The following is a 60,948-nucleotide window of genomic DNA, read 5'->3' on the forward strand; positions in this document are numbered from 1 at the left end:
AAGATCCCGCAATAGGGTAAGGTTCCTGAGTTCTTTCAGAATACCCTCCCCCCTTTCAACACTGACGTCGATGACACCCAGAGAGTTTAAGGCCGTCAGTCTCCCAATCCCTCCAGGCACCTTGACACAGCAATTGCGGGAGCCTGTAATTCGGCGGCGTATGCTCAACTCTGGCAACCAGGACACCGGAGTATCGTGTGGTCTTCTTATTGATGGCATTGTTAATGATGTGCTTCCTGCTGATTGCGGTAGAATATTAATCATTCCGGTGTCGTCATCCAATTGTATGGTGGCACCAGCACGAATAAACTGCAGCTTTTGTAACTTTATAATGCTCTTTGGTAGCATGATTATGAATGTGTCCCTGATATCCAGAGTCTGGAGCTGTTGCAGGTCACCCAGGGAATCCGGCAAGCAAGAAATATGGCTGCATCCTTTCAGTGAGAGAAACTTGAGGCGGGGCAGCAACTTGACCATCTGATCAATGTCTGTCTCCATAACACCTGATGCATCCTCCAGATCTAGCACCCTTAGAAGCCTCATCTTGTCAGAGATGAAGAATGACCTCCATTCCCCAAAGACTGTCAAAGACCGTAGACGTGAGAAATCAATGCTTTTAAACACATTTATGTCTCTGTCCCAGGTGCTCCCTATGGCAAGGTGCCGTCCTGTGCGTTGTGAATTCATGCTGCAACTCCCCTCCAGAGTAAATACAAGGTTCTCTTCCATTGAACGTGAGATGATGTATTCATGGAAGAAACCATTGGCTTGGCAGAGGGGCATGCCGAAGGAGGAGATCAAAATTGCTGATCCTAGCATCCGGATCATACACAATTTGACAAGCTTGGTAAAGAATTCCTCTGCAGACTCCAGTGCAGTACTTTGTTTGTTGTCCCTGCAGTAGCCCTCTGCGATCCAGCGCCTCACCAAACGCATCCGCTGGATGTTGTGGTTTATAGGGAATAGTGATAGATAGAAGATACATGGCTTTAGGTAATCTGGGCAGGTAAGGAAGTAGGAATGCACCCAGGAAAATAGACCCTGCAAACTACCAAATGCCCGGTTGGTCTCCAACTCAAGCATAAAGTTATGATTCAGCATCCGCCAGCCTTCTAAGTTCAGTCTGTTTTCTTTTAGTTGGGTGGACACGAAATCAGCTATAGAAACTATCACTCTGGGAAATCCACCACACTTATGTAAGATACGTTTTGCTTGCTCAATCACTTCCATGCTCACGTCAGAGGAACCAGTCTTCTCAGATACCTGTTTCTCAAAAAATTTAAGGACTAAGATTAAAAATGTTGTGTTAGCCTAAACAACAAATATTGATTTTTGGATGTTTTAATTTCAAAATATATGGTGACCACATGCATGGGTTAAAAAATTCTTTTATGGTGCTCCAAATTTGTATGAACTGTCCATTGTTCACGGATGCAAGGTTCAATATTCATCTTATTTTATTGCACTAAGAGATCATCTACAACGTGTGAAGTCTATCAATAACAAGCATGAGAACCATCATACAGAAAAAAAGTTTCATTATTATAATATTTATATTCACAATGAGAACACAACTCTTTTGCGTATCCTTGATTTTTTTTCCAAAACTTGCAATAATATTTGTGATGTCAGGATAACAAAAGTATATATATTTTGTTTACTTTCAGATTGATGGATGTTCAGAAAATCTCTGATATTTTGAATTATGTTTCATATATGGCAATTTAATATTTCAAAATATAAACGTTGCATGATTAGAGCTGTTGAATACTTCTTATGAAGTTGAGTAAACACACCTTCTTTTTAAAGAGATCAAGGATTTCATCAAATTCCAGGCCTCTGACATTCCAATTCATTGTTGCACAAGATGTGGCAACACTTTCTTCATTTGTAATGACAATGATACGGCTCTTAAGAGAGCTTTCAGTGGCCCTAAGTGCCAAGGCAGCTTTTATCAAGTCCCATTCTTCCACAGATTGGATGTCATCAATAACAATGAGGCACCTATGTTCATGTAGAAGATCACGGCACTCTTGAATCGGATCTTTGATTCTCAACATGCTGCAGTGTTGTAGAGACTCAGAATGTAAATCCAAAAGCAAGCTCCGCGTTAAGTCCCTTAAGTTTATTGGATGGGATACATTCACCCAGCCAAACCTTTCAAAATTACTGCATTTGTGTTCAAGCACTTCTGAGAAGTATACATGTCTGACAATAGAAGATTTACCAACACCAGCAATCCCCCACACAAAGATCACCTCTCTATTGGCAGCATGAACTGCCACATGAAGTTCACTTAAATCGATCTCACGGCCAACACGTACACGTTGAAATTTGTCTAACCAAATGCGTGCAGCTTTCTCTTTGGTTGTCAGCACATCTTGACCACGATCCTGCAAGAAAGAAGGAAATGTTTTAAGTGGTTGCCTCTCAAAGATGCCATTTTAATGAAAGGCAACATGCTTAGAAGGAAGTGAAAGGGAAATTCTCCATGTTCCTAGTATTGTAAAGGGAACGGATACATCTTTCATTTGTTTCCTTAATGTCCTACTGCCAACCTTTTTTTTTTGTGAAACACAGTACAGACGCATCGCAGACGCAGACACAATCAGCTCATTTAGAACTCGATCAAGCCTAGAGCAAGCCATGCCCAAGTAGCCCCTAAGTCTAGTCCTCAAAGTTTCTCAAGAACCCTCGAGCCTAGTTGAGTTATGCCTGAGCCAAATTTTTAGCTTAGCTTGAGGTGGCTTGAGCCTGTCCCATCCTCAATCACAGGCAGCAGCTAAGCTCTGCTGTGTTTACAGCCCAACATAACGCATATAAAAGCTTGTCCTAAGCTTGCGTTGAGCTCAAGTCCAGCTTAAAAAAACTACATTCAAGATTTTTTTTGTATTTTTTCTCCGAGCATGCAGGAGAGGTGCATGCCATTTCACTCAAGAAACAAATGATATAAAGTAAAAAAAAAAACAACACACACAAACTCAACAACAACACGACGCACACACATGACAAGACACACCAGAACACCACACACACTAAGCAGAAGATTTGTATTAAAGGTCAGCCAAAGCTCAAGTAAAATCCCTGATCCAAAATTTGGGAGGTAAATATGTGGATGGTAACTGAATCTTAAGCAAGCGCATTTTTTGAGCATGAGCTTGGGTTCAAGCTGGGGATGCTTGGAGGATGAGCCCTGTCTGAATTGGATCAACAGGGAGGAAAGCTTGAGTAGCTCATGAGTCATGACACCTTGAGCTCTCTTTACCACACAAGGTCCAACCTCATGTTTTCCTTGTGTCTTGGTTTTCTTTATCCCTATGAGGTAACCATATGTTTATTTGAAATTTCCTGTGTTCTTAAGTAATTTTCAAGGTTATGGCGCTCCAATCATGTTTTCTTATTCTTGCGTGTCCTTTGTTTGAAAACGCCTAAAAAAATAGATAACAGGATAAATAATGACAAGTGGCTTGTTAAGTACATAGACTATGATCTGTACCATTCTTTTGTCATCCTCACTTATCTAAAACTTGAACCTATAACGTATATCAATGTATTTAGATATGAACAAAATTTTTGAAAAGCACAGTAGAGCTGACATGCAAATACTTTCTTATCACTATACTATTAGTAAATTTTGCTAATGCAATTTCCAAAATATATAATGATCAAATGTGTGTATTGTTGACCCCCAAAATCACAGAGAATAAAGGGAGCGAATATTTCCCTAAATGTAATAATGCTGTTCCGTGCTTACCTTCTTGAGAAACACACAAACAGAATGATCATCTGAGAACCGCTTCAGCTCTGATACACAGGATGAATGTCCAATGCAGAAACTTGCAATCTCAAGCTGCTGTGTGAGCACAATAATGCAACTTCCTTTTCTGTTGTCAGGTAGATACGCCCTGACGGTGTCCCAGTCATCCATTGTAGACATGTCTTCGAGAACAACTAGGTACCTCTGATTGTTCAATTGCTCCATGAATTCCTTGATTAGTCCATTTTTTCTCGCCTCAATCACCTCCATAGGCTTCAGGACACCTACAGTGCCTCCTTGTTGTGGACAACAGTTTGTATAGAATTGAATCAGCAAGCTTCGGATGAACTCATGGGAATTGAAGGGATGCATCAGTTTGACCCAGGCACGTCGTGTGAAGTTTTTTCTGATTTCTGGCTTATCGTAGGCCTCCTTGATGAGGGATGCCATCCCGACATTACTTGCTGATCCCCACACGGACATCACTTGAAGCTGAAGCTCATCAAAATTCTTGCTGATTGACTTGAGAAGATCTAACCGATCACTCTCATCCATGGAATCCCTCGCCACGACGAGGACATCCAGTGCTGTTGCATTGGTCACAGCTTCCTGATGCATCTGACCGGAGGGCTTTGAGCTGGAGTCACCGATGTGGCTGTAGCGCCTGTTCCTCTCACCCATAGCCTCAACCCTGGCCTTGAGCTGTTCTATATCATGGACAGCATCATCCAAGGCTGCTGCTTGTGCTGCTGGCGGCATGCAGGATGGGAGCAAGCGACGCCACCAGCTTGACTTCTTGTCCAAGTGGACGGCCGACTCAATGCAGTCCTCCACGTCTAAGGCCATGTTGCGAACCTGCCTCACCAAAGTCCTTGCCATATCATTTTTTATGTGCTCTCTGGCAGCAGTGAGGAAGGAGTGCATCATCTCGAACTCGTCTGAGATAAGCATCAGGTCACACTTGACACTCTTTTGTAGCAGCTTTTCCTTCTCAATTGCTGTGTTGGCCAAGGTTAGAGTGCCCTCCACCGCGGACTTGGCCAACCCAAGCACGAGGTCTGCCATTGCCTCTCGGACTCTTCTTCTTCTTAGCTAAGCTCGTTGTGTTGTGGAAGCAGAAGTTAGCAAGTGATGCTTGCCGCTAATGCTAGGACTACTTGAAGGTGCACAGGACCAAGGATACCCATCTTTGCGAAATTTCGCAGAACCAGCCAGAGTGGATGCCAAAGCAAAGAATATAATCTTTCTGACAAAGTTGAACACAGGACGAATCACACCTAACTAGGGTCCAAGAAAAATTCACAGAACCAGCCAACGAGGAGCATATATGGAGGCAAAGAACATTTTGCTTTTGGAGGAGTGGGAATCACATGGTGTTTCTCATGGTGCTGCTGCCCATATTATGAGCACAAATTCCTCCTGCTTCCCCTCTTTTTACTACTGTGCTCTTCCTCAAATAGATTCCCATCTTCAGGCATACGCTACATCAGTGGCTGTCCTGATCATACAATGCTGTGTGTGTAAGCCAAATGCAGTGCTCTACAGAGCTAGGAATCCTTTTGTAACACATATGGTACCCCAATTAATATTCCACCTTTAAAGCATACTTCACCTTGCAGATTTGCAACCCAGGATTTTTCTTTCCACCATCTCTTTCTTTTTAAGGAAAAAAAAGGAAAGATCCCCTTACAATTTCTACATGAATTGGAATCTGCAGCAATAATTATTGGATTCATGGACTGAAACTTCAATATTCATGTTTGGGGATACCATCTACTAGTAATACTTATAATAAATAAAAGACACTAAATCTTCAGAGGGAAAAAAAAAAGCTCACCGGCGAGTCGTAGGCGGCCACCACCCGACCGCCGGGCGATGTCCTCGGCGACCACCGTGCCGCGGGTCCGCGCATCGTGCTCCCCGTCCCTCCTCCGCAGGTGGCGCCGCAGCAGACAGCAGTCAAACGATGGGCCACAAACGATGCGCCGCAGCAGACAGCAGACAGCAGTCAAACGAAAAATGTGCTGGGGAAGCCCACCTACTTTGTTTTTGAAACGAACCTCAGTACCTTTGCAACGCCAAGGCTAAAGCAAAGACGATTTTGGCTTGCCAGTTGCCACAAATCGGTTTGCACAAAATAACAACCTCTCATACGAAGACAAAATTTCAACATACGGACAGCAGTAATCAATCCGGATATAAACCCATTATTTTGAGACGGCGCATGCGGACCGCGGCAACGGCGGCCGGTGGGAGTAGCGGCCGGCGCGGCCGAGCCGTGGGAGCGGCGGTTGGCCCGCGCAGGTTTGAGACGGCTACGGTGGTGCGGCTAGTGGAGGCGCAGCGCAGCAACGGAGGCTCGGCGCTACGTTCAACGGCAAGTACGATTAGTTTTGTTAGTTTCCTCTTCCTCGCGTGATGTAGTGAATTTAGATCCACGGGTTCAATTCATGCAAGGGAGGGTTGATTTGCTTGGGATCCTTTTATTGTTCATCAATTTTCCCCTTGCTTTGTCCTTAGATAAAACCGAGGTGCTGCTTTGGCAAGGACGGCTGCTTGTGCGGGCGGCATGCAGGGGATGGGCATGGAGGCGCAACAGCACGAAGACGCATGAAGATGCTATAGGTGGAGGTAACTGGCCGTGCGGCATGGAGGAGGACGGTGGGCTTCCTCAGATGGTGTGAGCAGCACAGTTGCCAGAAGCCGCGGGACGACGATATGGCTGGCATCGATTGCGGCGTGGGGATGCAGACTTCCTGGGACGACACCAGCATGGGGGCTCGCGGGATGGCAGCTTGAGGTGACACGCGCTGCGGCGCGGCAACGAATGTGGCCGCACGAATGGCTGCAGCTAGATTTTTTTGTTTCCTAAAAAAATATTTTCGCTGGCGGGCTACATAAGCACCCACGAGCATAGGACGCACTTGCGCTGCCGGACGGACACCGTGCTGACAATAAGTTGCTGGCGGGTGACAGACCCGCCAGCAGAAACCGGTTTTAGCCGCCACTACAAAACTTTTTTGGCCTAATGAGGGTTTACGGGTCGTATGATGCATAGGGTGCTTTGTGTGTGTTGACTTTGGAAAGGGATGTAGTTGGTTGGGGGTGGGCAATTGATAGGTATCTTTGGATGTGCTATTGTTAATTTGGAGGATAGTATAATAAGACCATTGAACGCATTAGACATGAATGCTAATGTGTGTTGCACGCAAAGAACATGCATATCCCACATGGCCTATAATTAATTAACAAGCTACTTATGACGCTATTGTCTACACTAGTGCTTGAACACTATGTAGTTGATGTGTAATAGATTCGAGTTGCATGCCTATCACCCAGTGACCCAGATCATCACATGGGCTACACGTTGCAAGTTACTTTGTATTAACGTAGGTTAATTTTTAATCTAGCTCAATCCATCAATCGACTTTCTAGTAGATTGTAAGACAGAACGTGGCACACGTATCGTTGGGAATATAATCCTAGATAACCTAAGAAGGTAGAAGTTAGAATCTACTGGAACTTTCCATTTACTATTATAATCTATTAGGACTCCTACATTTTAACTGAATAGGGGATTTGACATATAAGGAGGGGTAGGCAGGGTACCCCTAGGAGGACGAATAGGGAACTTGGCATGTACAACCCGGTCATCTGACTATGGAGGTGTGTCTGATATCCAGAGGCTGAAGCTGCCTGAGGCCACCAATGGAATCCAACAGATGAGTGATATCTTAATTTGCATCCTCTAAGGGAGAGGAACTTGAGGTGTCATATAATTAAGAACACAATATGACCATTGTAAGGCATCCATGGGCCAACAAAACACTCCTTTAAAACATTATTAGCATACATGCAAGATACAAGGCTAACATCGACACTTGAAACTTTATTTCTCAGGCCATATGGAGCCTACAACATGGCAATGATGAAAACAACTAGTAAAGGGAGTCTGATGAGGACAACCCGTGTCTTGTTTGTTATTACTCACATGGAGTAATAAAGACTTTATTATCCTTATTATAAGATGCACTCGCTTGCACTAGTTAGGGCTCACATAAGCTCCAATCTGGTCGACAACATCCCCAACACGCCCATAGAATCCCACAATGCTGTGATTGTTCGGGGCCGCTACACGGAAAGGAGTATTGCCCGCAGCTTGTTTCCCGTATGGTCCGTAGGTGTTAACATTGGTTACAATTGTAAGAGATGTCACAACAGTGTGGACTCCGTCGTAGTTATTACCAGTTGTCCCATAGATCTCCTTCACGGTCTCTGAAGGACCAAACTGTATGGGCTGTAAGGAAAGGTATGGATGCATGAATATATGACCATATACAAGTATTTAGACTTGAAGATAAAAAACAGCATCCTTTAAAATCCACTCACCGGTTGCTTGGACTTTCCAGCATCACCACCCCATGGACCAACTGCCCGCTTCTGGCCAGATTGGTCAGTGTAGGAAAATGCAATTGTTTGGATGAAATTGTTATTAGCGTATATTGTTACGCTTTCAAGACGTTGAGGTTGCTCTGCACCTTGGATTTCGTAAGGTGTCCCTCCATTCCCACCCCACGGCCCAATCTTTTGGACGGGCTTCTGTTAGAGCTTAGAGAGGACATCGTCAAATGATAAACTGACAAATGCTGTTGGAATTATAGATCAACATGAACATGAGTATATCTCACCGGCATTGGGATGGTGAGGCACATAACACGAATACGAAGCTCATTAATGAGCACTCCACTAATGGCCTGAATCCTTTTGTAGCTGCAAACACCTTGTGCATACACAAACTCTCCGGTCCCTCCCACAACTGCCCAATCACCTTCATCCCCAAGAGTCGCAGGTCCAAGAGGCCCTTGCACACTGAGAGTGGACCCCTTGAACCTAAGCCAAGTTTGTAATAGATAGTAGACACATATGTTAGAGCAAAACATATAGAAAGAGAGTACTGAAACTTAATCAAATTTGTGACCACAAAATGTGTCACTAAAACCTCAATGCAGCGAGATGAAGGATGAACGAACCTCTGATCGGTGAACACCACGATGAAAGAACCATACCAACTTTCGGTGCTTTTCCTGGCGGCGATGCCCACACCCTGCAACCGTGCAACAACCGTTGCCTTGTTGTCAGGAGCATCACGTATGTCCCAGTCCGTAACATTCGTGCAACCAAAATGATTGGGAAGTCCTTTGGAGGGCACTATGTTATGTTCGTTAGTGCCGTACTGCTGAAACGCGTATAGGTGGAAGAGATGCTCCTGGTGCTGCACCGGTGAGGTAACAGACGCAGAAGTCTGGTAATAGGAAGGGTTAGCAGCCATGGCTATGCTGACAGGATTTTTTTTGGGATGCTTGATGTCTAGGGTGCTTGTGTAGTGCGTTGGCTGTGGATAGGGGTGTAGTGAAGGGGGAAATTTATAGGCGTCTTTGGGTGTGTCATCTCTGATTTCGAGTCTTGTGTGACCGTTTTTATTGCAATAGATTATGCGTTAATGTGTGTTACACGCTAAGCAGTCCATGCATATCTCACATGGCCTACACTTACAACTAGCCAGTAATTAACAAGCTACATATAACACTATTATCTACACTAGCTAGTGCTTGGGCACGTGTATTTGATGGGTTAATTATATATTTGATGAGTTGCAGCACCGAGATCATCTCACATGGGCTTTTTTCGATAAAGGAAGCTTATTGATTCAAGATGAGTTGAATACAAGGACCATGACATGGGCTAGTTGTTGCAAGTTTGCTTTTGATCAACGTAGGTTAATTTGGAATCTAGCTCAAACACTTTGTTGAGCTCAAAGGTTGAATTTTTCTTAGCATGATCGTACATAAGTTCGATTAGTAGCTAAATGAGTGGTTTTGGATTGTTTCTTTTGAAAAATATTCCATCATTTGGAATCGTCATAGTTGACTTACCTGTGATGGCCATCGTTCCAAGATTGTCAGGGCCAGCAAGCTGAGCCTAGTGTAGGCTAATTACTGTGATCTGTTCTTAGTTCGCTGAGGTGTACTACTACAAGGTGCAGGTACGGTACTGACGGGGCATCTGGAGACAGATAAATCCTCCACTGAGATCAAAGGAATCCTGCTCGTAATTAACAAAAAAAATTGCTTCGATTAATCGTTCTTGAAGATGGTGCCTTGAATAATCTTTGAGCTGATCGAGTAGCTGACACCCACTCAAGTGGATTAGGATTGTTTGACTTGGCTGGGCTGTCAGACGATGCCCGCCGCGCCCCTACCATCCGCGACTGCGTAAACTTTTCCCTTCACACCTGTGGATCAAATCGCCAAATTAAAAAGCATAACCTCTGCTCAAGGCTTTGACGAATTGTTCTAAACAACGATGAATAAATTATTATTAAAAAGTGAAAAAATATGTACACATGCCGAATAAGTTGGTTTCAAAGTAAAAGGTTGCAGTGCAGTGCTACTGGCATCAATGCAACTCGGCACTTCCTGCCACCATTCAGAATGCGCACTGCTTACCACCACTTACCCAGTAGCCGTTTTTATCGTATGGACATCGTAATCTTATTGATTATGATTATGAATTTGTAATAATCATCTCTTATCGTTGCTGGTTTTTGAATGTTGCTCAACGTGCAGTAAAGTAATGAAACAGGACGGTCACTAGTGACTACTCTAAAAACTCTGGAAGTAATCCCGTCATTTGGAGCTATATAAAATTTTAACACACCAGGTTGAATGGAAACACGCCAGATAAGGCACTATGTCGCCCAAGCTGATCGCCCAGGCTTCTCACTTGGAAGTTTATTAGGAGGGGGTGGATGGGGACAATCCTTGGGATGGAAGTGTGAAGATTGAATTGACATGTACATCCCCGGCCCAAAGCTGTTGATGATAACTGATGACATCTGGTTCATGTTTTTGAGGCTTTCAATTCGAACAGATTTAGACCCCTCCGCCATCCCCCAGAAAAGTTATTCTGCGATCCAAAATTTCTCCCACAATTCCTATAACTGTTACCCATTAGTATGTGGTGCATGTTGCAGTCAATTCCTACGCCTTATAAAACTGATTACTGGTCGCAGACCTGACCAATCTCTTGAGTTTGAGCCCTCACCACATGATCCATGAGCATCAGTTAAGTAAGTTTGAGAGTCGGATCGAGGCTTGGATGGTGGATCCAAGGTGAATCACGTGCTGCTGCATTGGGGTAGGGGTAGCAAAACGCACTGGTAGTGTGACGGTGAAAGCGACCGACTCTGCCGCTAGCCGTGTCACTGGTGTCACGCCCGCTCCCTGCTGAAGGCATGTGTGTGAGGCCAAACCTTGCACGCGCCAGCTTAATGGCACCTGGGCCTATTAGCGCAGCAGCTGCATGCGTTAGCCGGCATCGCTGTGGCAGGGCATTACAAGTAATCTATGAGGAAAAAATTCCATCACATATCGCTGAAAAACCGTCATAAAGTAGTGTATGTGACGATTTCGCATATCGTCATGTATTAAGCATCACAAATTACGCCTCGTGACGTTTTTAGTGTAATTGTCACGTACCAATACAATCCGTGACGTTTCTAATTCATCATAAAATAACCTCAAGCCCGCTTAGCCCAGCCCAAGTCCAACTTTAGTAACGAAAATATTCATCATGGATCGAACACAACAGGTGACATGGCTGATGACGTGGCGGCTGACGTGGCTGTTGCCACATGGCCGATGATGTGGCGGCTGACTTAGCTGATGACGTGGCTGCTGATGTGGATGTTGGCCTCGTCACGATCCATTTGTGAAATAGGCTCATAAGCTGATCCAATTTTTTTAAGCCCACTATTAATTTTAATCGTATCAATTCAAATCCTAGCCTAATAGTAGCCCGTAAAAATTCTACCCACCAAAGTTGGATCAGTTTTCAGCCCATTTCTCATAATATGCATTCCAACCCATTTCTCGTAATATATAGTTTTTGAACTCATTTTTCAGAATTCAGACAAGACAATCTACTTAGACACAAGCCATTTCATCGTGAATCGGGAAGGAAAAAAAGAGTTCTCAATCAACCAAAACCATTAGTCATTCAAATTCCCCATCTGTTCTAACCGCTTGTTCCTAGTTGCATCTGATCCACCAAATACTTATCAGCAGGAAACATTTGGGACTAAAATGCTCTGACATAGGTAAACATTTGCTTCCGCTGAAGAGCATAGAAGTGATTCAGTAATAGATAATCAATAAAATACACATGCACATATAGAATAGCTAGTAAACAAAGTCTGTAGATTAATCTCACAGCTATGAACTGTTCAAGAACATGGGACCCTAACGTGTGCTTCTCAGAACTTCTCAGAACCAGTTGAGTCACCCAGAAATGTAAAAGCATCGCAGGACGTCCATCTGCGGCCTACGAGCAGCTCGCCCCCGCCGCCATCTCCTCCTTCGGGAGCCCCGCCTGATCCACCGCCGAGTGCCCACCCCCTTGCTAACCCAGAGGCTTCCCGCACCCTCGCCTGGTGCCCGGCCCACCAGTTGTCTTCCCGACCGCGCGGCGGCCGGCGGTGCCCGCCGCCTCGCCGTGCTGCCCCCTCAACCTGCCATTGCTACTAGGCCTCCCTGTCGCCACCCCCTCTTCTAACACCGACGACCACCAGAACCGGCCCCCGCAACCCCCTCCTTGAACTCCGGCTGCTGCTGGTCGAGGAAGACGAACATAAGTGTCGGATACACATATGCAGCGGCTTGGATGGTTCTTCTGTGACGCGTCGACATGGGGTCGCGCGCGATCCCTATTCCCTAACATTAGCCGCATCGCTCGGTCCAAAATTTAAAGCGCGCTCGCGTATGTCTATATGCCATATATGCGGCACCCCCACACGATGAGAGCAAGAAGATTCAGCCTAATACGCCTGTCACCCTGCTACGTAGATGAGGCATGGCATATTATCAGGCTGAATTGGCCACCCACAAGCCAATAGGTTAGATTTTTTTCTAATTTTTTCTTATTTCTTGTTTTCTTTCTTCTTTCCTTTTTCTTTGAAACGAACTTGTTCGGCATGTGTAATTTTTTCACTTTTTAATAATAATTTATTCATCATTATTTAGAACAACTCGTCGTGATGTTAATTATTTGTTTGCTCTTGTGGACTAAGTTGCTTCATGTACCATAATTTTTTTTCGTGATTTTTTAGTATTTGTTTTCCATATAGTGCTACAAGAGAAGTGAGCTTCATCCAAGGCGTTATTACCCAAGAGCTTTTGATTCGGTACTAACACGTGGAATTAGTACCGAGTTCAAATTTTCGATCCTCGAAGGCCTTTTAGTACTCTATCATAACACCAACCGATACTACATTTAGTACCGGTTGGTGTTATGACACGGTACTAATGCTCTTGGACTATTTAGTACTGGGCACTAACACTAGTATCCCGTAGAGTACCACTTATATCGGGCAACATTTAGTACCAGGTGGTGTTACCAACCGGTACTAAATGATGCATTTAGTACCGGCTATTTTTGACGGTACCAAATGGCTTGTCACTTAGGACCGAACTAGCGGTACCGGTCGGACCTCCAGCACTCAAGGGGTTCCCAACCGATACTAGAAGTAGTTTGTCTAGCAGTGTAGAACGATTTTGTCCGTATATTGAAGCATTTGTTCGCTTTGTAGACTAATTTTTTCATGAAAAATATTCATTTGTTCTTCTTATAATTCAACTACTTGTTCGTAGTAAAGAGACATGTTCCAGCTTCACAAAATATGCTTGTATAAAAGATATCATCCAAACATAGTCTCGTCGTAAAAAAACTATGGTGTGTATGTGAGCATCTACATCTATATTGTGTTTTGCAAAAATGAACCAGACATTAGCCATTGAATTTAGAAGAGATAAAATCATCTAGGCTTGGATGGTGGATCCAAGGTGAATCACGTGCTGCTGCATTGGGGTAGGGGTAGCAAAACGCACTGGTAGTGTGACTGTGAAAGCGACCGACTCTGTGCCTAGTGTAGGCTAATTACACACACGGAGCCCTTGTCTGTGTGATCTGTTCTTAGTTCGCTGTGGTGTACTACTACAAGCTGCAGATGCGGTACTGACAGGGCATCTGGAGACAGATAAATCATCCACTGAGATCAAAGGAATCCTGCTCGTAATTAACAAAAAAATTGCTTAGATTAATCGTGCGTGAAGCAGATGGTGCCTTGAATAATCTTTGAGCTGATCGAGTAGATGGCACCCACTCAAGTGGATTAGGATTGTTTGACTGGCTGGGCTGTCAGATGCCCGCCCCCACCATCCGCGACTGCATAAACTTTTCCTTCATTCGCACCTGCGGATCAAATATTTTCCTTCACACCTGCGGATCAACTCGCCAAATTAACTAGCGATAGATGCACATGCTGCAGGTGTGCTCGACTTACAGACCGGCAGGTTGCGGTGCTACCGCAACTCGGCACCTCCTGTCACCAGTCAGAATGCGCACTGCTAAGCTTATCGATTATGATTGTGAATTTGTAATAAATCTACTCTTATGGTCACTAGTTTTTGAATGTTGCTCAACGTGGGTTAAAGTAATGAAACAAGCTAGACAGTTACTAGTGGCTCCTCTAAAAGAGGCACTATGTCGCTCAGAACCGGTTATATTATGAAGTATCAGAACCAATTTGTGTCTACACAACAGGGCGGTTTGCCTTGAGGTACTATATTAACCGGTTATGTGAAGGTGCACTTTACAGAATCAGTTTGGAGTAAAACACAGAGAGTGATATATAGTTCATGCAGAGTAAACTAACAGCAAAATGCGCCTTCCCACGAAGAACTCTCTGGAGTATACATTTCATCACTCTTCATCATCCACGCCATGACCTAAGCTCACATCGCTCGTCTAATTAATGTAGAAAATCGATGGAGGATTTGGGGGGAAGTTTAGGAGGGGGTGGATGGAGACAATCCTTGGGATGAAGGAGTGAAGATTGAATTGACATGCACATCCCCCAAGCTGTTGATGATAACTGATGACACCTGCTTCATGTTTTTGAGGTTTTCGATTCAAACAGATTTAGACCCTCCAAGCCCCCCCCCCCCCCCCCCCCCCCCCCCCAATTCCTATCACTGTTACTAAAGCTGCTAATGGTCTCAAAACTGGACCAAAGCCGCACCAAACTTATATATTTATGTATGTCAACCTCAGACCACTGTACCCAACCAATATCATTTCTAAAGCCAAACTCAACCAAACCAGCTGCACGAGTACACCAAAGCAAACCATATTGCACGGTTCAGGACCCACGGTTGGCTTCCTAAACTGATGTGCCACCTGCTGGCCTATCCTTATCCTTTTGCGCGCACCGGTTTTCGTTAAATCATATTCACATATTTTAAGTCAAATAAAAATATTAGAAATAATAAAATTACAAATACCAAATAAAAATTGATAAAACGTAAAAAGAATGTTAGTTTCTGTTAAACATTCCCAGATCTTAGTTATAACCATCATGGATACAAAAGCAAAACACTGAGCTACTAATTAAGATCACGCTGGTGACAGCGGGCAGCGGACGGCCCACCTCTGATGGATGGGCCAGAGGCATGTAGGCCAACGCTCGGAAGGCCATCCTGAGGATCCGATCCTCCAGTTATCTTATTAGTTGACTTTCGTTTAGCTATGTTATGCAGCGAATATTCAAAACTGCTTGAAGTTGTAATAGTTAATGGGCCGGCAATTAGACCCTGCGGCTTCAGCGGCACTGCGGTCTTTGGCCCAGTGACGATGTCCAGATGCTCGCCAATCCGTGCGTGTCGCAGATCCACCTCGACGGACTGTTGTTTTCTAGCTTTGTATTTGGTCCTCGTGCCAAGCCGACAGAGTTATCTCATCCTAGTTGTGCTTCCTGGTTCTAATGTCTCAAAACGATTGTAATATTCTGAGTTGGAACGTTCGAGGGCTCAATGCCGCGGCTAGACGAGCGACCGTCCACACCACGGTTCATCAATTGGGGCAACCATCATCTGCCTTCAGGAAACGAAAATCGCACATTGGACATCGCAACTGGTCAGTGAGATGTTGGGCCCAAGTTTTGCAAAAAATTATGCAAGCTTGATCTGATGCTTGGTGGAGAACATCTACATGTTAGATGTTGTGCACACATACTTAACATCTTAGTACAGGATGGTATGAAAATAATACATTCAGCAATACACAAAATCCGTGAGCTACTAAGGCACATCGATTCTTCAGTATCAAGGCTCCAAGTGTTCAATTCAATTGCAAATGGGAGGGGACTGGCCTCAAAATCTGGTGTTTATCTGGACACCCCAACCAGATGGAACTCGACATCAAAATGCTTAGAGAAGCAGTGCAATACAAAGCTGTTCTGAACACTTATGCACCTAAATACTCAGAAGTTTGTCCAAGTGAAGAAGAATGGACAAGGCAGAAGCAATTTGTGAGTTTCTCAAAGGCTTTGAAGAACTTACCCTTGTTGTTTCAGCTCATAGGACACCTACAGCACACAAATTTTTGCCCCTAGTTCTTTGCATCCAGCATGCACTAAAACAGGATCCAGCCTGGCAATCAACTGATGGGATGTTTGGATCTTTAGTCCGGACTAAAATTCATGTCACATCGAATATTCGAAGGCTAATTAGGAGGACTAAACATGAGCTAATTATAAAACTAATTACACAAATGAAGGCTAATTCACGAGACGAATCTATTAAGCTTAATTAATCCATCATTAGCACATGTTTACAGTAGCATCACATTGTCAAATCATGGACTAATTAAGTTTAATAGATTTGTCTCACAAATTAGTCTCCATCTGTGCAATTAGTTTTATAATTAGTCTTATATTTAATACTCCTAATTAGTATCTAAACATTCGATTTGACAGGAATTTTTGGAGGGACTAAAGAAACAAACACCCCATGACGTGCTTAAGGAATTGTCAGCATCCATGTGTTCTAAATTTGAGAAGTATTGGGACCTGGATGAAGATAACCCTCAAAGTAAAGATATCCCCCTAGGAAAGAACAAAGAGATCGCATTGAACCTTGCTCTAGTCATTGCCACCGTACTAGATCCAAGAAGAAAGGCACTTCATTTTTTTTAAATGAACCAGGCATGAAAGCTGCCGATTATATTAAAAAGGAGGAGTTCCAGATTAGAAATATACAAGAAAAGGAAAAGAAAAGGAAAACAAAATAAAGTCGTCCGGTTGGATTGGGACATCAACACGGGTAGCCACTCGACTCAAAATTGCCAAACCTGACCAGTTGGATTAGGGCATCAACACGGCCTCACCACTCCACTTGCCATGGTGGCACCCACCAACATCCATGCTCCTAATTCACCGAAACCTCTAGGCGTGGCTTGACATCGATAAGGAACCGATAGAAATAGATTGCACCGCACCGAGGAGGCCACTGCTATACGGGACCCTCCATTGTAGTACCGCTGCAACACCACACTTCACCTGATAGGGTGATACCGTCGAATTCGGATCTCTCGCAGTCTGCCTCGCAGTCGCCACCGCGATAACACAACGCGCGGGGGCCTCGCCACATCCGCCGTTGGACTCCACCTCACTCTTGTCGCCTCAAAAAAACACCACGCGCGGAGGCCTCGCCACACCCGCCATAGTACTTCACGTGACTGATCCGTTTCTTTTGTCATTGTCCAAGTGGTGAGCAAGATTGCCCCGCTCTACAAGATCTCCGTCGATCAGCCAAGCCAGCACCCTAAGGTCGACCTCGCCTCGTTGCTCCACCAGCGCAAAAGCATCCGCCGCTATGTCAGCAAGCTAGAGAAGTCACTTGAGCCGTCTTCTAACGATGTACCGCACTGGGTAGTCTAGCCAAGCTGAGCAACCTGCCGCGGTCCGCTACAAGCCTAGTTGTCCCACGATGCCTTTGCCGCAAGCGCTGTCCTCCGACGCAGTCCCACACCACACTGAGTGTTGCCAAGCAACACCAACCGCCATGGTCCGCTACAAGCGGCCATGACCGACACCATGCGACAACCCCTGGCCACCACCATAACTACGATTGCCTCCATGTAGCCTCAGCACCACCCGTCCAACTTGCCACGGGGTAGAATTGTCGCCACCGGCTTCGCCCGTCCATGACTCATGGACTAGGAATGCCACAGACCGAGATGGGTCTCTAGAGACAACGCCTCCAAGGAGGGCATGGCACCAATGGCGCCGCCGTCGCTCCTCCAGAATTTGGATAGGATTTTCACGTAAAGAACCCTGTGCAGTAGGGTTGTAGCTCAGAAATGATGCCCCCAACAGGGAGAACGATGCCCTAGGACGTTGTTGTCATCTCCACTAGCAAAAATGTTGGCGAGGGCTTTTGCCCGGAGCATCCCAACCCCTGCACGCTCATGGCTCGGCACTCCCGACCATAGTCATGGCAGCCCATCCAAGGCGGCATCGTTGCCACGGATCCTCGCACCACGCCGTCGTACCTCCACCACCACTCTCTCGCCGGCAGTCATCCTCCTCGCCAGCGGCCACACTCCCTCCACGTCTCCTCCTCCTGGCGTCCCCTCCGCAACTCCTTCTCCGTCGGGCCGCCACTAACGCACTCCGTCCTACACCCGGGCCGGGGCCGCTGCTGCATCCGTCGTCCTACACCCGAGCCACCACCATCGTTGCGCGACCTCTCGGACCTCCGTGCGCCGCGCCGCTGCTATGAAGCCGGGCGCGTCCGGCTTGACACAGCCGTCGCCAGCTCAGCCATGGCGTCGAGCGCCCAACCGAGCTTGTCAATAGAGTATCCCAGCAGCTCGACGCAGTTACACACCACCATCTTGTTGCACTACTAGAAAAAATAGCTCTAGTACTGGTTGCCAATCCCCTAGTACCAGTTGTGCAACCGGTACTGGAAATTCGATACCAGAGGAGGGGTCCTAACTGGTACTAAAGGGTATTAAAAAATTAAAAAACAAAATCACTTGCCGGGCCCGCCCCTGTTCCCCGCCACCCGCCGGCCCCGCTGCCCCCGCCGCCCTACCCGCCCCTCTGCCTCTCCCGCCAGCCCCCTCCGCCCCTCCCCGCCGGCCCCTTCACCCCCGCCACCCCTCCCCGTCGGCCTTGCCGGCCACGCCCGCCCCCTCGCCTTCGCCCCCCACCCCCATCGCCCGCCGCCCCTGCACCCTGCCGCTGCCCGCCGTCGCCGCCGCTCCTCGCCTTAGGCACGAGGTGAGGGGTGAGCGGAGGGGGGAGAAGAGGGGAGGCCAGGGAGGAAGGGAGGGGGCCGATGGTGGAGGGGGAAGGAGGGCTCCATGGCCGGCTAGAGGGAGAGGCAGCAGACTGAGCAGAGAGCGAAGGGAGCCAGCGAGAGGGAGAGGGAGCGGATGAAAGTGGAGGGAGGGTGAGAGGCACCTGAAAGGATAAGGGAGGGGACTGATGCTTAAATTAAAGTAGCGTGCGGACTGTGGTAGATGGAGGGAACCCTTTAGTACCGGGTGGGGGCTCGTGATCGGTACTAAGTCTTAGGACGAGAGGTCAGTTTTCTAGTAGTGTTGCATGCGTGGTTGGACAGCAAGGCGAGCCCCTAGCCCCCTGACCGCCCCCGTGGCGCCCACAGCCTCACCAAGCGTGTCGTGGAGCATGGCGCGCAGCACTGGCATGGGCTTGCCATCTTCCACCTAGGCCGCCACCGTCTTCATGGGACCGCTTGTCGGGATGGGTTGGGAGTGGGAACGGCAGATCCGCCCATGGCAGAGCTGGATCCAGGCTGTCGCCCCTCCTGTGGCGGCGAGGTGGGCACGAGAGGTGATGGGGTGGGGTGAAGAATCCCTAAGTCAGTGAATCTGAAAATATCTTGGGGCAGAAGGAGATCAGGGTGGCGCGATGTAGGTCTCGTCGCTGAGGCCATAGCCACGTAGCCCAGCTTCGGCTTGGGTGGTCACGCTCCCTCCGATGGCCCACGTCCCTCATGTGACCCCGCGGTGGCCTTGTGCTGAAGCTTGGAGCCCTGGATCCTGGAGGATGGGAAAGGAGAGGATGGCCCTTTATTTGGATTTCTTTTTTCAGAGGCTGTGCAAAAAAGCGGATTGGATTGGTATGCGTGTGAACTCTACCGTGGAGGGGATGAGAAAGTACTTCACACAGTTGCAACAGCACCAAAGGACAAGTAGCACACACACGGTGACATGTTCTAGCAAAGTCTCCATCATGGGCTCACCAGTCCTAGGAGAAAGGAAGATTGAAGCTGAGTTTGCTCAGTACAAGTCACAAGTCATGGTTGCACGTTCATCAAAATCCGAGATTGATATCTACTTAGAAGAAGAGTCTGAGCCAAATATCGAAGATTTTGATGTTTTAGCATGGTGGAAAAGCAAATCAGAAAAGTATTATGTACTGTCTATTATGGCTTGTGACTTTCTTGTGATCCCCCTTAGTACTGTATCATCTGAATCAGCCTTCAGTTGTGGTGGAAGGATTCTTGGAGACCATAGAAGCTCACTAACTTCAGAAATGCTTGAAGCTCTTGTCTGTGCGAAGGATTGGCTCTTTAAGACCAAAGACCCTGAAGTTTGTTCTGATAGTGAAGGTTTGGCCCCGTGAGTGTCCAGGAAATGTTGTCAGCCTTCATTGTGATAGTAGATGAGATTGTGTACTCGGATGTCGAGATTTTGTGTAGACTAAAATGTCTCTGACTTGTTGCTATTAGGATGCCTCCTCTCGTTCCATTTGCCGGTAGCGTTGCATAATTTTTTTTGCAAAACTTGGGCCCAACGTCGACCTGTCATGACGTCCAATGTGCGATTTTCATTTTCTGAAGGCAGATGATGGTTGCCCTTGTTGATTGAACCGTGGTGTGTGAACGGTCGCTCATCTAGCCGTGGCATTGAGCCCTCTAACGTTCTAGCACAGAATATTACAATCCTTTTGAGACATTAGAACTAGGAAAAACAACTAGGACGAGACAACTCTGTCGGCTTGGCGCAGGGACCAAATACAAAGCCACAAAACAGCAGTCTGTCAAGGTGGATCTGTGACACGCACGGATTGGCGAGCTTCTGGACATCGTCACTAGGCCAAAGATCGTAGTGCCGCTGAAGCCGCATGGCCTAATTGCTGACCCATTAACTATTACAACTTCTTCAAGTAGTTCTGAATGTTTGCTGCATAACATAGCTAAACGAAAGACAACTAAGATAACTGGAGGATCGGGTCCTCAGGATGGCCTTTCGAGCATTGGCCTACATGGCCTCTGGCCCATCCATTAGAGCTAGGCCGTCCGCTGTCATCGATGTGATCTTGCTCTTCTTCCTGCTTCTAGGCTGGTTTCCTTGCTACACCAGCGTCTTGATGGCTGCTATCTTCATACCCGTCAGGGGCTTTGGGAGGTGTTGCGCCAGGTGATCAAAATCAACATTAGAGTCGGTCGCCTTGGGAGATAATTACCCTAGCTTATTTGATAACACTCTTTGTGCTTGTTGGATACTATCTTTCCTCGGGTGAAGTTTGGCCTTGTCTACCAAATGGGAGCTGTTCCTTTGTGTGGTAGTTATCTCAGGTTGATCTTGGTGGGGTTGCCTAGTGTTAATTTTTGGAGGAGTGTTCAGAATTGGTACTAGTGGCGTGTATAAAATGAAATCAATGAAGGCTGTTAAGTTGTCAGGTTGGGAGAGCTCTCCATTGTTCAGTGGTGTCCTTTCTCTGTTGTGCTCTACACTATCATTGTGTTCATTCTCATCGTGTGCAGGTGAGCGAGTGATGCTTACAGCAAACTCTGGTGTGGCACCGGACACTGGGTTGTTCTCTGGGATCGAAACATTTGTAGAAGGTTGGGTGTGCTCTCCCTTATGCAGCGGTGTCTTTTCACTATTGTGCTCACTGTAGGTGTTTTGTTCAGATGCAGCTGGGCGAGTGTTGCTTACTACATTCGCAAAGGTTTCACAGGGAAATGGGTTGTTCAGAGTGTTGGTCTCATTGGCCAAAGCAGCTGTGCTAGGAGCATAGGGAATGGATGGGTTTTGTGTGGCTTGCAGGGTGATCTCTGAAACTTCCATGTTCTGTCTCACATTCAATGAAATGCAAAACTCAGGAATAGAAATAGCAGAGGTAGGTTCATCAGAGATGCGAACCTTCTTGGTGGGATCAACTTGGGTGAGGTTTCTCCTCCGATCCTCCTCTGCAGCTGTCGCCCCTTCACCACCTCTGGGCGCTGGCGAGATGACTAGTTCCCATCCTAAAGCCATGTTCAGCATGTCCAGAATACACCGCTCTTTGGTGGAATATCTTGCACAAACAAGGGGGATGAGGAGTTCGTCCCTCATGGGATCCATCCAGTCTGGCCGCAACACACAACTAGAAGAGGTCAAATGAAGAAACTTCAAGCTTTGATCATGGAAAGGCAAGTTCTGAATTTGGACCAGCAGGTTGGCGAAGGAGACACGCCTAGTGCTAGCTTTCAAGCGCCATGTCTTCGTGGCATCTACAGGAGCCCTGGCCCTACTGCGGTGCCTGGTCTGTCCGCCGCCACGGTAGCGGTTGGAGCTGTAGCAGTCCTCCACCGCTCCACGGCAGAGCGAGGCCTTGCCCCAGGAGGATGCGTTGCAATGGCGCCGCACCCCACGGGAAGTTGTTGTCGTGGTCGCCATGGTCATTCCGCAAGGGCGGTAGGCCCAGCCGTTGCGGTCGTCGTGCCCCTGACCGCGGCACCGCTCCCCCTACGAATCCGACACGCCATAGTTCCAGAGGAACTCGCGCTGTGGCTTCCTGTTGTGTGGCCCACCTCCTCCACCACGACCATCGTTGAAGGAGAGGTCCTCCACGACGTCTAGGTGGATGTGGAGGTTGTAGTCATAGATGCCCTTGTAACCTCATGGCGGGTTGTGGTAGATCTTGACGGTGTCTGCAACTTGTTCCCTGTCAGGGTAAGTGATGGTGAACAGTACCTTTTTGGGATCTTACTTGGGTTGGAGCACCAAGCCCACAGGTCGTAGGTGCGTGTACGGTCTTGGTGGTGGGAGTGGCCCTCAACGAAGTGAATGGTGCAGTTGTTGCTGATGATCTTGGCTGCGATCTCCTCGGACCAGGCGTGTGCCGGCAGCTCCTCGACACGCAGTCTCACCCGGAACTCCAGCCTGCTCTCCATGGCCCCCATGGCGCTCTGACCAGGGTTTGAAATTGAACACCCAGCCCCTACTCCGGACCTCGGGGTAGTTCATGATGCGCTGATACGCTCTGCTGTCGGAGAAGAAGACCAGGTATTGCTTGGGGAAGTGCTTGACCACCTTGATCTTGTGGTGGATGATGTGCAACTGCTCATCGAGGGTGTCGATGACGTGGTGAGTGCCAGTGTTGTGGCTGTTGCCGTTTAGTCAACAGACGACCGTCTTGTCGATCATGGTGTCCCTCTTGTGCTTGATGGTCCTAGCTGCAGAGATCGCATATACCGCTAGCTCATGGCGCTCTTGCGGGTCACTGAGGTAGGTCGCCATGGCAGCAGGTTCTCCTTGGCTGCCTGAAGGTAGGTGCGCCTGGCAGAGCGCACAACCACACCAGCTGTGGTGTAGGAACTGGGAGGGGTGTTTGTGGCAAATGGAGCGGTGGATGGGTGGTGTAGGCGTTGACTAGCTACGGCTTCTTTAAACTTGTTGCTCCTCTACGGGCAGGATCGAGCCTTGCGCCCCATTTTCAAACATCTCTAGCATTTAGAACTATACCGTCAGTTTGCCACTCTATGCTCAGTGGAGAGACAATTGAAGCATTTGCCTCTAACTGGAGCAATGTACCTCCTCCTTCTCTGCTTGATCTCCTCTGGTTGGTGGAAATGATGCTCCTCCCTTGAATGAGATCCCAGTTTGCGTCACTAGTACGCTGGTTTAACAACCTGGAAGCCATGCTTATCAATGTTGATAGGGTTTCGTGAGCAGTCCTTGTGCAGACTTGGGGGGTGTTTGGTTCTTTAGTCTGGATTAAAATTCATGTCACATCAAATATTCGGATGTTAATTAGAAGGCCTAAACATGAGCTAATTATAAAACTAATTATATAGATGGAGGCTAATTCACAAGACGAATCTATTAAGCCTAATTAATACATCATTAGCACATGTTTAACGTAGCACCATATTGTCAAACCATGGACTAATTAGGCTTAATAGATTCGTCTCGCAAATTAGCCTCCAACTGTAAAATTGATTTTGTAATTAGTCTATATTTAATACTCCTAATTAGTATCTAAACATTCGATGTGACAGAAATTTTAGGAGGTCCTAAAGAACCATACGAGGCCTTGCTGCTAGATACAAATGGAGATCCTTGCAATGCTGTCTTCGGTCGCCGGTCCATAGCCTGGGAGTAAACTGAGGCATTGATATTTTGGTCCCCACTTTCCTTGTCGTTGAGCAATCTCCCAGCAATAATACCTTCTTGCTACCTGTGCTGTTCTCTGTGTGAAGCTCATGTCTATACTGCCATAGGTCGCCGGTTAGTAGCTTGGAATAAAATTGAGGTGTTGATGCTTGAGCATTCGCTTCCTTTGCCGTTGCGCCATTCCCCTGAAGTAAAAACTTCCCTCTGCGTGAGCTGTTCTTTGTTTGGAACGGATGTGACCGTTGTCCTTGCGATTGGTGACAAGTGTCTCTACTTAAGTGAATCTTTGCTTCTCTTTCTCCATAACTCTCTTGCTTCTCTTTTCATGATTTAATTATGATTTAAAGATTTTCTAAAAAAAATTTTGAATCCAAAATTAATTCCCGAAATTAGGAAAAGGAGGAAAATAAACCGGACTCGAACCCAGCCTATAAATACTTTCCGATGATCTTCCTTACGTTCTTTTTCCAACGCCGCAAACCCCACCTCATCTTGATCCTTAGCTCCGGCAGTTAGAGGCTGAACATCTTCATAGGTTAAACTCTGATGAGCTGCAAATCTGGCCGGCGAAACAGTAAGTCTTTGGTCGAAGGTGAGCCCACCATCGCGTTAATCTAGTCGTTCTTGTTCTATTTTGCCCCTCCGATGCGAGTTTGGTGGTCGTTCCCCGACGATCCCCTTTTCTCTTCCTCCCTCCCGTTCTGTTCACCGCCATGGCCATGGTCGTGATCGAGCGCCACCCGGCCGCTCTCGCCTCAAGTCCGCGCCCTAGGCCCCTGGCTCCCGAGCTCCTCGCCGCGCCACCCCTGCGGTGGACCGCCTGCACGGGCCGCACTCCGAGCCTCGCGCCCGAGCTCCTCTGCGCCGCCGCCCCTTTGCCCGAGCCACCACCGCTTGCCGCCCTGCGCGCCGCCGCCGCTCGCCTGCGCCTCAACTCTGCCGCCAGCTGTGTGCCCCCATGCCTCCCAGGCCCAACCGCTGGCCGCCGGCAAGAAGCCCCCACCGGCCGCTCGGGTTTGACCGATTTTGGATTGAAAGGTTGAAGAAGGCAGTTTTGCATTCTAGCCTCTGAGGAAAAAGGTTTTTGCATGCGAAAAGTTCTGAGTCTTGCGGATCTTGCTAATAGCCCCTCATAAAAGTTAGATTCTCGCAATTCAGCCCGTCGTGATGCTTTTGCGCGTTCGCCCTCCGGTTTATATACCTTTATGCCCTCAGTTTTCGCGGTTAAGCCCTTAGAAGCTTACTTTTCTCGTAGCTATGCCCCGTTTAGATTTTTAGTACTGTTTATGATGATTGGTGTACTTTTTCAATTTAATTTATTTGTTTGCTGGTATGTGCGTGTTCTGGATGTTTGCTTTGGATGATTGTCATGAGTAGAACGAACGGACTTCAAGAGCTTTCAAGAGTAAGGAGACCAAGACATTCTAAGCAGCAGCGGTGCTCTGGATCAAGGCAAGTGTGTCCTTGTGCTTTTGTCCCAATAACTATATTTAATCACTTTTGCATTGCTCTTCATTTAATATTGATGGGTCCTATCAAAGTTTGCCTATCTTTTGTGATCATTCCTTATCAACCTGAATTTTATCTTTCTGTTCGGTAGCTATGCTTAACTGCTATACTTAGGCTATGATGGTTTTAATAAACTAAATGTTTAAACTTGTTTTATTTATGTTATACCTTTCATTAATACAAGATTATTATACTTTAATTGGAAAATGGAGCAACCACCTAGGAAAACAGTGCAATCACAATAACTAATAGGCTCTAGTCTTGGCTAATTAAGGGGTAATCTTACCGAAAGGTTAAGAGGGGAGGCGTTGATGGGGTATAACCTGGCCCTCAGTCTGATATGCTCTATGGTAGCTTCACGGTCTTGAAAGAGGTTTATGCTCCGCTTCGACCTGAAACTTTAGCAGGTTACCACTTATTAGGGAATCTTTGTAAAAGTCTCATAGCATCCCTATGCAGTCACACTCGGTAGTGTGATGAGTGCCTGATCAGTACAAAATGGTTGGGTCTAAAGTTTTCTAAACTTTTACATGACTTGTGGGTAAAGATGTACAATCTCCGCAGAGTGTAAAACTGATATATCAGCCGTGCTCATGGTCAAGAGGGGCCTAAACCCTCACATGATAATTGAACTTGAAGTTGGACTTAAATTATGGTTTATGTTATGGTTATATTTCTGCCATATGCTTACGACCTATGTTCATGTTAATTGTGGGTTGATATATACTTATACCTTAGTAATCAGATGCTAATAAAATTTGACCAATTAAAAATGTTTAATGCAATCAGTCCGTCAACATTTTCTTGTTTAAGTTTTGCATTCATATTTTCCCCATATTTGCTGGGTACGACATGTGCTCACTCTTACTATAACCAATGTTGCTCAGAAGAAAAAACTGCTATGAAGTTGTTGTGAAGATGATGTTGAGTTTTAGACGTACGCAACCCCCAGTCGATTGTCTGCGAAGTTTGGAGCCTCCATTTTCAGGATTAAGCGTATATCTCTGATAAATTATTTTTCTTTATATGATATTGTTACTGTTATTCACTTATGATATCACTATATGTATGTATGAAACTAGATCCTGATATATATATATATATATAGAGGTAGTACTTAGTTTTTTTTTAAAGCTGGGTGTGACATGCCCTCGTGCTCGCGCCAAAAGCAATCTTTTTTTTTTGCTCTACCTCCGGTCATCATGACGCTTGTTTTTCTACATGAGCCTTCTACGCGCTCTATCGTTGGGAAACGAAGCCGCGCCAGATGAAACGGTGGGGACGCTGCATTACCCTCTGACACCAGATCATCTCATTCTGACACAAGTAGGCAGGTATTTTTTTAAGAGGAATCAGGTAGAAGTCCTGCTGATTATATTAAAAAGAAAAACAAGCTCAGATTGAGCAGAGCAACAAACAAGATTGGTCAGTTAGATTGGGATATCAATTAGAGTAGGTACAAGATCTTTCTAGTTAAGAGGACTGGAGATAATGTTGGACGAGAGGCAATCAGTGAATGATTCTCCGGGCTCAGTAGCCAGCAGTTGTCCTCTGTCTGGACGAGCGTGGTTCCTCCTCCAAAACAGGTTTCATCTTCTCCCGGTGCTTCCCAAGCTGGCTCCAGAAGTGCTGCTTCAGCACGTCATAGTAGGACCCGCTGAGCCAGACTTCCGATTCGGACAGGGAAATCTTCATCAGACTTTAGCTTCCCTCCGACATATGTCAGCAAGTCAGCAACGAAACCAGAAAAAACTGGAACAATGTAGTTCATTGGTTCCAAAAAAAGAAAAAAGAAAAAAAAAGATAAATATAGCTCAATTGAGCACAGAGATGATGAATCCCCAGGTTAGTGACCTCAAACGAGGAAAATTTGCACATCCTTCAACCTTCTAGACCATCAAAAACGTGAATTTCGATGAATATCCACGGAATCAGTCAGAAAAGAGGATGGAAGTTGAAATAACCGGATTTTTTTGCTTGACTTCAGCATGGCGAAGTCACCAAGAATCACTCGCTACGAGACAGCTCCTTTTTTTTCTTCAGAAATAAGCTCTCTTCCTCCAGCAATTTTCAACTTCATTCATACATGGTACTACTGCATCATTAGTCGGCATGTGTCCATGATCACACATTGTTGTTTTTTTTATGAAACAGGAGGGGTTGCATCGTACATTATTGTTTACCTAAGTAACAACAACATGCTCTGCTTACAGTCCCTTTTGGGCCCCAGATATTACATAACTAAATTACAAGATGTGAGAGAAATACAACAGCGATGGACACAGACAATGAGGGCCTTTTATTTTATCTGCAAAAAACAATGCATATGAGCTGATCTTTATTACTAATAAAGACTACGACACCAATGAACTGGACTGGATGCTGTCATGTTACTCATATGCATATAATCCCATTGTCCGGACGATAGACATTTATACATGCATATCCTTAATATTTTTGGATGATTAGCAGTGTCTATTCGATTGGCCAATGTAGTCCTGCAAACGTGAATGGTAGAGGCAATGGCCATGACGGGCTCAGCTGATCAACGCCCGTCGGGATGAACCAGCTTCCTCCTTCAAAACAGGCTTCATTTCCCTTGGACGCTCTTTTAGTTGGTCCTCCAAGCGCTGCTTCACTTTGTCGTGATACAATCCGCTAAGTAGGATTTCCCGGAGACCTTGTAGCTTCTCTAACCCATAAAACTTCAAGGACGATGGCACATTATAGCAGCGGATCTTCAGGACCTCAAGCTGCTCAAGCATTTCGTCGTCCGCAAACGTAACAGACTGTAACCTGGAGTTGCAAGCAATCTCGAGGACCCATAGTCGTCCGAAACATCCATTTCCCCTGAACCGGAGCTCGCCACATTCAAAGTCCTTGAAACAAAGACAGAGAGTGTGTAGGCTTGGTAAATCTCCGAGGAGATCCACATCATGTTGCGTTATCATAGTCAACCGTAGTTTCAATTTTCTAAGGTTGGACAGCTTCTTGATCCACGCTGGCAACTTGACGACATGCCCATAAAGCTCAAGGCTCTGTAGTTCCTCAGGAGGTGGGGAAATGGAATCCAAACAGCCATCTTGATTCTTGTCGAGCCACAGTGACAAGGATTCCAAATGTGCATAGCCCGAGATAGCAGAACACAACTCTTTACAGTTTTCCGGTTTCACCCCAGACACTCCAAGCTTGCGCAATTGGGTAAGGTTCTTCAGCTCTTCCAAGATAGCCGGCCCGCTTGCGCCACTGACGTCGATGACGCTGATATTGTGTACCATCATCATTTTCCCAATCCCTCGGGGCACCTCAACGCCACCATTTTGAGAGCCAGGAAGCAGCTGCCAGCGGCGTGTCCATGACTCTGGAAAACAGAACCGGGACACTGGTGTAGCGGCAGGTGGCCTTCTCATCGATGGTATTGATAACGATGGGAGGGTAGCTGTTGCTGATCCTGCTTCTGGTGATGGTGGTAGGCTTTCAACAATGCTCGTGTCGTCATCCAGTTGCACAGCAGTGCCAGCACGAATGTGCTGCAGCTTCTTTATCTTGGTGATGCATAGTGGAAGCTTGACAATGGAGGTGTGTCTGATATCCAGAGTCTGAAGCTGCCTCAGACCACCAAAAGAATCGGGCAGACGAGTGATCTCTCTGCATCCTCTTAGGGAGAGGAACTTGAGGCGAGGCAGCAGCATGACCATCTGTTCAAGGTCACCATCTGTTACTGATGATGCGTCCTCCAAATCCAGAACCCGGAGTATACTCATCTTGTCAGAGATGAAGAATGTCTCCCACTTACCAAAAACCGTCAATGACCGCAGCCGCGAGAAGTCGATGCTCTCATACACACTCTTGTCCCTGTCCCAGGTGCTCCCTATGGTGAGATGCCGCCCTGTGTGTCGCTGTGAATTCACGCTACAATGCCCCGCCAGTTCAAAGACAAGGTTCTCTTCCATTGACCGTGAGACGATGTATTCACGGAGGAAACCATTGACTTGCCACAAGGGCATCCTCGTCATATAGCTCAGACTTGTAGATCCTGGCACCTGGACCATGTTTCGGAAGCAGAGCTTTTCAAAGGACTCCTCCCCTTTCTCCTCGGCGGTCATATCTTTGGTGTCCCTGGAGTAGCCTTCCGCGATCCACCGCCGCACCAAGCGCCTCCGCCGAATTTTATGGTTCACAGGGAAGATAGACAAATAGAAGATACATGGCTTGAGAGAATCTGGACAGGAACGGAAGAAGGAATCCACCCAGGAAAATAGACCCCTTAAACTACCAAATGCTGGGTGGTTCTCCAACACCTGGATAAAATAATTCTCTTTGGGTCTCCATCCATTGGCAATGGGACGAGCTACAGCAATGATCACTTTTGGAAGTCCGCCGCACTTGTATAGGACAGATTTTGCTGTCTCAATATCCGCGGGGCTCGGGTCAGCGGGCCAACGCCGCTTATTTATCTGGAGCCAAATGAATTTAAGGATTGCATTAATATAGGTGCGAAGAACAATTATAATCACGTTTATTGATATGTTTCAATTGAAAAACTACAAGATCAACCGATCAGATAAAAAGTTAATATAATGCGGACAACAATTATAATGACACTTATTGATGTTTCAATTTGCAAAACTACAAGATCCACCGCTTCAAATCAGATCAAAATTTAATACAGATGTCAACAACAATTCCAATCACACTTATTGATGATTCAGTTGCAAAACTACAAGATCCACCGCTCCAATAAGATCAAAAGATAAGATTGACTTCTGGATATTACGTTTGGCAATTTGTCTTTTTTTAAAATCTATAAAAATAATATTTACTTAATTGTGACCTATTGTTTTCCAGTTAAAGGTATTTTAAGCATGACTTAAAATTTTTAATATTTGCACTTAACTTTTGAATAAGATGATGGTCAAAAGCCATGTGCACAAGTGAATTCATATATTTAAAGATGGATATGATAGAGTTTGAAAGAATTGTTTGTTAATCTGATATTCAAAATGTATGAGATAATTCGAATAGTCTTTGAATTGAAATAATAATGTAGAGTCAATGAGCCAAGTGATTGATTATTCCACCTAGTTTGAGTGCTCACGTTTCATTCGGAGATCATTCATGACATGAAAAGTATATGCACACGTACATGAACGTACGTCCTGTCTTTGAGTTATCTTATTTAGTCATGTGCTTATGATACACTAACATGGGCATGAGTGGAAGTGTGTACAGCAGTGCATCCCACTTCTACTTACAAAAATACACTAGTAGCACTTATGTAGAACTCTATAAGAATTATAAATATACGGGCATATGGTTGGTTATGAGTAATGTTACCGTTCTTTTGAAGAGCTCAAGTGCATCATCAATTTCTAGGCCTTCAACGCTCCACCAATTTTTTGAACAGTATGAGGCAACACTTTCCTCGTTTGCGATCACGATGATACGGCTTCGAGTTTGGTCAGGTTCAAAGCCCAAGGCAGCTTTTATCGAATCCCACTCTTCTGTGGACTGCAGACCGTCAATAACAATGAGACAAGCATGCTTTTTTAGAAGCTGACGGCACACTTGAATTGGGTCTCTGATTCTCAACATGCCAGCATGTTGGAGAGATCCCGAGTGCAAATCCAAGAGTAACCTCCATGAGAAGTCCCTTATATTGAATGAATGGCACACATCCACCCAACCAAACTTCTCAAAAGAACCTTCAATCACTTTTCTGAAGTACACGTGTTTGACAATGTATGATTTACCAACACCAGCCATCCCAAACACGGGGCGTATCCCACTATTGTTGGCCTGAAGGTTCTCTATATCTGCCTTGCGGCCAACAATTTCATCTTTGTGGTTGTCTATCCATTCTTTTGCATCTTTTATCTTGATAGCCCTCTTGTCCTCATCAGCATCCTCATCCTCATCCTTGCCCTCATCCTATTATTCAAATAGGAAAAATTTTCAGTGTGTGTATGATGCATTGAAATGCCATTTTAATTTAATACTAAGAGGAGATGAACTTTCAATCATGGTGGTTAAAAAATTGCCTAGAAATTATTTAAAAAAGCAAATATGTGGCCCTTTGATTGTGGTGGACATTGATTATCAAGTATTGAATGTAAATGAACTCGGGCGTGTGAGAGAAAGAAAAAGTGATGAATAGAATGCCTTTATTGATTCTATCTTGCACATCTTACTATTACTAATTGAATATTATTGGAGTCTCTACGTTAATTCTCACAAGAGACACTAAATGTTAATTCTCATGAGAGATACTAGAAGATAAGATAAATCCTAGAAATTCTCATAAAAATTGGAACATCCAACAATCAATCTAGTAGACTATAAGCATCATATATCTATTAGATCTATTATATTTTCTACAACAATTACCCATATCAGCCATTACGAAAATATTCTAAAATAACATCCTAAATCTACAGCTAAACTATGCACCTTTGCCATTATGAAAACTGAACTAAAGTAACACCCAACTCTTCATCTAAATTACCCACCCATGCCACAACTTAAAGTAACCTCAAATAACTAAGTAACCCTTAAATCTAAATTTAAATTTCTTACATAGTCATTATAAACATACCTAAAAGTACACAAGTATATGATTCTAAATTAGTTATTTCTCCAATTGTTTGTACAGAAAATACTAACTTAAAGTATCTTCAAATATGTGTCACCATTATACCATGTGTACACATATGGAGAAAGCGATGAGAATACCGATTTCCATGTTAAAAGCATAGGTCAAACTAAGGGTTCAATTAAATGCATTTAGAAAACATATGGATGCGCCATGCAAAGTGAAATAAAATTATGAATGTGGATGAAAAAGTGTGTAGAGTAATTACTAACTAAAGTCTATCACAATCAGATAAAGATAGGTATGTATCTATACGAGTATTGTGTTTGAATATTTAAAAAAATGAGAGAGTGCAAGGTATATTTGATTACTAGACCTAATTTTTTTCATGAATTTCTAATGTTTATGCCCCTTGCTAAACCAGTACAAAGAGGTTCTAATTACTTAATGGTCGATGGCGATTGAAATCTGATGTTGATCCCCAGTTTTCTGTGTGCCCATCACTGTGCATTGGGGTGGTGACATGGGTATGTATGAAATGCACGTGAACAAATGCAAAGGACTTAACGGATTCCCACATACTAGTTAGTTGCATTCTAGTTAGCAACGTGTAAACCTGCCAGAGTCCAAGACGCAGACATGCAGTTGGCAAATACCAATTCACTATTAATGGTCATGTAATGATCTTTTTGTCTGAATCCGAGATGCACTAAACATATTAACTAGTATTCCGGTCTCTAATTCAAAGTACAGGAGTAATCTATATACTCCACCATATAAAACTGTTAAATTAGGGACTAAAATAGAAAATGGTACAGACATAGAAAACACTTCTAGATTGCAGCTTCAGATTGTAGAAAATATGGGTGGTTTAACGTAAAACGGACAAGGTTACGTCTACGCCAACAATGCGCATAGGAATGGAACCTAGACGTTGTAGTACTGTGGTCTGTGGACATTGATTTTTTTTATATGTAAGGCCCATGGCCCGACTATGTAACACTCTTTATCTATTATATAAGTGCAAATCGATGTATGGTTTTTATATTAGTCTGTTAAATATATACATATCAGCTACAATCTAGGACTTATATGTGATGCACAATGGACCTCTAAGAAGGGGGCCCACAATTGCATCGCACATCTACGTGTGTTTGATATGTGTTAATTTGAAATTTTACTTTGACATGGAAATAGATGTGATTATCGTCTCTTGCATATTTGTATATATGGTGAGAATAAGTTATGTGACAAATTCTGTACATGCATACCATCGGTTTGTTTTCATATTAACAATGCAAGAAGTGGATAATATAGAAGCATGTTTAGAACTACTTCAGGATATTTTTAATAATAATGGATGTAGGTAATTTAGAGGGTTGCTTATTTTTAATAATAGCTTCTGGGAGTAATTTAGATGCGAATTTAGGAGGTTACATTATATTATTTTTCGTAATGGCATGAGTGGTATTATTTTAGGTTATTTTTATAATGGTGGAGGGGACTAGTTTAGATGGTTACTTTATATTTTTATATATATAGTTGCATATGTTGGCAGTTTAGATAAACATTAGGGAAAACTTTAGGTTATTTTATAATAGCAGATTTAGATGTAGTTTATGAAGTTCCTTTAGGTTATTTTGATAACGATAGAGGTTGGCGAATTTAAAAAGCATAATAGACCCAACTATTGTTATTGCCAATATGTGGGAACTTTCGCACTAATGCGTGGGAGTTTCTAGATTTATCTTTGTTTACGGTGTCTCATGATAATTAAGGCGTTGGCTCCATCGGGGACTCTAATTAGTAGTAGGAAGACTGGCCTTCTTTACAAAGGTGCTTGATGATATCTGCTATGGTGTTACAGCCCTACCAAGGGGTGAGCATGCGTACACATAGCATAGCACTATGCTTACACTTTCATCCTCGCTTCGTGTAAAAGGTTAACCTCCTGCGCTCATAGGCCACTATTGGACCAACCAAATTGGTCCGGGTGTCACATACGCCCCTCCTCAAAGAACCTGACGAAATCCTCGTCTGTCCAACTCACCCACAAATTGAGTCGGGTGTCACATACACCCCCCTTAAAGAACCCGACGTTTTCGTTGGTCCAACTCCACACATTGACCCGTACGCACAACCGCGAGGGTCGATCTGATATCATTTGGAACACCACATTCTCCAAAGCCGCCCCGCCTAGCCCTACCGACATTCTCCAAAGCCGCCCCGCCTAGCTCTACTGAGGGACGGGCACGCATACACATAGCACCCTGCTTACACTTTCGTCCTCGCTTCGTGTAAAAGGGTTAATCCGAAGGTGCTATGGATGGTGGACAAAGGCTTATAAGTTGGCTTCATCGTTGCTCAACTAGCAATGTGGTACTAAACATGCACATCTACGCTCATGGATCATTACTGGGCCAACCAAATTGGGCCGGATGTCACACATGCTCTGTGTATCCTAGCACCTATTTAACCACCTCATATAACTTGCAGAAAAGTAATGCCATTTGCTCAGTAATGAAAATTGTGTTAGTAATTTTGACATTTAAGATATACACTTCTTTTTTTCATTATATAATTAATGGTGATTAACTCTGCTAGCACAAGTTACAATATATAAAGGTCACATATATCCATTGAAGTTTGATTTGTTGACTACTGAGTTGGGACTGGGAGCATATGATGTGTGTGTAGTGTTGTAGACATGTTGACCTTGAAAATGACAAAAAAAAAACAAAGGTGGAGCAGAACTTTTCCACAAATTTTATTGATGATGAATGATGTTCGAGCATACCTCAGTGTAAAAGATACGAACAGAAAGGTCAGCTGTGGGCTGGTGCAGCTCCAATACTGATTGTCCGACGCACGATTTTGCAACTTCGAGCTGCTGGGTGAGCACGACGATGCAACTACCATTTTTCATGTCTGGTAGGAATTCCATGACGGCATCCAAATCATCCTTGCTGGACAGATGTTCAAGGAAGATGAGGTATCTCTGATTGCTCATCACTTGTTTCACGGACTCCTCGATGAGTTCGCCTTCGGTAATCATCATTACACCTTTCACTTTATCGAAATCTTCGGCACTTCCATGTTGTGCACAATAGTTTGTGCACAATTGATCCGGCAAGCTCCTAATAAAGTCCTCGTGTTTGAAGGGGTGGATCAGCTTCACTGAAGCACGGTAGTTGAATTTTTCACAGATTTCTGGGTATTTATCACAGCCCTTCTTGATGATGGATGCCACCTCAAGATGGCCTGGTTGTTCGCACACGGAGATAATTCGACGCGGAGTATTTTCAGCATCTACCTTGCTGATGATCAGATGAACGAGATCTTTTGGGCTGCTACGCTTCTTCTTAGTAGCCTTATTATGAAATAAGATGGTCAAATACTACTGGTATTGTAGTAATGTTGATGTTGAAAATACAAAAAGAAATCAGGGAACAATGTTTGAAGCATACCTCGTTGAAAAAGACACAAACAGAATGGTCCTCTGAGAACTGCTCCAGCTCCAATACTCGGTGTGATTGTCCGACACACAAGCTTGCGACTTCGAGCTGCTGGGTATGCACGACAATGCAGCTACCTTGGTTCGTGCCTGGTAGGCATACCCTGACGGCCTCCCAGTCGACCGTGCTGGACACATCTTCCAGGAAGACTAGGTATCTCTGTTCACTCACTTGTTTCACGAACTCGTCGGTGAATCCTTTGCCTTCCGTAGCCATCATCACGTCCGCAAATGTAACCAAATCTCCGGAACTTCCTTGTTGCAGGCAACAGTTTCTGTTGAATTGAGCCATCAAACTCCGGCTGAACTCATGGGGATTAAAGGGATGCATCAGCTTAACCCAAGCACGGAACCTGAATTTTTTGCAGATTTCTGGATCCTCCCAGGTCTTCTTGATGATGGATGCCACCCCAAGATCGCCTACTGCTCCCCACACTGAGATAACTTGAAGTGGAGAAACATCTATCTTGTTAATCAACTCGATGAGATCCCTTGGGCTGCTCTGCTGCTTCTTGGCTTCTCTCGCCTCGATAAGGATGCCCACTGCCGTTGCATCGGCTACGGCCTGCTGATTCGTCTTCTCAGTAGAATTGGAGCTGGAGGCACCGATGTGCCTGTAGCGCTCGTTCCTCTGGCCCATGGCTTCCACCCTGGACTTGAGCAACTCTATAGCAGTGACTGCATCGCCCAGTGGATCAGCCGGCGCTGCTGAAAGCATGCAGAATGGGAGCATGCGGCGCCACCAGTGGGACTTGATATCCATGAGGACAACAAACTCGATGCAGTCCTCCACATCTAAGGCCATGTTGCGGACCTGCCTAACCAAGGTCTTTACCATTTCGTCAGTGGCACGATCCTTGGTAATGTTGAGGAAAGCATGCATCATCTCGAACTCGTCCGAGATGAGCATCAGGTCGCGCTGCATACCCTTCTTGAGCTTCTCCTCCTCCTCAATCGCTGACTTGGCAGCGGTCAGCGTCCCCTCCACCGCCGACTTGGCCAACCCAAGCACAAGGTCCGCCATTGCTCCTCCCTGCTTTCCTCCTCCCTTGATTGTTTGCTTGCAATGGATGGCTGCTGGTAATGCGGGAAATTATTCGAGGAGTGGAAAAGGTGAATGGACCATCCAACCTGCGCACACGGCAATTTATAGAACCGTCTCAAACATGGAGGCTGATGTTAGAGGCCGCGGAAGCTGTTTTTTTACACAAAGCAGTAAAATTATTCAGCCAGCTACGTCAACCAAAGTTGCGTAGGTTGCAATTGTGAATAAAGAATAAATAATGCAAGTTCACAATGCGTATCAGAATCGCCTGCCTTGTGTAGCGAGACATACTCCCTCGGTCCCGCACAGAGTGTCCATATAGACTATAAAATTTGTCCCACAAACAATATCATTTTACCTCTTAGTAAACCTCATCTAATTAAATTAACACTCACACCAATAAAAAAAATATATGGAGAAGAGTGTAGAGCCAATGAAATGATCAATTGATGTTATTTCTCTGGTTCCAATGCACACACATTTATTTGGGATCAAGAAAACTAAATAGACAGCACGATTTTTAATCACAATTAGTACTAGGTACTAAGGGCACTTATTCTGGGACGGAGGGAGTATGGCACAAAGTTAACGAATAAAGAATATGGCACAAAGTTAAAGTTTAACGAATAAAGAATATGGCACTATGTCTAAATTTTTCTAAATGGACACTTATTCTGGGATGGAGGGAGTGTGGCACAAAGTTAATGGATAAAGAATATGGCACAAAGTTGACGAATAAAGAATATGACATAAAGTTAAAGTTGACGAATAAAGAATATGGCACAAAGTTAACGAATAAAGAATATGGCATAAAGTTAAAGTTGATGAATAAAAACTATGGCACAAAGTTAACAAATAAAGAATATAGAACAAAGTTAATATGCCTTGTGTAGGTTGCAATCGTGAATAAAGAATAAATAATGCAAGTTCAGTATCAAAGTCGCCTGCCTTGTGTAGCGAGATAAGTTAATCTGTAATGTAATGCATTCCGTTAATCTGTCTAAAAAATATTCAAAGAAAATTACACTATGGAACGAAGGAAGTATTTAGACTTGCACTAACACACACTGCCACGCGGGCGGCGCTGAGGCGAGAGGGTGTCGAGAACCGGCCGTGCCCGTTGCGGACACGGCGAGCTCACGTGGGAAGCAACGACAACGTGTAGGCAGTGCGCCGCCGGCGAGGTTGTGCGGGTCCCACATTGAAACGAAGATGCAGCCCAGAACCTAAAATGTCGTTTCTTGGTCTTCCGGGCTCGAGCAAGACACCAAACGATTCCGTCCGTAACTCCATTGGCATGTCACCAAACTACTAAATTGCTAATATGGCAGTCTTATTAATACCATAAAAACTATCCTACCTAAATCGATGAGACTGCCTAACGATGTGCTCAATTTTTGCCGTTTGTTCAAGTTAATCAGCATACTGTGGAGCTGGATTGTCACACCCAGTTTTGAAGGCAACACCAGATGACTATCATATGTGTGCTAAGATCAAGTTTCACACATACGATGACTTCAGTAAATATCAAATACAGTGTTAAAGCGTAAAAGAAGAGTTACATAGGTTACATAATCAGAAGCTGAGATAAAAATCTCTAGTATAAGCAGTGGATCTCCAACACTCCACAGGTAGTTGACTGGGAAAATGTACGCCTAGCAATTCTTCAAAGTCTTCAATGGAGTTGTCTTGTACTGAACAACGGATATAGCAAGTGTGAGTACACTTATGGTTGGTACTTAGCAAGTGTGGGGAAATGTGTAGTGTAAAGCCTATGTGTAGTGTAAAGCCAAGTTAAGGAATTGCTGTCGGACATACATCCATGGGTCCACCAGAAGGTTTGTACGAATCCACATATGGAGAGTACATCAAGACGTATCAGGACATGGGGACTACGGTGCAGGATGGCATAGTCTACATGGACTCTAGTGAACTAGTCGAAGACAAAGGAAACTACTCTTTCTAGTCGGAGTAGGACTCTGTAGTCGAATCCGACTAGTTCTCACGTAAAACAATTGACCTGTAACCCTGCTCCCTCGATATATAAAGGAGGGCAGGGACCCCCTCTAGACAAGTTCAATCAAGTACAAGCAAACAACATACGGGACGTAGGGTATTACGCGATCTAGCAGCCCGAACCTATCTAAATCGCGTGCCTACGTACACCATCAAGCTCCTGATTTTGGTGACACCCACCAACCAAAACTCTACCCCAGGTACTCCCGTGGTAGGTTGCCGGGTATAAAACATGAACAGCTAGCGCGCCAGGTAGGGGCAGTTGTCAAAATTCTCCACGCGAGTTTGATGGCTCAAGTCATCATCAAGCCTAATATTGCGTACGAAGCTGGCATGACTTTCATCTTCAACTCCTAGGTCTGCGTCGCTGACGGCGCTAGAAGTTTTCACCGCTACCTTGTGGAGGCTCTGGAGAAGAAGCACCACGACATCAGCTTCCGTCGCCAAGCTATGGAGGATTTCGTTGAGAAATTCAGTAAAATTTTCAATCAGACAAACATCGAGTTCGAGTTCAACTTGAACTCTACAACAACTCGGACTAGCTCCCACGAGTAGGCAATCAAGCCATCGTGCGGACCGAATCAAACTCCGAGTCAATTTCCGTTTGCACTCCGAAACGCGGCTTTGGTTCATCAAGCAACTCTATCCAAATCACAATCCAGATTGGAGGCGATTGGAGACCACAACCTCGACTTCTACTTGGATTTCATCGAGAGGAAACTCCTTTATCAGGTCTGTAGCAGGGTCTGGTAATCAGTTTACTGCGTTAAGCATTTTAATTAGTTGGTCAAGTTTTATTAGCAAAATGCTTACTAATGTATAAGTTTATACCACCCAATTAAACATCAGAGCAAGAATAGATCATGAACATAAATAAAGCATAAATAAAACATAGATTAATTATTCTTCGAGTTCAATTATCATGCGAGGATCCAAGCCGCTCTTAACTGTGAGTACAGCTAATATATCAGTTTTACACTCTACAAAGGTTGTACAGTACACATTCAGTGGCAAGGTAACAGCACCAGCCCAGCTTTGGCCATGCTTATGCTCGACAGCTACAACTTGCAGGCAGGCCAGCAACAGATCACAGCTTCACCTTGCCTGTCGATCTTGCGATTGAGTTTCCATTACCTCAGATAAAAAGCAGCATGTCTATTTCAACGCATTCCTGTCTGCTTGGACACTTGGTTGCTTGATCTCTCTGCAGATTGTTTGTAGCTGAAGGTCGTGCTTCACGGCAAGCACAGGCAGCAGTTAAGCATCGGCTGCTCAGTTCTTTTGTGCAGTTCAGTTTGTCTTCAGATTTGCATAGTTTGATTCAGAGCACCAGAATTCTTTTTGATGGACTGTCACTTTCATGCTATAGTAGAGCAACTGTTTGGCTCCTTTGTTTAATCGTGGCAGGCTTGTGTTGGCTAATCATTTGACAAGTTAATTAGCTTTTTCACTAACCATTTGGCTAAAAATATGAATTTAAAGTTTTGAATATGCACGTTCAAAGTAATGGATTCTAGAAAGTTTTGTATAAAGGAGTCAGCATTTTTTATATCCTATCGTAAAGTGTTATGTATGTAACCTAAAAGCTCACGAACATAGAGAGTACAAATTGAAGTTTTCAACCTACAAACACAATTTTTTGGATACATAAGTCCAAAGTTGGTAATTCAAGCATAAAGTTTCATTATATTGTTCCAAATATGTACCAATTGTAGAAAAAGAATAAAATGTTCTTTTGATACATTAAAGCCAATGGTATATAAAGTTCTTTAATTATGTTGTTACATGTAAAGTTTTGTACATGTGGTTGACAAGTTTTCAAAATACGAATTTAAAGTTTTGAATATGCACGTTCAAAGTAATGGATCCTAGAAAGTTTTGTTAAAGGAGTCAACATTTTTTCTTTTTATCCAATCGTAAAGTGTTTTGCATATAACTTGAAAGCTCACAAATATAGAGAGTACAGATTGAAGTTTTGAAATTACAAACACAAAGTTTTTGGATACGTAAGTCCAAAGTTGGTAATTCAAGCACAAAGTTTCAGTATATTGTTCCAAATATGTACAACTGCAGAAAAAAGAATAAAATATCCTTTTGATACATGAGTATACAACTTGTAGTGCTACTTAACTTATGGTTGTTTGTATTTTTCCATTTTTTTAAAAATATAGCTGCTGTGACACAGTGGAGTGGTAATGTTCTTATTTGTATTTCGAATAGCCAATGAGCTCAAGAACTCTTATATCCCAAAATGGTTCCACGCTGGCCATAACTCCAGTTTTATGTTCATAAGGTGGATAAGTGTAATGTTTATATTTTTATTATTCATTTATTTTAAACACTTACTATTTAGCATTTGCAATTGTTGTTTTTTTGCAAGGTTTCATTGTTGATACGTTTCCTCAAAGATGAAAGCTCTCGTTTTCTATTTATTATTTTGAAAAAAATTAATGAGATTATCTTTTTCAATGGAGAGATGCATATTTTTATGTCCATGTGTTGATTTGTCTCTGTTGATGCATCTATCAAACTTTGTAATAAGTTTTTTTTGGTCAGCAAACGCTTTTTTTTTGTGAACCTATCTATTGGGCACAACCGCACAATATTTTCATTACATGAACCAATAATTAAAATGCCACAAGAATAACACTATTTTAGTATTCTTCGACATTCATATGTATATGAAAGATTTCCCCCACCCATTTCATCTCCCTCATACCCATTGTACCGAAAGGGAAAAAGATGTGCCAAAATGTTTGGGGGAAAAATTGGGCAGAAGTATGTGAAGAAAAGGATTAGAAGCTAGACATGGGAAATAAGAAACGGAGAAATGGTGGGAAGAAACAAGCTCACCGTTCGTGCATGCAGCAGGTGGATAAGCGCCAGCTGGCATTAAGATAAATTTTATTTTTCTTTTATTTCTCAATTTCCTTCGCTTCTCCTCCATGTATATATACTTTCAAGGAATTCTTCTTTTTCAGGTTGCCCCCCAGCTTTGCACCCTTCGCCATCATCAACCAATCATGCATGACATTGCCCGATTCAGCTTTGGTGCTTCTGGACTCCTCGCTGGAGTCCACAAATGAATCCATACCAATGGATCCTGTGCTTTTGCTTCTGCGGTGGAAAACACTAGGGGATCATGTGCTTTAATATGATCTCCGATTAGAAATAGATGCCTCTCTGACGGGGGATCATAGGGCAGGAGAATGCAGTAACTTTCTAGAGTTTCTTTCTCCCAGCGTTCTTGGCAGCTCCGATGGATCCGCCCGTCGGGTAGTGATGATAGTTTTGTTCTTTTCTTGTTGAGAGTGTACATATGCTCGCAACTCGCTCTCTTGGACATGTGATTGCCAGAGTTCTCCAACCTCGATCCTCCACCAACCTGCTCGCTCAATCTTCTTCATCGTGTATAGTACCAACTTCCACCAGAACAAGCAATGGCGCCGTCACGAAAGAATCTCTCTGCCGTCCTCCTGCTCGTCATCACCATCGCCGCCGCCTGGATGCATATGCAGAGTCGGCGTCCGTTGAGGATCATGATCGCAGCCAGCACCTGAGCGGCAATTACAAAGGGACGTGCTGGTCATGGTTCAACGACGACGCCTACAAACGTGCCTGCGTGGACGAAAGCAGCGACAACTTTTCCGGCTCCTGTGCCTTCTTCCAGTGCTGGTGCCAGACCAGATGCACGGCTGAGATTGTTGCTGCTGCTAGCGCTCCGATCCGGCAACGATACAATGATCCCCGCCTGAACAATGAATGATCCAATCCTGTATGCATTCTAAAATACAATATTATTAACACCTCGTGGGGGTAGCCAAGTGCGCACGACACACCTAGCTCGGCCTCGGGACGACGTGCGTACGCACAACGCACCGGTAGAGTGACGGTGAAATAGAGAGACCGACTCTGCAGGCGTGCTACTGGGGTCGCGCCGCGCGTGTGAATATGCGATGCTGATTGCTGAAGGCGCATGATATGTGGCTTAAGAGGATATGACCTTAACAGCACTCGGATCAGTTCATATGACAAGATACTAAAAATTAGGGAAAAACCACCAAAGATTAACAAGTGACCTCAAAATCATTCAAATGTATAGCTTAAACTTAGGTCACCAAGTTTTACTGACTGGAAGCAAAATATTGTCAGGATGACGACAAATATGTTTTTGATCTGTTGGTAGTGTCAACCTGCATGTAGTTCTGATGCATCCAGCAGCTATGTGAAAAGAAAATCTTGCTGGCAATACTAATCCTCTCTACCATGGTGTCAGAATCAGGTAGGGGAATAACATAATTAGCTACTCAAGAACCGAATGTTGCAGGCAGAAAAACAAGAAATTATCCGTGTCTGCAAGATGCGTGATGTCATAAGGAAATACAGCAGAACTCACACACTAAACGCCAATCCTGAGTTGCCTCCCTCCACTACAAGAGAATGCGTACACACTGGAACACTTTGGATCGGCCACGGTGGAGGTGAGGAGCCGACTGCACGCTCACCCTTTGGATCTTGAGGAACTCGACTTGAGCAGCAATATACGAGCAGTAATATTCTGATGGAGATGAGATCTCTGAATTTTTCTGCAGCGAACATGTGAGATATGGGAATTGAAGGTCCAGACCAGCCAGCTCGAGACATGTGAATTAAGGCTTCAGTTTTTGGCAATGCAGTGCGGATACTCCAAATGGCTTGTTAATTCCTCTGATCATCTCTACACACCATGCAAGGGGCTCTTATAGCTACAGAGGACATAAATTGAAGTTCTAGTTGATCTGTCCACTAATTGACTAGTGCAATGAATACAAATGCAAATGGAGCTAGCCATCCAGTATTTTGGATTGTCCTTGTCTATCGTTTGGGGCAGAACAAGTTAATTAGAAGCTAGAGAGCTGAGCAGGAACGGTCGGATTCAGCAATCGACCAGGCAAAGCTACTTAGTTAGGGTGTTTGGATACTAAAGACTAAACTTTAGCAGTGTCACATCGGACGTTCGGATGCTAATTAGTAGGACTAAACATGAGCTAATTATAAAACTAATTGCAGAACCCTAAGCTAATTCGTGAGACGAATCTATTAAGCCTAATTAATCTATCATTAGCAAATGGTTACTGTAGCACCACATTGTTAAATTATGGACTAATTAACCTTAATAGATTCGTCTCGTGAATTAGACTCCATCTGTGCAATTAGTTTTGTAATTAACCAATGTTTAATACTTCTAATTATTATCAAACATCCGATGTGACAAGTCCTAAACTTTAGCCGACACCCCCTAATCAGAACAGCTAAAAATTTTTTGTCGAGTGACACAAGTACCAAGAGGAGCTGGCCTGTAGGATCTGGATCCGAACTATCGCTGATTTCTAGTTTCGGCGAATCAAGAACTGTAAGAGTTGTTTGATACTAGGCGTTAAATTTTAGCAGTGTCACATCGGATGCTCGGATGCTAATTAAGAGGATTAAACATGAGTTAATTATAAAACTAATTGCAGAACCTCTGTGCTAATTCGTGAGACGAATTTATTAAGACTAATTAATCCATCATTAGTAAATGGTTTCTGTAGCACCACATTGTCAAATCATGGACTAATTAGGCTTAATAGATTCATCTCGCGAATTAGACTCCATCTGTGCAATTAGTTTTATAATTAGCGTATGTTTAATACTCCTAATTAGTATCTAAACATCTGATATGACATGTGCTAAACTTTAGCAGGGTATCACTGCGAACCAAGAACCCTATAACGAGAGAAGGCAGGGGAAGGAAGATGAGGATGCTGTGATTACCGGAGAGGAGGAGGCCGGAGGCGATGGGTGCCGCAGGGAAGAGCATCGAGTCGCAGTCGCGTCCGAGGCCCGTTGGCGCAGCAGCCGCTACAGCGCCGCCACCCCATCTCGCGTCGCCTCTGTGCGGGACACTTCTCGCGAACTCGATGCGGGAGGAGCCGGCCAACCGGGGTTCATTCCACGCCTAGGGACTCGAGGGTTGATTCCCAGGCCGGCGTGGTGAAAAAAGGCCGGGGTGGGCCGGGATAGAAGCCACGCCAGGGTTAAACGAACATCCCTTTCGCAGTGGGCCGAGATCCTACCCAAGCCGGGGTGACCCACGGGGGTTGGGCTGCAATCCGGGCCGATCCCGCCCAAAATGAACAAGTTTGGCTCCTAGTGCTGATCCTTAGGATCCTCGTCTTCTTCCACGGCAACTTCCTCTTACGAGGAAAAAGAAAAGATCAGGGAAGCAAGAGTGAGTACCGAACAATAGGTATTGATCAAATCCCACAACGAAAGTATTTATGCAATTTATAAAGATGGAATGCAATTTATAACAACTATACTTGAATCCAAATCAACTTAATTAAAAATATACACCAATATATAATGATTCTAAATCGTCTATTTTTTTATGCATGATGTGTGTCACCATTTATAAAGGTACAGAGGAACTGATGAGAATATAAATTTCTACGTTAAAATTATAGCTCAAACTTAGGGTCCGTTAAAAAAATTCAAGCACATACCTGCGAATATGTGATGCATAGTGAAAAGTTAAAATTGTAAATGTGGATGAAAACATTATAGTATAATTACTAACTAAAATCTATCACAATCAGATGAAGATAATAAGTATGTATATCTATATAATTAAATATTATGTTCAAATATATATATTTAATAGATGAGAGGTAGGTTCAGGTAATAGTTTTGTAGCAATGTTGCCTTATTTCTTATTTCTACTGTAGACTGCGCATTAGTTCTCACGAGATGCGCTAGAAAAAAAGACAAATTCTAAAAATTCTCATAAAAATCAGAAACATATTATATTTCCTACAAATTTACCCACCACTACCATTGCACGAGACTATCTGATCCGCTGCTATTTTTAAGGATCGTTGCCTGCCATGGCGTAGGGCCATGCGCCCATGCAATCCACCTGGATTTATTTTGCCCTCATGGCTCAAGGCGTTGGGCTGCTGTGCGAAGGGTTCGTATTCTCATGTAGATGATGGACCAAATCGCTTTCCTTTCCCTGTTGGTTTGTGTTGATCCGCCAATGAGGGCATGATGCCACACCACAGAGATGCCCACCGAACCAATTGATGCGAGTAGGAATACGCTACTCTGTCTCTTATTATAACTCCAGTATGTACATGCACTTCCGTTGGGGGGTCTGGGGATTGCTGTAACGAAGTGTGTATTTGGAATTGATAAGAGTCAAATTGTTTGGCTTGAGAGGAGGATGTGCCCAGCTATTGTGGCCATAATAATGTTAAGGTGTACCATGCCCATTGTATTCTTCAGCCGATGGTTACAACTGCTTAATAACGTCTGTCCCATCCATAAGCCCATACGTTTATCATCATGTGTTCGCTAAAATGCAGAGGCACAGACGAGGTCACTGATCCATCTGGTTCACCATGGCGGCATTGCTACACAGAAAGGTGCCCTGTGCAGTTGCTCTCTCAAGTGAGCCTCAAGTGAAGACCTGGGCAAATGTGCGCATATGTTTGTTTATTCTTAAAAGTCCTTACCTGGGCTATCTGTTCTTCCTGTATAAGATGGACACCATTGGAGGATCACCGAATGGTGTTTTCTGAAACATAATGTACAGGAGATCTAAGCTGGGCCTATATGGTCTATATGGGCCTTCTATTCACACCATTTTGGCTCCTCCAGGCCGGATGAATGAGGCGACGCCATAGTATTCTCGCTCGCTCCATTCGTATGGCGTTCAACGAGAAAATCGCCTAGCCTCAAACAAGGGGGATGGCTCGTTGATAGAGGAGGACAGGGTTGCGCGGCAAAGATTATCCTCTACAATTGACGATATTGTCTCGCTCTCAAGAAGGCAGCAACACATCTTCCATGAGAAAAAGTGGGAGGGCGCCACGGGCAAATTCTGGTGCGAATCGGACTTCGATTTGGATGAAGATCTTGGCGATGTGGAGAACATCACCCAGGTATGTAACCCTGTGATTGCAGGCTTTAAATCTAAAACACCGGGGGTGCCTGTTCATCTTCCACGGCAAACTCGTGATCAAGGGAAGCCCAGACTACAACAATTATTCAAAGGTTGATGGCCTTGGGATAAAAAGAAAGGGTGGAAAGAGCCTTTGCCCAAGCACAGGAGATCGCCATTAACTTTGGGGGATTTCCTGCCGATATGTGGTGAGGAGCACCAATCCAGTCAGTGAATCCGTCAGCAGCGTGTTCGTCGTTCTGATCCGGAATTGCAGCCGATTCAAAATTCGAATGGGCAAGTTGGTGGGCATCCAGGTGGGCCGATTGACATAACAGGCCCAAAATTGACTTGGGTACAACGCAACCCTGGTCTGGCCTGCTTAGTGTTGGAGACCGTTCTTCAACGCACCCTAAACGAAGCTGGCGCGGAGCTCTCCTCGACACCAACTTAACTTCGTGGTTACACTCTTCCCTGACGTCAATGACTAACCGAAGCTAACCGGTCCAAAGATATTCGTTATGTGGTTTTGTAGGCGAGGATTCCCGAAGTTGAGACCTCCACGGAGCTCCCAGCAACTCGCCTTCGAGGAAAGGCTATGACCAGAGCCCGAGGTTAACCGCTCTCAGCCAACGAAGATGGAGCACGCATGGAGGTGTACCTGGTGCGAGTGAGGATGACGAGTGGAGAAGGGAGCAGTCAGGGTAATCCTGAAGTCGCTTCGCTTGTGGAGCACTTTGATAATAAAGATTTTGGGAAGGGCTAGAAATGTAATCTCACTTGAAAGCGACATCTTGAGCAAGGGTTAAGTTACTGTCTTGTACGGAATATGCCTGGAATGTAGTAGTTGGTATGGGTATAACAAGTAAACGGAAATGTAACTTTATGGCACTATAAAGGGATGTGAACCGTCCCCCCTTGAAACACACTATTCATTGATAAGACAGCTTGACCTGTACTTGTTTACTGTATCTCCGTTCTTGTGTTGTGACTTAGTCTTACCTTTCATCTGACGGAGACCCAACACTTAGGAGGCTAACACATCTACCTGATCAAACCTACGCGGAAGTGCTCATGGCTGGCAGTGCTGGAGGCGGCGATCAACATTGTGGCCGCAATTACGGAGGTCAGTTTCGAACTGCCCGCGGCAATAGCCGGCCTCCCAGGCCGTACGGTCGTGGTCGCTTTGCAGGACGCGGCCGGGATCGTGGTGGTCATGGTGAAAGATCTGATGGCACCAGAGGAGGGGGTGCTGAGGGACCTGTACCAGGCACTGGTGGAAGTGGCTTTGGTGGAAGCTATCATGGCACAAACCCAGGGAAAGGTCTTGCTGAAGAGCGCACAACAAGCAGGCGAATGCATCTCTGAAGAATAAAGGTACAGAACCTGTGGGGGAACCTGCTACTAAAAAGAAAAAGAAGTTTGTGCTATGCTGTGAGATTTGTGAAGGAGAACACTTCACGTGTCAATGCCCACTTCTACATGGTCCTAAGCCAATAGCCACATTCTGTGGGCTTGCTGGTGACGGCCTTGGCTTCTTCCATATTCCATACACATCAGCGGCAAAGGCTCCTCGAAAGGTATCTGCTACTGCTCTAATCAAAATTGTTGAGGGGAATGTGCCAGTGGACCTTGTTAAAAGTGAACTTGCACGTGCTATTCCAGTCAAGTGGGATTGGGTGGTACGGGAACACAGCAACAACACATACATTGTGCCGTTTCCATGTCAGGTGGAGCTTCAAAGGATGATTAGTATGAAGCACCTCAGAACTGATAACAATGAAGGGGTGATGCAATTTGAGGAGTGGAAAAATGAGATTAAGCCAAAGCAAAAGTTACAGAAGGTATGGGTTCATGTCTATGGTGTCCCTTATGAGATTAGGTCCTTTTTACCTCTTTGGGCAGTGGGATCCATTCTGGGAGCCACTCAGAGGGTAGATATGAGGTTAATGAAAAAGATAGGAGTTGTACGGCTAATGGTTGCTGTCCTTGATGTGAATTGCATCCCAGATGAGGTAGATATTGTGGTGGATGATTGTCTTTATGAAATATTTTTTTAAAGTTGATCAAGTAGTGACGGACAACGGTGGTGAGCCGGATGATCTGGACGAGGATGATGATCTCGAGCCGAACAACCAAGATAAAGATAAGGATCTTGAGATGGAGGATGTGGAAAAAAAAACAATGATGGATCAGGCTCTTCTGGTTCATTGGCAAATATTCCAAAAAGCACACAGTCTGATCAAGTACCAAAATTTGGTGCATCTACTGATATGGAGATGCAAATAAAGGAACATGTAATAGACTTGGCTGTGGATAATTTGCTTGATGAGATTAATGGCCGGGTGGTTGCTGAGATTAATCAAGACACCACTTATACTAGTGAGAGTTCAATTGAGAAAGGGTCTCATACAAATGATGTTGTGGCATATAACGAGGTCTTGGAAGCTAATGTGCATGCAGCAGTAGTCACTGACAGCTACTCTGACAGAGATGGTACAGAAGTGGTAGTGCAAGGCTCGGAGATTGCAGGGGAAATTTTTCATGCACCAATGATAAATCTAATGGGTGTAAGAATCCCTGAATCAGATAAGACACCAACTATGCAGGAAGGGTGTGCCTAGAGATTCAAATTTGCATGCAGAAGGGGAGATGGATATTGGTACTGTTATTCAAAGAACAACAACATTGGGTCCGCTGACAGAACACAACGATTCAGCTTCAGCATTCAGGCAGCATATGACTTGCGTGCTAGGATTGGACGGACCTGTCCACGACACGTCGAGACTTTCACTTCCAAAGGAGCACCAGCTGGGGGAAATTGCAACTCTGACTGGCGCTAGCGAAGATTTTTCAGAAGTCGGGCAGGGTACAGCTTCCACAGGCAAGTCAAATGAGTGCCGGTCGAGCGACAAGGACCTGATGCGGCCACTAATTTAGTGACAAAAACTAAGGAGGTCCCTGTACCAGAAATGGGAACTGTTTCATTAGATGTTCTGGCTGGGATGGTGATTAGTCCAGAGGGGTTTTCATCAGAGCCAAATTTTCACAAATTGCCCCGTAGAATGCTGCAGGCACTTTCTAAGAAGAATGGTATACGTGCTAATACTACTAATGTGGTAATGGCAAATGCTCTCCAATCATTAGAGACTGTCATTGAAGTTGAAGAAATTGCAGCAATTCCTGGAGGCAATGCACCGGGGGAAGATCAAGTAAACGCGCAGCAGCAATTGGGGACATCAAAATAATGGAGAAAGCAATGAACTTGGCAGCCAAAAGGAATTCACTGGAACCAGGTAATTGTTTGTCTTTCCCATGTATTTCAGATTCTATTATTTCTTCTAGAGTTGCCAACATTGGGATTTCGATGGGTAGAGATAATAGAGTTATTTTATCTTCTGTTACTTCTCTCAAAAACATAGAAATAGATAGGCTTAAATTGTCAGGAAAGAAAGATGGTTGTAGTAGCAAAGTATCCTCACCTAAGATTAACCTGGATGAGGAAGAAGAAGACCTTTTAGATGCACATCTTCACCACATATCTGGGGATTTTGAGGAGAGTGCATATGAGGAAGGCTATGATCAAATTTGTTGCGAATTAAATGCTACACCACGTAAGAAGAGATTAAATTCTAGAAACAAGAATAAGATAGCCATTAAGAAACCAATAATACCATCCAAATTGTGTCTCAAATGAAAGGGATCATTTGGAATAGCAGAGGTCTTGGAGACTTGACTAAACACGGGTATTTGGAAGATATGGTCAAAGAGGAGCAAATTGATTTTATTACCCTCATGGAAACGGGTCGGGATCAATTCCTGGATAGCACCCTTAAAAAGTTATGTGGTGGCAAAAAATACATATGGCACTGCATGGCGCCACATGGTCGCTCTGGAGGAATTCTTCTCGGTGTCGACCTTATGGTTTACGATATTGGAGCCATCAATGAAGGGGACTTCTATGTTAAGTTCACTTTGAAATAAAAATGATGGCTTCAAATAGACAGGAAATTTTTTTAATAGAGCTGGCTAATATGTGTAGTAAAGAAACACTCGTGGAGATTTCAATATTATGTGACATCCGAAAGATAAGAATAAGGACAATTTTGATTCGAAGTTGCCAAATTTATTCAATATGGTCATTCAATCTCTAGATATTAGAGAAATACAGGCTGCCAATATACTTGGGCGAGCAGTGGAGATGATCCAATATTTGAGAAATTAGATAGAGTTTTGGTAAGTACAGATTGGGAGCAAAAGTTCCCTCTCACAACTGTACACGCCAAAGATAGAAGTAATTCAGATCACACACCGTTATTATTAAACACGGGTGCTTCTTCACATAATAAACAACCACCTCTTTTTAAATTTGAAAGAGGTTGGTTAATTAGAGATGAGTTTCGTGATTTAGTTGCTAACAAATGGCAATCAGAAACAGGGGGGCCACTGCTATGGAAAAATGGTAAAATAAGATTAGATCCCTCCGGCAATTCCTTAGAGGATGGTCTAAAAATAAAGCAGGCCAAAATAAAAAGGAAAAAAGATATTAGTTTCAATGATCGATGATCTAGATAAAAGGAAGAAACTAATGTACTCTCTGACCAGGACTTAGATTTCAAGCATTACCTCAATGAGCGATTAGTTCACCTCTTGAGGAAAGAAGAAACTAAATGGTACGAGCCTCTTGGAAGGTGATGATAACACCCAATATTTCCATTTGGTTGCTAATGCTAAATATAGAAAACAACGCATCTTCAAATTAGAACAAGAAGATGGGGTGATAGTGGGTGATATTGAATTAAAAGCTTATGTCACAAACTATTACAAAGGACTATTTGGACCACCAGAAGAAAATAATTTCACCCTAGTGGAAGACCAAAATCAAGATATACCTCAGGTCACCGAGGAGGAGAATAACGTCCTCACATCTCTCTTTACTGAGAATAAAGTAAAAGAGGTAGTGTCCAAATGGAACATAATAAAGCCCCTGGTCCAGATAGTTTCCCACCAGAATTCTATCAAGTATTCTGGGACATCATAAAGGGGACCTTTTAGATTTATTCACTGTTTTTTAAGGGTGCCTTCCTTTGTATAGCCTCAATTTTGGAGTAATTACTCTTCTCCCAAAAATAAAGGAGGCAACAAAAATACAACAATATAGGCCCATTTGCTTGCTTAATGTAAGCTTTAAGATTTTTACCAAGGTTGCCACTAATAGACTCATGGGGGTAGCCAACAAGGTAGTTCGACCTTCTCAAATGGCATTTATGCCAGGTCGGAATATTATGGAAGTAGTGATATTACATGAAACTATCCATGAATTACATACTAAGAAGCTCAATGGGCAATTCTTCGAATGAAGGGATTTTGTCAGCAATGGTGCGCATGGATTGAAAGATTTATTTCGGGACGAAGTGTAGGCATCAAATTCAATGATGACATTGGACACTACTTCCAAACAAAATGGGGTTAAGGCAAGGGGATCCCATGTTACCTATTCTTTTTAATATTGTGGCAGATATGCTCTCTATTTTGATAAAGAGGGCAAAAGACGATGGTCAAATCAAAGGGGTCATTCCCGATCTAGTGGAAGATGGGTTGTCAATTTTGCAATATGCAGATGATACAATCCTGTTCATGGATTATGATTTGGAGCAAGCAAAAAATTTGAAACTGCTGCTATGTGTTTTTGAACAATTATCAGGACTTAAAATTAACTTCCACAAAAGTGAGATCTTCTGTTATGGAGAAGCTAAACATTATGAACAAGAGTATACTAGATTGTTTGGTTGTGGGATAGGATAATTTTCTTTCAGATACTTAGGTATTCCGATGCATCATCGTAAACTCCATAATGCAGATTGGACTATAATTGAGGAAAGATTCAAGCGGAAATTAAGCATTTGGAAAGCCAAGCACCTATCCTATGTCAGCAGGCTAGTTTTACTGAATTCAGGTCTAAGTAGCCTCCCCATGTTCATAATGTCTTTCTTTGAAATTCCGAAGGATGTCCTTAAAAGATTGGATTTTTATAGGTCCAAATTTTTTTTGGCAAGGCAACAATGATAAACAAAAATACCACCTTGCAAAGTGGGACATCCTGTGTCGTCATAAAGATCAAGGGGGTTTAGGAATAATCGATCTCTGGATTAAAAACAAATGCCTTCTCAGTAAATGGGCTTTTAAATTTCTTAATGAAGAAGGTACCTGGCAGACCTTACTCAGAAATAAGTATCTGAGTACAATAATGGTTTACTCAGGTTCAGATTAAACCTGGTGATTCACATTTTTGGAAAGGTCTATTAAAGGTCAGGGAAGACTTTCTGGGATGTAGGACATTTAAGATAAAAGATGGATCACAAACTAGATTTTGGGAGGACACTTGGGTGGGCTCTAAACCTCTTAGAGAGCAGTTTCCTAGCCTTTTTGATATAGTTGATTATCCTCATGATACAATGGAAAATGTTATGAACCAAAATCTATTGAATATTTCTTTTTGAAGAGCTCTAACAGGGATAAATTAACTTCTTTGCACAACTTAGTAGCCAAATATCCTTGCAACAACTTTCACAAGGGAGGGACAACTTTACCTGGGACCTACATCGACATGGATGTTTTACAGTTCAGTCTATGTATCAGTATTTGATGAATCAGGTACCCCTTCACAAATAAATTTATTTGGAATCTACGAATTCCTCTAAAAATAAAAATCTTCCTTTGGCATCTCCAGTGAGGTGTAATTTTAACAAAGGATAATTTAGCTAAGAGAAATTGGGTCAGAAGTCAAAAGTGTTGTTTCTGTGATTGCAATGAAACAATTAAACATCTCTTTTTTGACCGTCAACATGCTAAGACCATATGGAGAGTTGTCCACGTAACTACTAGGTTAACCCCGCCTAGATCAATAACATATATGCTTAGAAATTGGTTAATGGGCATACGAAAGAAGGATAAAAAATTAATCTTTGTTGCGGTTGTAGCCGTCATGTGGGCTATTTGGTGTACATGTAACGACTCAATTTTTCAGAAAAAATATTTTAATTCTTTTATGCAGGCTGTTTTTAGAGGAGCATATTGGTTGTGGTTTTGGTCCCTACTGTAGCGTGAGGATACAGGGGAGATCGTCCATTCGGCAAGCAAAGCACTGGGTTGTCGTTTTGGATATTTTTGCCAATAATGGATGGAGAAGCAATAATAGACTCTGCTTTTGAATTTTCCTTTTATGTGTGTGCTTCTTTTCCTATTTTATTATCAGCTTTGTTGCTGAGAATGAGGTAAAAATTGTGTTGCGTGCCATTGCAGAGGCCGGAAACATTTTCCTTTTTCTAAAAAAATTAAAAAAAAATAGCAACAGAATGAGTACCACGGCATTGTGCATGCCCAGTTCATACATATACATGGGCTAGCTATTCTAATACGTGTTCGAAAGAATACAGATATTACGGCTCATACCACCTACATACATTCAACATTAGGTAGCTATTTTTGGTTGTGAAGACAGGAAAGGCTATCAGAGAACACGAAGAGAAGTAGCACTAAGGCCACCAACCACGCGTGTGGTCTTGCAAACAGTCACCATCTGGAGCTCAGTGAGGACCCGTCAAGGCAGGCAAGGTTAATCCAGCTTCCAATTAGGTTTGTTGGGATGCTGGACAACTTTGCGCCGCAATTCTTCCTTGACTGTGTCGTCAAAGGAGCCTTTCAGCCAGACATACTTTAGTGAATGCAGACGCTCTATCCTAGATAACTGCAGCGACGATCCATTTAAGCAGTGAACCTTCAGCACCTTCAGTTCAAACATCTCTCCTCCAGCAAACTTCACATGTAAATTTGAGCTGCAAGCTATCTCGAGGACCTTGAGTTCACTGAACTGGCGGTGTGTAGACAACGGATATCTGTCCATATTGTCACAGAATTGAAGCTCAACATCTTGATCCGTTTCGAAACGAAGACTAAGGGTACGTAGCCTTTTTAACTGGCCAAGGCCCTGTAAATAGCTCCAATGTGGGTACTTTACTACATGCACATACACTTTAAGGCGCCGTAGGTTATTTGGAGGAGTGATTTTTCCTAACCACTCCAAATCCTTGTCGTCCTTGTGAAGCTGCAGTGACAATGATTCCAAATGGCTATGACCAAAGATGGCCGAAAGTAACCCCTTGATGTTACTCCGGTTGATGCCAGACACTCCGAGCTTCTTAAGCTGGCTCAGGTACTTCAGCTCGTTCAGAATGGCCTTACCGCCTCCAGCGCCGATGTTGACGACACCCAGTGTGTGCAAGGCCATCAGTGCCCCAATCCCTCTGGGCACTATGATGCCATCACAAGCGTCAACATGTCCATGACTACTCCTCCATGGTGTTGATGGCTCCTCGTCCATCAACCGTAGGCTTGTTGCAGCACGAATATACTGCAGCTTCTGCAGCTTGGTGATGCTCTTTGGAAGCTTGGTAACAGAGGTGTGCCTGATATCCAGAGTTTGGAGCTGCCTGAGGTCGTCACCCAAGGATTCTGGCAGACAAGATATCTTTGCGCATCTTCTCAGGCCGAGGAACTTGAGGCGAGGTAGCTGTTTCACGACTTGCTCGATGTCACCATCCGCTACATTTGTGTCCTCCAGATCAAGAACACGTAACACTCTCATCCTGTCAGATATTAAGAAGGGCCTCCACTCTCTAGAAACCGTCAGAGACCGTAGCCGCGACAAGTCCATGTTGTCAAACACAAACTTGTCCCTCTTCCAGCTGCTCCCAATTGCCAGGTGCTGTCCTGCACGTTGTGTGTTCAGACTTCCTTCCCCCTGCAGTACCGAGACTTCCAATGGAAGGAAAATGTTCTCTTCCGTTTCCCGTGAGATGACATACTCGAGGAATAAGGAGTTGATTTGGCAACCGGCCACGGTAGGTGTCTGATGTGGATGCTCTGTTATGCCCAAGTTAGCTAGCTCGTGGAGGAGCTTCTCTGTGTACTCCACCTTGCTGTTGCTGTCAGTGCCTTCGGAGTAGCCCTCTGCAATCCACCTCCTCACCAAACGACTCTGACGAATCATGCTGCTTTGGGTAAAAAGTGAGAGATAGAAGACGCATTTCTTGAGAAGTTGAGGACAAGCCTGAAAGTTTGAATATATCCAGGCGAATATATCCTGGAAGCTATCAAGCCCCTTGCTGTTATTCAAGGAATACATAAAGTTGGCATTCAGACGCCGCGCCTCCAGTATACCATTTCGTACATCGGCCAAGTACTTAACTAAAGCAACAGATAGTTTGGGAAGTCTGCCGCACTTGTTTATGATAATCCCTGCTTCATCCAACATGTTAGAATCCCAACGAGAGGTTCCACCATGATCTTTAGTCTCCTATTGTACAACAAATATAAAGATTGTATTAGTTGAGATGACCAATGCAAAAATCATATATTCTTAAAGAAAATTTAAAGCAGCAACATTGTTGCGAATAAAACGATCTGTACATTAAACCTACAGTGATACGTGTCCTCCAAGAGTTTTCCATCAGAACATATACCTCGAAAATTACCCATGCCGACTCTCGATAATAAGAGCTATTTATGCTGGCTTTAACTTAATTACAAGTCAGCACAGATATTATATTGTGTATACAAAATATATAACTTTTTCATATAGACTTAAATACAAATAAACTTTACATGTGAGTTGTACGTTTCAACAAGATCCACAACTAACTTGCTAGTTGATTAGCTAGCTTGGTAGGATGAACTCTAGGTTGGAAAACTCTTGGTGATTCGAGAACAAACATACTAGATAAACATTAATTATAGCAAATCTAGATAGAAACGTATAGGTTTGTCTTGAACAAATTTTAGATGGAGCCATATGAGTAGATTTTAAGTGCCCAAGTCCATTCAGTTCGACCAAATATTTGGTAACTGGGTACTAAATAATTTGTACCTTTCTAGTTATGTGTAATTCAGTTATACCTCCATTGGCAGTAAAAAGACTCTACTTTGAAACAGGTGAAATTGCAATGGCACATATCTATTTGTTAAGTTTTTCTTTAGAAAAACTTTTATGTTACAAAATTGAGTGCATGTATGAATCCATCTGATTACAAATATTTGGATATGAAAATATTAGGAAACCGGTCCAAGTCAAGCAAGTCTGCATGAACATATATTTTCTTATTAATGAAATTTCTATTTAAAGTCCTATAAAAACAATGACAATTTTTAATCAAATTTTGTAAACTAATGAATAACAGCAAGGGCATACTTAACAACCATCTGCCTCTTCCCTTCCCCTAATTATGATAAAAAAATAGACAAAGACAACTAGATTCCATTCGTCATTGTACTTAAAATAGGTTTGAAAGAAAAACTCAAATACATAGTAAATTTTGAGTTATTCTATTTGTTTATTCAAGCTAGGGTAGGCTTGTTTTTTCCATTTATTTTTACCATGGTTTCAACACAAAAGCGCATATACTATTTTAAATTTCAATTGTTAGCATCACATGGGTTGATGACAAACCTTCTCGAAGAGACTACGGGCTGCTTCAGCTTCTAGACCTTTGACTCTGCACACTGCATGGTCTGACGTTGCACAATGTCTGGCAACACTTTCTTCCCTTGTGATGACAATGATACAGCTTTTAGAAGCTCTCAATATCAGTTTACCTTCTATCAGGTCCCAATCTTCCTTGGACCGTAAGTCGTCAATAATAACAAGGCACTGTTTTTCTTCCAGATGCTTCCAAATCCTATGGAAGATATCTTCACCTTCAGGTGGTTTCAAGTCGTCAACTAAATCCTGACAGAAGTTCATGATATCGAATGGACGGGATGCACTGACCACAGCAGAACTCCCAAAACATGCTGCAAAATGGTCAAAGAAGGCTCGGACGAGAAAAGATTTCCCAACACCAGCAATCCCGCACACTGAGATGACTGCGCTGACTTTTCGTACATGAGCTGTTGCTATCTGCTCCCCAAGTTTGTTTATCTCAGATTCACGCCCGTAAAGGTTATGATGTTCCTTCCAGTGGTCGGGAGGCGGTCTCCGAATGAATTGCACGTCTGGGCATGGCGGCTTACGTCTAGTATGCTGCAAATAAGAAGAGAGGAGGACCAACAAACATATATGAACGGTGCTGTGGGGAAGCTGTATACATGGTACGCATGCATGCAAGGCACAAGAATATCATATAAGATGGCGGGCATAATATAGGAGGGAACTCAGGATTTCAGGATGCATCTCACCTGAATTTTCTGACCATTAGATTTAAGACCTATAGCCACAACTCGCTTATGAGAATAGTGTAGCACCACTACAAGAGTTGTGATCTTAACTGATAGTTATTCTATGGCTGGCCAACAGTTAGTCTTTAGTGCTTCTCGGTAGTGGCAAACGACTTTTAGTTAGTAGTATATTCTTATTTTCCCAAAAAGTTTGAACAAACTGCCAATAACTTCATTCCCAGCAAGCATATTACCCATGGTTATAGTTATTCTTGTAGTGTATACCTATTCTGGTTGACGCTGATTGTACCAAAAAAAGCTTTTGATAGGTCTTTGTTATCACATGAAATACATTGATACATTTTTTCTGTCACTTTTTAGGTATGATTATCACTGATATTTAGAGATTTTAAATGTTTCGATGAAATAAAGTAGCCTAAAATTTGACTAAAAAATACTTAATTTGACTAAAAAAATCTTCAAACTTTATATCCGAGCATTGATAGCCTCTAAATGGCATGTACGATTTACTAATAGCAGATCATTTAAAAATCTCTGGAATCTCATTCACCTAATGGTTTGCGCCGCACACAGTACTCTCTTGATTGTTTTCTACTTGTTTTTAACAGAGAGAGAGAGAGAGAGAGAGCTCATCCGAAGAGCATTTTTTTTGGAATTGTAGATTTTCATATTCTTTTTCTATAATCTTGGTGAAACATAGAAAAGTTTGACTTAGGACAAAAACTATAACTTTTTCCATTTTGGAAGGAAGTACGTACCTCCTAGTAGGGATAGCAAAGGGGATATACATATATATTTGATATGTTGGGGACACCATAAAACGACTTATATTAGAAATACACGTAAAATATCTTTCTAAATTGAGATAAGACATTTAAGATAACTATGCAACGAATAGTGATATGTTGGAAAGTTTTCTGGCAGTAGTTTATTATATGTACCTGATGTTTTCTTGGAAGCGCCTTGAAGAAGGCATAGACAGAGTGATCAGTTGAGAATTCACGGAGCAACCCATGGTTTGTCTGCTCCGGGCACAGGCTTGCAATCTCAAGCTGCTGCGTTGATACAACAATCCGGCTGCCATTCCTCATGTCTGGCATGAACGTCCTGATGGCGTTCCACTCTACTATGCTTGAAAGGTCTTCTAGAACGATGAGGTATGCCTTCTTCTTGATTATCTCCATGTAATCTGTAATGATATTGTCTTGGGTAGCCTTCATCGTCTCTAGTACCTTCACACCTACATCATCTTCTTGCTGCCCACTTGCATCGTGGACATCCTGAGTTCCAACTAGCTTCTTTGCAAATTCTGCAAGGGTAAAGATGCTAAAAAGTCGCTTCCCTGGACCTCCATTGATGTGGGAGTTTCCAGAACCCAGCTCTGGCTCTTGGCTGGGAGAGTTTGCATAGAACCCAGCTAACAAGCTCCGGATGAACTCATGTGGATTGAAAGGACGCGCCAGCTTCACCCACGCGCGGCACTCAAACATGTTGCAGATTTCTGGGTCCTCATATGTCTTCTTGATGATGGAAATTGCACCTAGATCGCCACCTGTTCCACAAACAGAAATCACTTGAAGGCCCTTGTCTTCCATCTTTATCAATCTGGTGAGATCCAAAATATCCTCCTGATTGTCAAAGGCATCTGTCGGCTTCTTGATGATGTCCAATACCATTTGGCTGGCAGCAGTTGTCTGCTGCACCTGCTCTTTAGAATTGCCAATCTGGTTGTAGCGCATGTTCCTCTGGTTCACTTCCTCAGCTCGTGCCCTGAGCTGCTTTATCTCAGCGACGGCTTGGTCAAGGGTAAGTGGTTTTTGTAGCATGTTGAACCGCAGTAAGCGTTGCAAAAATGACCTCTTTTTGTCCAGGTGAAGGACGTAATCAATGCAATCTTCGGTGTCATAGGACAGGTCACGTACCTGCCTCACCCAGGTCCTCGCCACCTGGTTCTTCATGCTCTCCCCACTGGAGGCGTTGATGAGGAAGGACTGCATCATCTCGAACTCGTCCTTGATGAAAATAATATCACGCTCCACGATCTGCAATTGCTCGGCCTCCTCCTTGATGGCGGTCTTCACCTTATTCAAGAGAGCTTCCACTGCGGTCTTGGAAATCCCTATGGCAAGTTCCGCCATTGTATTGTTCTTTTGGCCTCTCCCCTATGATTGTTTGTCTTGTACTGATCTTGTAGTAGAAGCTAGCAAGTATGGGTGCTGCTATCTCTATGAAATTGTGGATCGACTGAACTTAAGATGCATGGGGTTATAAAGGGGATGGGGATATGGAACGAAGGGGCACTATTTAACGAGTTAGGTTCTATTTGGATCCACCATAATTAATTGTTATCTAGCAAATTGGTAGCAATTAGCTGGGGGTGTGTGGATCCGCCAATGAATTGCTGCTTGTCGAGGAGCAAAATTGTGATTGTGATTCTTGAGAAAATGAGAAAAAGGAAAAAAGAAAAGAAAAGAAAAGAAAAGAAAAGGAGAAGAAAAAGGCCTTGTGATGTGCCACGCAAATTAGTATGCCCAATCGGTACTAAAAGGTCCCTTTTAGTACTGGTTATTTGGACCTTTAATATCGATATAGTAATACCGGTTGCACAACCGGTACTAAAGGGCAGTTCCGACTGGGTACTAAAAGCGCATTCCCTAGTAGTACGGAGTAGAACTTAACATGATGCTTAATGCTTGCACCGTGACAGCACCTCTGGACAGAAAAACTGGACTCTTGTAAATTCTGACGGTCAAATGAACGGAAATGATAATAAATTTTGGCCGGCATAGCCCATAAAATAATATGAAGTGAAGCTGATTTTTCCTTCATTCCTTGAATGAATAATCGGTGGTCCCTGTTCTAATTAGGTAGAGAAAAAATTGGTTGCCTCTCTGATATGTCACGTGAGGTGCATATAAACTAATTCGAACTAGAGACAAATCTAATCTAGAGGTTTTAAAAAAGGGAAAGGCATACAACAAACTTCGAGTCTGTTAAATTAAAT

The 60,948-nt window shown here is 43.9% G+C and overlaps 4 protein-coding genes across 5 annotated transcripts in view; all 4 read right to left on the reverse strand.

The window, feature by feature from the left end:
• Positions 1–5,373, reverse strand: part of LOC117834719 (disease resistance protein Pik-2) — a 6,575-nt gene extending 1,202 nt beyond the window's left edge. The window contains exons 1-3 of the mRNA XM_034714246.2: positions 3,755–5,373; positions 1,797–2,393; positions 1–1,263 (exon numbers count right to left, since the gene is read on the reverse strand). The exon at positions 1–1,263 is cut by the window's left edge and continues 1,202 nt beyond it. Of these exons, the coding sequence (XP_034570137.1) occupies positions 1–1,263; positions 1,797–2,393; positions 3,755–4,822 (2,928 nt within the window). The 5' untranslated portion in view covers positions 4,823–5,373. The remainder of the gene's footprint in view (positions 1,264–1,796; positions 2,394–3,754) is intronic.
• A 2,199-nt stretch (positions 5,374–7,572) lies between these two features.
• LOC117866784 (jacalin-related lectin 35) lies at positions 7,573–9,166 on the reverse strand. The gene is made up of 4 exons (XM_034751067.2): positions 8,788–9,166; positions 8,446–8,647; positions 8,147–8,356; positions 7,573–8,054 (listed from the first exon to the last, which is right to left on the reverse strand). The coding sequence occupies exons 1-4, from the start codon at positions 9,084–9,086 to the stop codon at positions 7,800–7,802; spliced, it is 966 nt and encodes a 321-aa protein (XP_034606958.1). The 5' UTR covers positions 9,087–9,166; the 3' UTR covers positions 7,573–7,799.
• Positions 9,167–27,685: 18,519 nt separating this feature from the next.
• Positions 27,686–36,930, reverse strand: LOC117833484 (disease resistance protein RGA4). Of its 2 annotated transcripts, XM_034712993.2 has the most exons (5): positions 36,042–36,930; positions 35,642–35,963; positions 34,972–35,544; positions 30,920–31,513; positions 27,686–30,039 (listed from the first exon to the last, which is right to left on the reverse strand). In XM_034712993.2, exons 1-5 carry the CDS (start codon positions 36,710–36,712, stop codon positions 28,120–28,122), a joined length of 4,080 nt encoding a protein of 1,359 aa, XP_034568884.1. In that variant the 5' UTR covers positions 36,713–36,930; the 3' UTR covers positions 27,686–28,119. The 2 variants fall into 2 exon arrangements, with proteins under 2 accessions (XP_034568884.1, XP_034568883.1); XM_034712992.2 differs by having other exon boundaries at positions 35,642–36,929.
• A 17,138-nt stretch (positions 36,931–54,068) lies between these two features.
• LOC117866800 (disease resistance protein Pik-2) lies at positions 54,069–60,082 on the reverse strand. The gene is made up of 3 exons (XM_034751081.2): positions 58,886–60,082; positions 57,217–57,789; positions 54,069–56,067 (listed from the first exon to the last, which is right to left on the reverse strand). The coding sequence occupies exons 1-3, from the start codon at positions 60,080–60,082 to the stop codon at positions 54,328–54,330; spliced, it is 3,510 nt and encodes a 1,169-aa protein (XP_034606972.1). The 3' UTR covers positions 54,069–54,327.
• Between the last annotated feature and the right edge of the window lie 866 nt (positions 60,083–60,948).

The sequence above is a fragment of the Setaria viridis genome, chromosome 8, assembly GCF_005286985.2.
Source record: "Setaria viridis chromosome 8, Setaria_viridis_v4.0, whole genome shotgun sequence".
NCBI lineage: Eukaryota > Viridiplantae > Streptophyta > Magnoliopsida > Poales > Poaceae > Setaria > Setaria viridis.

What these genes read in the sequence shown, in the direction of transcription:
- LOC117866784 (XM_034751067.2), bottom strand. Translation starts at nt 9,086, where the DNA reads ATGGCTGCTAACCCTTCCTATTACCAGACTTCTGCGTCTGTTACCTCA. An exon ending in GCCTCACCATCCCAATGCCG is followed by an intron (nt 8,357 to 8,445) that starts GTGAGATATACT and finishes AAGCTCTAACAG; the next exon opens with AAGCCCGTCCAAAAGATTGG. An exon ending in CTGGAAAGTCCAAGCAACCG is followed by an intron (nt 8,055 to 8,146) that starts GTGAGTGGATTT and finishes CTTTCCTTACAG; the next exon opens with CCCATACAGTTTGGTCCTTC.
- LOC117833484 (XM_034712992.2), bottom strand. Translation starts at nt 36,712, where the DNA reads ATGGCGGACCTTGTGCTTGGGTTGGCCAAGTCGGCGGTGGAGGGGACG. An exon ending in TTTGTGTCTTTTTCAACGAG is followed by an intron (nt 35,545 to 35,641) that starts GTATGCTTCAAA and finishes TTTCATAATAAG; the next exon opens with GCTACTAAGAAGAAGCGTAG. An exon ending in TTGAGCTCTTCAAAAGAACG is followed by an intron (nt 30,040 to 30,919) that starts GTAACATTACTC and finishes ATTTGGCTCCAG; the next exon opens with ATAAATAAGCGGCGTTGGCC.
- LOC117866800 (XM_034751081.2), bottom strand. Translation starts at nt 60,082, where the DNA reads ATGGCGGAACTTGCCATAGGGATTTCCAAGACCGCAGTGGAAGCTCTC. An exon ending in CGCTTCCAAGAAAACATCAG is followed by an intron (nt 57,790 to 58,885) that starts GTACATATAATA and finishes TCTTATTTGCAG; the next exon opens with CATACTAGACGTAAGCCGCC. An exon ending in CCCGTAGTCTCTTCGAGAAG is followed by an intron (nt 56,068 to 57,216) that starts GTTTGTCATCAA and finishes GTTGTACAATAG; the next exon opens with GAGACTAAAGATCATGGTGG.